The following is a 72,089-nucleotide window of genomic DNA, read 5'->3' as shown; positions in this document are numbered from 1 at the left end:
GGGATTATGACCGGAGGGCCTGAGATTGATTCTGCCAGTGGGTTGGCTAAAGTATGATTTGTGAATATAGATAAATTAATAGTTTATAAATAATTAAAACACCCAAAATCAATTAATTCGGAGTTTATTGTGACACTACATCAGTCAATGCTAAGTCAAGGGTCCAAATGTGAACAAGTAACATTTACTTAATACCCCGCAAGCCGCCGCAAGGGCGCGTGGCGGGGGGTGTTAGGACACCACCCGTAATTTAGAAAGAAAAGAAAAAAACCGCATGCAAGAACCACTAATTCATACATCCACAAAAAAAACATGGCATACATTCATGCAAGAACGCTTACACCCCACTCACATGCAAGCACTCAAACTGCCAACTAACATACACATGCACCTGAAAGTATACCTAACAGCTTTGCAATGTTTAATTTTGTTCCTACTTGTAAATTCAATGTTTTTAATGTTTCAGAAGTGACTTCTGTTTCTTACTATTATGATTTCTGATTGTTTGGGGAAAGAATGAGTATTTGTATCTATCTGTACTGGAATCTATCTCCCTTATTTTATCTTCGTGGTCTGATCTACCTAAGTAGTGTGGGGCCATTATAATTCCTTCAGTGTCATATTTAAACTCGTTTGTTCTGAACCTTTCTAAAAGTCTAAGCCTCACTTGCTCTCTCCGCACTTCAAGTGGTTCCCAGCCTAATTCCCTTAAGAGACCTGTCACACTTGTGTTCTTATCATAACAATTTTTAACGAATCTAGTGCATTTTCTCTGGGCTTTATCTAATTCTTTTTGCCAAATTTTCTCCCAAGGATCCCAAATACTTGCGGCATATTCCAAATGAGGTCTAACTAGAGCAAAATAACACCTCTCTTTAACTTTTTCATTATATTTCCCCACCACCCATTTTATAAAGCCGAGTTTCTTTAAAGCTGATCCGCATACGAGTATTGTCCTTATATGTGCTCCCCATGAAAGCCATGGTGTTAGAACAACCCCCAAATATTTAACTTGATTGACCGTAGTCAGTACTGAACCCTCTGTTTCGTAGTTTACTATATATCCTGTTCGCCGCTTCCTTTGGGTTAAATGGAAGAAGGGACCATTTGGTCTCAATTTCGCCCAAATAAAGACCTCTTTCTATCTATCTATCTATCTTCCTTTGTTCCAATATTTCAAAACTGCGCATTTCTCTATATTAAGTGTTAATCCCCGTAGCGGAAACGTGGTCATTGAAGCAGGAGGATGGACGTAGACTGGAGGCCTTTGAAATGTGGGTGTGGAGAAGAATGGAGAAGGTGAAATGGACAGAGAAGAAAACAAATGAGGAAGTACTTGGTATGGTGGGCGAAGAGAGGGGTTTGTTGGGAGAAATCCTATGAAGGAAGGAAAAGTGGATGAAGGGGGTGTTGACCGGCTGTGGGATGTTGAAGACTGTAATTGAGGGTATGATGTTAGGCAAAAGACGAAAGGGAAGGAACAGGATAGGGATTAGATGGGATGAAGGGAGGAAGAAAGTACTCAGGGATGAAGAGGGACCTGATATAGAGTAGGATGCTGGATTTTGTGTTTTGTTAGGAGTCACAAAATGTTTTATTTAGTAGCTGTGTCCATCCAAAAACCTACCAGAACCGGTAGATTACCTTATAATAATAATAATAATAGAAGTATATATATATATAGATATATATATATATATATATGCATATATATACATACATATATATATGCACTCATTCACATAGAAATTGATATAAGAAAAGGGATAGGGACACACATAAAAGACGAACACAGTAGAGGTGGGGAAGGCGGAATCAGACAAATTGCAAGAGTAAAAGTGGGTAGCTCAAGTGGTAAAGAGCATCCGCCCGTCAAGTGGAAAGACCCGGAGTTCAAGTCCCGGTCTAGGAAATATTCTTACACTTGTAATTTGCCTGATTCCGCCTTCCCCAACTCTACTGTGTTCGTCCTTTATATGTGTTCCTATCCCTTTTCCTTATATCTATTTCTATGTGAATGAGTATTTGTTCGCTGTTTGGCGGGATGTCGTGTTTGAATGTATATATAGGTGTATATATATATACACCTATATATACATTCAAACTATATATATATATATATATATATATATATATATATATATACATATGTATACAAATATATATATATATATATATATATATATATGTATATATATATATATATAGATATATATACACATATACATATATAAGGTCCTAGAATTAGACTGTGACTTACGTTTTTCTTCTTATGCTCTACACTCATTTTAATGGAGCTACCCTGCAGACATTTTACGTAATATTCCAAGAAGGACACATCAATTTGCACTACGAGATTCCTTTAGACATTCGACTTCCCTTCCTGAATTCATTATTGCAGGGTCACCTTATCAAAGTTCCTTGTCCGTACTCATTGAAAGATCACTGCAATGATTATCTTCGGGCGTAGAGCGTCTCAAGGGAGGTCGGAGATTTGGGAAATTAATACATGGCTAGAGGCAAGAGAGCGCCTTGCCTTGGCAGGTTATTAGCATTTACCCCCTCGCTCAAGATGAGTATTTCATCGCGTGGGAGAAGGCAGACTTGGGAAACCTGGGAAATGTATCGACTGGTTAAGACAGTGGACGTAAATTTGGAGAAACTCGGTAACTTTTCAATCAAAACGTGCCAGCTCCTTGGGGGCACGCGTTTTTCTTTGAGTTCCTGAAGTGCAGAATTATGCAATTATAAATTACGTACCGATTTATGCGAAAAGTAGACTTTGCCATGAGTTTCGCAATCGCTATGTGAGCAGAAAGGTCGTGTGTCCCAATTCCCAAGGTTCTGTGTGTGTGTGTGTTACTTCAGAAGCAGCTGTCGCGCTACACTTTTAAAAACCCCATAGGGAGCTTGTTTAATCGAGATCCCATGGAATCTTTAATGTGCGCAAAATGTGTGCGGAAGGAAGAACCTTTGTGAAGAGAAACGTCCTTCATGCTTGGGGATGAATTAAACGAGGTTCATCTTGGGCGTGAACGATATGCGATGCTGAAATTTGCACTGCGGTCTAAACTGAATAACCAATGAGGATCGACACGTCGACGCAACGCGATGGAAACGCCATTTTACGAGCCTCCATCTAATTTTGATATATCATCCAGAATAAATGTCATTTTAAATCAAAATACAGTCGTCCCAAAATTCCTAAATTAGAAAAATGTTTACACGGAGTTATATATTATTGCTTGGTAAAATGGAAGAAGGGACCATTAGATCTCAATTTCGCCCAAATAAAGACCACTATCTACATTGATAGATTAGCGATCCAAATTTTGGCGATTGGCAAACTTCTAAAATCTGCTCTATCGCAACTGTAATTTTTTCTGCAACTTTTTATGTCAAATTTTTGCATACGTTTCTCATAAGCATCTTTCCCAAAGGTTGATTTTTGCTTTGATGATATCGTATGTCTCATGAAACACTTCTCCCAAAACAACTCATTGATTTCTTTAAAGGGTTCCTTTGGAAGTGCAATAAATGTTCGCTGTAACGTGTCTGAGTTAGAAATATATCTTCCGGTAATATTTACAACTTATTTTGCATATATGTTTTTACGTTTCACGATTCGCAGTTATTGTCTAATGTATAATTAGAACCAATTTAGTGGCGTGCTAAATCAAACCTTAAATGCCCTATAAACAGATTTTCGTCACAATTTTTCGCTGAATTAAATTTTTATTTTTCTACAGAATTCTCTGGTTAAGCACCAGTCGTGTTTTCAGCATTACATTCATCCTTGAGGTTTGTTTAACATGCCTCCTTAATAATGAGTTACAGCGTTGTGTCTGTGATTTGTAGATAATAATTACAATATTCTTATAATTGTGCAATACTTTTAATCCCGGGATCAAACTTCCGCAAATTTGGGCCCTAAACTTTTGATTTTTGCAATGATGAACGTCTGATGGTAATGAGATGAAAGCCAACTCTTAAAAAATATGGAAATAACTGCTGGCATGCAATGCTAGTCTTAAAAGTATTACCGCAAATCAGTGCATCAATCTTAGCGATTTGATTCACTTTGCGACATTGCAAAGTAATCGAGCGGCACTCAATTCAATTGACGTTATCTTGGGATGGCTGTGGAAATATACATACCGGTGTCTAGGTTGGTGTATTACAACCCTTCTCTCCACTCATCTATGAATTTTATATCGATATTAAGTACTGGAAATGTAATACCCCTCAGTCTAGATGTTAACGACTTCAACTCCCTAGTCAATATTAAAATAAGTTTGTTTGCCGCAGAGGAAATGATTTACAGAGGTATTCGTAATCCTGAGAATAAAGCAGCCTTTATCAGATAATCTAATGGCAATACAACGCAGGTGCGACACTTTGCAATTATAATTAAACTTAAAAATATGAGTAGTGATGAATATTTGGAATAATAACAATTCCTTACCGAACGCCCACTGCATCAGGAACTGCGAAATAGAAAGCGTAGACTCGATTAAATACTTAGGCGTTACCCTCACTCACGACCTCTTCTGGGTGAAGCATACATGCACGGAGAATATGTGGACAAGCTAATAATATTAAGGATTTATTTGAAGAGTGTTTGGGAGTGTGATGAAAATGTTAAAGAGAAATATTATCTCTTGCATAAATTGGAAGGATGTCTCTTTAGCGACAATGTTGAAAATATGCCATTAGCTCGCGTTACGGCAAAAGAGATCATTTTAATAAATTTCGAGTCACTAAGTGCAAAGTGATTAGATTTAAGATGTAATTTTTCCCACTAACGATTAGGGATCAGTATACAATAACGTTTGTCCGACCGCACTAGGAGGGAAAGGCGCTTTGGGTCAAGGTAGTCAGATGGGTAGTCACCCCCTGCCACAAACCCTGTCGGTGGAATTCAGGGTACTAAAAACCAATACTAAATGCAAAGTCGCGTCTATCCCGCAATGAAACACACGGCATTACTCCTCGGATCACCATCGAAGGACGATATTGTACTTGATTGAGCCACTGCAGTCGGGAAATATTTGTTAAGCCATCAACTTCTCGTTCACTTCTAACGACTGTGGAAGTTTTTATCCATCCTAATTTGTCTCCTTAGAGTCTCCTCCTCATTAGATTAGAGCAGAACCGATTGGTTAACCTAAGCGGTCGGACACATATCAACAAGTTTCATTTAATCACTATTTACATCAAATGCGTCAGGGACAGAAGGGAAAGTGTAATTGAAAGAAGGAGATGCATGAATCGAAAGTAAATACTGTGTGCATCGAGGATAATTCATGCTGCAAGTTTCCACGATACTCCATGCAATGGAGCCTTGTTCTTCCATTCCGAAGAAGATTCTTGAGGTTGCAAATTGGAATAAAAACAATTAGTTTAATTGTGTTCACTTAGTACTGTTTCGAGGGGACCATTTGATTATTTTATCATCTTGGATAATAATTGGTTCCCCCTATGTTTTCAAGAAATCCCCGCAATTTTCATTGTTTATTTTTATTTTGCAATGCACTTGGGTATGACCAGGAACTAATGACGGCGATTCAACTGCTGCCATCCATCGACGAAGCCCTTTACCCGACTAACATGACAGACATGGATTGAATAATAAAATCATTAGCTAATCCTTTTATAAATAATCCTTTTCTGCCACACTACAGGCTTTCCCTCAATGCCACATTCAAGAACACGGAGATGGCGATCCAACGCGCGATGCTTCAATTTAAAAGTAATTTATTACTAGACTACGTCAAGATGGAAGATCTACTTTCTAACATCAGGTAAGCATGACGTTTACTTTAATAATTGTTCGGAGCGTCGATTAAAGAATAGTCTGCACCATAACATAGACTGTCAAGTTTGAGCTTTCCTAAAAGAAAATATTTGACACGATGTTTTTTCCTTCTATTTTTTTTAGTAGATTCAAATCTTATTTTTGACGACTTTATTCGTCTTTTTTTTCTCCTTTCAGTGCCAAGCGAAATGCGATTCTGGAGCCTGCGTAAGTGAATGTGAGCTCACTGTTATTCCTTTATTTTTCAATGATTTTTTTAAATATCCGCATAATATCTTTTCATCACAATTTTTCCGCAGATGTAATTCGTTACGTCGTTGATTTCTTTCTGCTCGGAATGAACGGAAATATTTATCATCCCCTGCTGGCAGCTCTATCGTTAGGAAACCTGAGTTTGAATTGCAAGTTACACTCTGACTGAGCATGAAACACTTATCTTCAACCGTTGTTAATCTTTAATTTACTCCTTACAATGTGCTAGTATCCCTTCAATTATTTATATCAATGCTCTAAATCTTCAAAAATAATTTCTGGTAAAATAATTTCAAGACTGCTTGTCGATATTATTCTTAAGTTTTCCCGAAGTCAAAAACTGAGATTAGTCGATCACAAAGCACGCGCATGATTAAGCCTTGGTAGCTTTGTTTGAGATCTATTTGCTCTCACTATAACTATTGATTGGAAATTGTTTGGCTTTTCAATGCACCAATAACATTTTTGCAATTACAAGCACTGTCCCAAAAATAAGTAGAATAAATCTGGGGAAAAAATGTATTGCAAAGTACAATTTACTAAAATTCTTCATTTAGAGCACCCTTGTATATCGACACACCAATGCCAGTGCCTCCATCAGTTTTGGTATGCTTCCTGTAAGGCATCAACAGGACCCTCGTTCAGGGACCTCGTCACGGCCTCTTTGGCATAATCCAGTGGTCCAAAATGGTACTCAAAGGGATTGACATTGGTCGTGCTCAAATACCTCGTTACCAGTAACCACCTATACTAAAAAGTTCGGGTCATTTTCACCGTGGTCTAAGAGGTCCAAGGTGCGATTGGCACGCAAGTAGTCTTCGGACAGCATCAGCACCTTATCTTGGCACACATTTCTCATGGCTAAATCTTCTGTTAGAATGCAATACACTGTGGTTTTCTAAATAATGCACCCTTCTGCTAACATCCTGACACTTGGAGGTCAATCAGAATTGAGCACGTGTCTCACTTTTTGAACATTTTCATCCCCTGTGCTGTTGATGGATATCCAGGGCATTCCTCATCATCGTCAACCTCCTCTCAACCCTCCCGGGACATCCTTTGTAAGCGGAAAACCATCCACTGGGACATTTCTCCACTTCATAAGCAACCTTAACCATGGTCATGGTCTTCGAGCCAATTTTTCCGAGCTTAATGCAGAATGTTAAAGCATACCATTTCTCCACGGAAAGTGGTATAGTGAATTTGTGACGTGACCGTCGAAAGGTGGTCAAGTCTAGCAGCAATCCACACGCTATAAATGCCCACAGTTAACTAACTTGGATCGCGTTGCTTTCCCAAGATTTCCCATTACCTTTCCCACCTCAAATCACCTCTCTGACTCCAGCCATCTGCATTGGTGGCAAAAAAATAATTCTACTTATTTTTGGGACAGACCCTGTAATCATAAAACGGCCTCAATATAAGTAATTTTAATCCAGACTTGAAACATGCTTCACGAATTGTCAATCTTTCCAGGCTTGTTCAAGTAGAAGCGCCAAATTCATTTTCCAATTTTTTAACTCTTGCTAACTGCCTTTTTAGAAGGAAAATTAAACATGCATTTGTGGAAGGTCATAAAAACATCATGATGCTGTCTGTAGGATGGAAGACTACAGAGGAGCGCCGGACAACGTAGTCTGGGAACTAGAAGATTACGGGGTGATAATCGCCATGATTCTTGACCATCTGGTGGGAAGAATACGTGACATCTCATCCGCCACGAGCACGTGGAAGTAAGTCCACTATTTTTATAAGTCCACTATATTATATTTAAAATAGTTTTTCTATAGCTTCCCTGCAAATTTCATTTTATTTTTAGAAATTGCCGATTTTGCTTCATATATTTGGATACTAATGATAGAGAATGGAACAAAAATGCTGAGCAAGATGGGCTGGGAAAAGGGCGGATAAAGGATAAAATATTTGCAAGAAATAGGGGGAAAGGAGTAAGCTAATGTATTGCAAATTAAAAGAAATTAGAAAAGTGAATTGGCAGAGGCATGAGAAGTAGTGGACGACTGTGTTGGAGTGCAGAATTTTAGATATGAAGAAGATATTATTAGAGAAAACAGGCAAATACATATGATATAATAAAGTCGACTATTAAAACATGAGGAGCCGAAGAAGGCCATAGTGTTGCATAAAAGCCAATTGATGTGAAGTGTTCTAAAGCTATGCGGAACGGTCATATCTTAATATTCTGGAAACGTCCAAAACATATTAATGGTCTTTTACAGATGATAATTTTATCGTACGGTATTATATATATATATATATATATATATATATATATATATATATATATATATATATATATATATATATATATCAACCCGAAGGTCGGTTTGGTAGGTGATGGTAGAGTTCACCCAGCCCGACGGCGTGTGAAATTCACCCATCAGGCCAGTTCCTTTCCCTATGCCGGTTATGGTTTCCCAGGTTGATCTAGTACCCGAACAATCACATTGCTTGGGTGGAGCTGCCGGTGCCGAGAGTGCCTTGCCCGGGAATCGAACCCGGGCCCTCCGGTCAGTAGTCCAACGCTCTACCCCTTGGACTACCGCGAAGGAGAAAGGTGGATGTAGAGCATTCTGGTTGGCATTTGGATGTCCAAGACTGTGATAGAAGAGGAGGACGTTGGTCAAGCGAGGAAGGGGCAGGAATGGAATAGGTATTTTGGACGGAACGAAGGGAGAAATTAAGTATGCGGTGTTAAAGTGGGTTTACGAGGGGGAACCCAAAAGTGACGGGAATTGGGCTGCGGTGGGGATCGAGATTGGGGGAAGACTTTGTTCGGCTGGTCGTACGTCAAGCTCACCCCACCTGCGTCAGTATGCGCAGCGCCGTCGCTGTGACTGGATCGGTCCGTCCATGGGAGCTGTTTCAGTGAAACCACTTTATCCATTTCGGTGAAAAACGTGATGGCGGATTATCAAGAGCAACGAGCTGTGGTGAAATTATGCTTCCTGTTGGGGAAATCGGCCGCGGAAACTACTTTAATACTCAAGACTGCTTATGGGGAAGTTGCCCTAAGAAAAACCAGAGTCTACGAGTGGTTTACACGTTTTAAAAATGGTGATATGTCAATTGAAGACCAACCCCGTTCAGGCCGGCCTTCAACATCAAGAACTGACGAAAACGTCGACAAAATCAATGCCCTCATTCGTGAAGACCGTCGCAGGACCATTGATCAACTCTGTGAGATGTACGGAGCGTCATAGAGTTCAATTCAGAGGATTCTATCTGAAGGTTTGAATATGAAAAGGGTAGCAGCCAAATTTGTCCCTCGCCATCTCACTCGCCGGCTCATACCGCCCTCTCCGTGAAGCAGTTTTTGACAAGAAACGGCATGACTTCGATTTTCCACCCCCTCTACTCACCGAAATTAGCTCCTTGTGACATCATTTTGTTCCCCAGACTCAAAAAGGACATGAAAGGAAAGCGTTTTGACACACTGGAGGAGGTAAAACAAAAATTGCTAGAAGGCCTAAAGGACATCCCGATAAATGAATTTCAGAAATGTTTCGAACAATAGAAGCATCGTGCATTGTGGTCAAAGGGGAATACTTTGAAGGTGAACAAAATTTAATGTAAATATATTCAGAACTAAAGAATCTATGATAACATTCCTGTTATTTTTGGGTTCCCCCTCGTACTATAGTTCCTTGTTTAGTATAGGGTATAGTGTACATGTGTATTATAATTAAACTAAATTTTAAAATACGAATGCTTCAACATAATGTAATTTTATATCAATTCTATTTAATATAGTTCTAATATAATCAATTCTAGTTTTGCTACTGGATTTTTCGCTTGAGATGATCAATTTTGATATTACATGTTCGCCAATGCTCTTTCGCGTTTGATCAATCCTTCTCATGGACATTTGATTCACCCTATTCTTTAAATTAGACTTCTAATCACCTACAAGAACATCCTTCTCTGCGTCGAGAACCTGAGCATCGCCGCCCTCTACGGATTGTATTACTTCGGGAGTGCCGGGCTGCTCACCTCGGCACCCTTTGCGGCGTTCGTGCAGCGCGACTCCCTGGGAGACGAGTATCTCACCTCCGCCACGCACTTCACTCCCCGCCTCGAGCTCGAGCTGCGCCACTTCAAGGCCGCCGCCAACTCCCCCTTCGCCAACATCTCGCTCCGGTAAGGGCTGCGGGGGTGGGTACGACGATCACTCTCTTTCGAGTCCCCTACTTAACCCGGACCGCACTCGCAAAGCCTGCCACGCTGTTGGACAATATTTTTTCTTGGAAACGAAAGATATTTTTGTTCGTTCAACCGTTCATTTATTAATAAAACGAGTAGTCACCGACCTGCTTTATGTAGGATTTGAACGGGCCTTGGCACTAAACACTACTGTACTTCTAAACCCTGAATAAGATTACACAAAATATGCTTAAACCTCATTCTACATATTGAAATGAAATGAAATAATGTACGTTGTAATTCCACGCACTTTATTTTAAAAACACGACCAAGGTTTCGACGTTTAACGTCATCATCAGTACCTGATGGCGATGTTCAACGTCGAAACCTACGTCGTGTTTTTAAATAAAGTGTGTGAAATTGCAAAGTAAATTATTTCAATTTCTCTCTTAATTCTACCCAAACCGCCTATACATTTCCTTCAACTACCTCACTTTCCGAGCATTCTCCCCCCTTTATCACAGTCCTCAGCATCCCATAGCCTCTCAGCAACTCCCGTAGCCACTTGTCCTGCCTTCTTCGAATTTACCTCAACAACCGTCTCACTTCCTCTACCATGCGTAGACTTTGACCGTTGGTTTTCCTTGCAGTCCATTTTATTATCTAAATTCTTTTCCCGAGCCATATCTTAAAGACCTCCAAATCTTTCGTTTTCCTCCTGTCTCAGTGGTCAAGTTTCCGAACCGTACAGGACAAAATTCAGGGTGGGACTATTGTTTAAGCACTGGTTTAATATATTGGAAGGAATAACCTGCTTGATTCAAGTATTCCTCATCCCCGTCTGCCAATTAACTTGATAACAGCAAAAATATTTGGTTCTTTCGCTTTTCGCTAGCATCTTTATCAGAAATAATACATACAAGCATACCGGTATGGTTTCAACCAACAGTTGCAGTAGTTTAATTTCACCATAAGGCCTCGCAGGAAATACCATTTCAAGTGGCATCGTTATTTGAAAATACGATGAAAAATTCATAGAGAGTGAGGAATTAATAATAGGTACTCAGTTTCAAAAATTAGGTTTTAATGAAGTGATAAAAATATCGGGGTGATGATGAAAAAATATTTTAAGAACAGGAAAACTTGATTTTAAAAAAATAGTAAGAGTACTGGCTGCTTTAGGTAGATAAGTTTTGTTTCGATTAATGATTCGATGTGTGTGCCTGCTTGAGTCAAAGAAGTAATATCAGTTGTTAAGTCATTTATCACATTTGGATTGATTCCCGAAAGCTTAGGTAATTGTTTCATTGACGAAAATCAGTACATTCAAAGCACATTTCCCATGATATTTTGTGCAAATATTTCAATTTCATATATTCTTCTTTTTACAGGAGACAGGAAATATATTCCAATAAGCCACGCGTACCAGATGCTGCTCTGGCCGAAAGCTACTTCACGGAAACGGCTGCGTATTTAACGGAAATACTCAGATACCAAGATCTCCTGCGTTACATGATCAGGTGAACACCTTTAGTCCATTCGGAGAATTTTCTGATAGTGTCCGTATTTCAAACATTCAAAGAATGTGTTCTTTGGATTGAGAGCAAAGCATAAAACGAATTTTACTGAATGTTGGATATCTGTACGACCAAGTGAGCAGATGGATATGGACCTGAGGGCAGCCGACCAACAGCAAGCAATTGCAGTCGCCTTGCTCGTCCTCGTTCTAGGGGTCTCGCCCGTCATCATTTTCTTGGTGCGCAACGCCACGCAGACCATTCAGGCAAGTATTTTCAAGATATATCATGTGTTTGGAGGAAAAAAATCCCCCAAAAAATAATCAAACTCTTTAAGTTCTCAAAGTATGGTCAACATGGCGAGCGAAGCCGCAGCGGTTGTAACAAAACTTATTCTTTTTGAGGTCTTAATTCATTTCGCTTTAAATTTTTTTTCAAGATTCTGTTGGGTAAAAAGTGATAGATCGTCCCCTAATAATATTTAAAATCGATATTATTAATGAATTATTTATGTAAAGTCTTTAAGGCTAATATGGTGTCGCTCGCAATGTTGGTCATGACTTGTGATATATAAACGTTGAAAAACTTTGTTCCTTTGTCAGAAACTTCTAGATTCATTTCAACTTCCATTTTTTAAATATTTCAATTTTTAATGCTTCAGAGATGATATAGGTGTACATATAAACAAGATTTATAAAATTTAGAGTAATATCTATTCATAAAATAGCTTTATCCGAAGGGGCATGTGAAAAAAATGCATGACCTTTTATCGAAGAAACAAAAACTTATTCGAGTTAACCATGAGATTAGGAGAAAGATACATGAGTGGAGGAAATGGAAGAATGAAAGTACAGAGTTAGGTAGAAGAAGGAAAGAAAAATTCAGTGATGCACTAATTTAGAAAAAGAAGCGCGGTGGAAGACATACGAGGGTAATCCTAAAAGTGCCCGACCCAACAAAGAAATCACAAAAAATTCGGAAAAAAATGTTCTTATTTTTAACGTAATCTCCTTTCAGCCCTATACATTTTTCCCAGCGATGTTCAATAAGTTCGATGCCTTTTTATAATAAGAAGTGTGTTGCTCCTCAAAATAGCCATTGACTGCCGGCATCACTTCTTCACGGTTGGAAAATCTTTGACCACCGAGCCATTTGTTCAAGTTTGCGAACAGAATATAATCCGGATGTATGTCGCGGATATGGAAAGCCTACAAAGGAAAGTTGAAATGGTCGCACTGCATGAGAAAGTGAAAGCGCTATCAGGAAGAAAGAAGGAAAAATCTGTGCAAACAGTCAAAGAAAAATCAGAAAAAGTATTGATGGAATCACGGAAGGTTCAACAGAGGGGAAATGAATGTACACAGGAAATGCATTGTAAAGGCATCAGATCAGACAAGCTTAGACATAGAAAGAGAGAATGTGACGTAGATAAGGACAGCTTAGATGAGGGTTTCCCTGATGTTGAGAAATAAAGAGCATAAAAATAATTAAAATCAAATAAAGGGTACATAACTTTCCCGCGAAATCCCTTAAGGGTTTCAGAAAACGCGGGAGAAAAGGTTTTTATGGCCTCATATACGAGGGTCATCCGGAAAGTAGTACCCGTTCGTGCCGCATGAAGTGCTGACGACGCGAGTAGCCGCTGGACGAGGTCAGATAGCTTCAGTGGCTTGTCTGCCTTCTCTGAGCCAAGTTGCGTGACGCTAGCATTGCCTGTGTTGTTTCTGTGATTGTTTACAATGTTTAAAAAAATTGAGAACGCCGCCAGTTGTGAAGTGAGGGCAGTGATTAAATTCCTCAATGCAAGAAACGTTCGCCCATGTGATATTCATCGCCAATTAAAGGAGGTGTATGGAGACAATGTAATGGACGAGTCGTCTGTTCGGCGGTGGTGTCGCAACTTCAACATGGGGAGGGGGAACACACACGACGATGAGCGTTCGGGCAGACCGTCTGTCATTACAGACCAACTGGTGAGCTCAGTTGACGAATTCGTGAGGAACGATCGGCGCGTCACAATTGATGACATCTGTGAGCATTTTCCCAATGTTTCTCGAACAATTGTTCATGAAATTGTTAAACACCATCTGCATTATGCAAAAATTTGTGCAAGATGGGTCCCTCGCGTATCTCAATGAGCTGGCGGCGAAGGACTATGCAGCAGGAATACAGAAACTTGTCACACGTTATGACAAATGCCTTAATTTGCTTGGAGATTATGTTGAGAAGTAGTTTAAAGTATCCTCTTTCAAATAAAATTTTTTATGTTTGTTAATATTTACTTTTGTGTCTTTATTTCACGAACGGGTACTACTTTCCGGATGACCCTCGTATAAGAGAAGAATTTGGTTTGGTCAGATCAACATTATGAGGTTCCTATTCCAAAAAAGGAAAGACAGAAGCATTTTAGGACTGAAGAACAATAAGTTCGAATTTGAACGCAGATAAAGTGGTTTTGAAGACCATCAGTTAAAGAATTGAAATCAGGGCAAATGATTACTTAGGGGATGATCAGTTTGGGTTTAGGAAAGGAGGCACCTGCGTTGATAGAGCAGTAATGAGTTCACTAACAGGGAGGAACACAAAATACGATCAGGATGTATTTACCCGTTTCGTAGATTTCAACGAGGCGTTTAATAGAATGAATTTATTGAAATCAATGAATGTATTACAGAAAATAGGAGTAAATTGGAGGGAAAGGAATTCATCTGTAATCTGTACATGTCTCAGACTACTGAGGTTCAAGTGGGAGATGGAAAGTATATGGGCAGTGTGCAAGAAGATGGATGCAGAGTGTTTTGATTCACAATGAGATGTTGAAGACTGTGATAGAAAGGGATAAAATAAGGTGAGGGGGGATGGAATAGGATCATGATAGACATATTGGACGAGATGAAGGTAGGAAGTATGCTGAATTGAAGAGCGTCTCAGTGTAGTCTCGTATACCTGGTGGTGTTCTGTTAGGAGAGACAAAGATGGTATCATTGAACCGTTCCAAAAATACCTAAACCCGTAGATTATCAATAAAAATAATTCAAATTCCTCTAATTATGCAATTCAGGTATATTATTCAATAGAGTACAATGGCATGAGTTTGATTGAAGGTGTTTAGTTTAACTAAGGAAAGTTTAATACGTTTTTCCATTGGAAGTTCCTAACTATGCAAATCATTTCGACGTCATCCTGACATCATTTTTACTCGCGAAACCTAAACCTATGATAGGGCCAGTAGGCTTCCTTAAGTGCCAGAGGTGATTTATATTTGGTTGATATCATTATTTCAGCAGCGCTCCATATTAAATAATGAGCCTCAGAGAAATTTCATCATCCGTACCAACGAATTTTAAAACTTTTAGTGAAAAATCAACTCAGATTAAGCTAATGAATGACGTTTAAAACCAAACTTGTAGCTATTAACTACGCGCGAACTATTTTGCGTTTTTCGATGATATAATTTGTATTTGAAAACAAAATAATATTTTTCTTTCCATTCCACTAATTTAGTAAATTCAAAAGTATTTTTAATTTTGACGCTATGGGAAATAATTCCATGATCACATTCAGTGTGAGTATATATAATTTTGCGTTCATAACATTCCGGGAGCAAACACTAAAGTAAAGAAGAAAGAATAGCATTTCTACTATTTTTAGTTGATCCTGACAACGTTAGCAACCAATCCTTTCAACTTTCCGATTGTTTTAACTGCTGCTATGTTCCATATCTATGTAGTATTTCATCTCCTAAATTCGGGATTCTTTTTCGTACCTCAAGAGATAGCCTTGAACGAGTCCATGTTTTTACATAATAGAGACACAAACATCCACCAATTAATGATATAAATATGTGGGATTTTAGAATATGCGAACAGAATTTGTTATAACTGTTAGTTTAAAAAGTATATCCAAATGATGCTCTTGACTCAGTTTTTTTTTTAATCCCTTAATATACTATTTTGAAATAGAAACATATTTACGATTAGCGTCCCATTTCTCAGATTTTTAGATGAAGTAAGATCCTACCTCGTGCCCAATTGTGTATAAAATTGATGCATTCAAAAGTAGGGGGCTGTTCCTGTGACACCTATGGTTTCCCAGAAAATCCGGATACCCAGAAAATCACTCAGTTGGGCCTGCCTGGCAACTGCGTGAGGCATGAACATGTACGGTCTCTCCACCATTGAGACCTCCAAACCATTTCTTAATAAAATATATTATTAAATCTAAATTTTAAGATCAAGCCACATCATGATATTATCTCCGGTGTTCTCAGATACTGGTGCCTTTGATCTTACATAGATAAAATGTGTCTTTTTTAAGGTAAAAAGCGGTAAAAAAGACACATTTTAATGTATGGTATGCATCGGTACCTTTCGTCCAACCAGGATTACCATGTACCGTGCACGAAACACTGCAAAACTTTTTAATCTACTTTAATCCAAAGCTAATGATTTCAATCCTGAAATGTCTTTTTTTCAAACTACTTAACTCGCCAGTTGCAGATGTTTACAGAGTACTTGTCGCTTCAAACCGGCCGGCAGGAGGGCGCTCATTAAAATATCGGGTGTTACAGAATTGTCGGAGTAATGAGCAAATTTTCTCTTTCAGGGGTAAATTTGGTGTTTCTTGGGCAAAAATTTTCATTTAATAAATTTCACTTCCTACTGAATAGACTACTTAATATTCCCCTCTCGATAGGAAAATTTAACGAGGAATTGATGAAAATCAAATCTATAGCAACTACAAATGGCTACAGTGAAAAAATGGTGGACAAAATGCTCCGCAAGAAACGCTCCATAAGAGCCCAACAGCTACTTTACAATTCAGGGGTAACTATTAAGGAAAAACTTAAGTGGGTAAAATTGCCCTATTATGGTGTCCCGTCCGAAAAAATTAGCAAATTATTCCCGAAAGACAAATTTAGAATTGCTTTCTATAACAAACAAAATCTTAAAATTTTCATAAACAAAACTAAAGATAAAGTTGAGCCACTGGAAAACAGTGGGATATATGAAATGGTTTGCGGGGATTGCAGTGCGAGGTACATCGGGCAGAGTGGTCGAGCGGTGCGGACAAGAGCGGAGGAACACAAGAGGTGCTACAAGAAGTGTAACCTAGCCCAATCCCACTTTGCCAAACACCTGTGGGAGGAAAATCACACCAGCGATTTCATCCCCAAAATACTACATCGGGAAGAAAAAGGGAGGAGGATGGACAAGAAGGAAGAGTTGGAGATCCGGAGAACAATGAAGAAACATCCTTTACTCAATGACATTCTGTTTGAAAACGTATCACCTCTCCTGGAAGCCTCCCTAGCAATAACAGAAAAACAGAACCAATAACCCCTTCCCCCCAACTCCCATTGACTCCTAACCCGTACCTTTATCCCCATTAGCCATTGACTCAAATTATACTGACCAATGAAATCCCTAGCTTACTAATCCCCTCCCCTTTCCCCTAATTTCCCCTTTCTTAACCCACCTTCCAATCCCCCCCACTCACTAACGCTTTTCCTGGTGTTTCCTACCCTCTCCCACATACTTTCGTACCTACCCCCGTACTCCCCTCCCCGCCCCCTCTTCCCACAACTCCCCCACCCTTTCCAGAAGAGAGTATATATACAATGATTGTGACTTTAAACTTTGTACCTGAGGATGACGCCGTAGCGTCGAAACTAGTCGTACCTGTAATAAATTGGTGGATTGGAACAAAGTGTTTCTTTTTCATTTATTATAAATTGGTGGATTGGAACAAAGTGTTTCTTTTTCATTTATTAAAATGAACTTCCACAAAGTTGAGGCTGAAACTATTGAACTAAAAATGCCACTCTTCAGCTACAATTGAAGAGCGTCTTCAACATTAAAACTGCCTTCCACAGAAAAATTCTTAATTAAACTTACCAGATTATTATTAATTATTATTATTATTAGGATAAGCTATAATTAAATACCATTATCTCATAATTTAAGCCTTTACTCTGCAAGCAAAACAATTCTTTTCTCCCGCCATCTTTTCATTTCTGTATTTTAAGTAAACGGTAAATTTGTTAAAAATATTCGGAAAATTGTAAATTTTAAATTTAAAATGATAAATGAAATTTTCTTCATGAAACAAAATTGAATTCATCACTGCCGCATTTTATGTGAATTTGAGATCATAGAATGTCCTTTAATGTTTCACTAATAACTAACGTTATTTTTTTTCATATTGCGGAACGTGGAATACTGATTGTATGCTATACAGGCTTTCGGTGAGACACTGTACAGCCGGACCATTGAGTTGAAAGCAGAAAAACGAAAAAGTGATCGCTTACTTTTTCAAATGTTACCTCCGGCGGTGGTCAAGCAGCTGAAGCAGCAGAGACAGGTGAATATGCCCATTCCTTCTTTTCCTTACTCCATTGTGTCCGCCGACATCCTGGCATTTACTTGAAACCAAAAACATTGAATACTTGCGTTAAATACTTGTCCAATACCATCTAAACGTGGTCAATTGGTATGGTAGATTCTCCGAAGGACACGTCTCAACGTACCTTTGTAATGAGCATGTGCTCATGTGAGATCGTGTGCTGAATTTCAAAAGATTAATTCACCCGGTGATTTTTATGCTATGGGGAATAATTCTTCAAAAAAGTTAAATTTCTTATGCAAAAAATAGCTGATAAATGTCCACAAGTAAATCCCGTTTATTCCTATTTTCCATTATTTGGCATTTAAATTTTCTTCATTTCCTATTTATATAATGGACCTTGAACCACATAAATATTAACCTAATGCCACGTCTTCAATACTTTACCCTTGAAAGTGTAGTCATCGATTTTTTTCTTTAAAGGTTGTCGCCGAAAACTTTGCGAGCGTAACAATTTACTTCAGTGACATCGTTGGATTCACGGAGCTCTCAGCCATAAGTTCTCCAATGGAGGTACTGATGCCATCTACCTTGGATGAAATACAGTAGTAATGATATATTATAATCATTAAAATAATGTTTATGAGGACAGTTATTTTATCAAGTCCATTTTCATTTGTAAATTAAAGATACTTGGTAATTTTCCACAGAACTATATATTTTTGACTGCAGTTTCGTCGCTACCGTTGAAACAGCCGTCGACAGTATTTTATTGTGCGGAGGATTTACCAATCGTATTTTTTATAGCCATGGGATTTTCACTTTGCTAAGCCATATACTTTAGAATACACTCAATTTCCGTAAAAAATCATACTTTTCCACCTCGTTGATCAATTATTTTTCGTCGTCAGGTGGTCAACATGCTAAATGGACTCTACAGGCTGTTTGATGGCAGGATACGGAAGTACGATGTCTACAAAGTGGAAACCATTGGAGATGCCTACATGGTTGTCTCCGGACTTCCTCACCGAAATGGTAAAATTGCCTCTGGCCAAACATCTTGCGTTCCCTTGAAATCAATATGCCAACAAAATGGTGACGAATTATTCCTCTTCGGCTATTTTAAATTTAAGCAAACAAATTTTAATCCCAACTAAGCGACTGTGTTGTTTTATTAAATTTGATTATTAGGGAAGCTGCTTAATGTGTGAGCGTCAAGTTTTTTTGAAATCATCGGAAACTATCGATAAATGGCTTGGCCTTCAAAAATGCTGTTGCCGCTGGATTAGACGCGATTCCTGTGTAACATAGTAAATTACGGAAAAAGATCACATTTTAAACGAAGTAACATTTTTGTTATTAGCCAAACAATTCAGTGAGTTTTTTATAGCCGCAGTTAATTGATGGTTGGTTGTCTTTAATCATTTATTCCACTGTACACGTACTCGTAGTATTAATCTTCCAGCGCTCGCTTGTTTTCAAAATGGCAATTAACCTACATGACTAATGTCCATATGTTCCGATCAATTTCCTTTTATTTTTTAATTGTATAAATACAAAAAAAAGAAATATTAGATAACTAGAACCCTATATTATCCCTTTCTACGTCCGCGTTATCAGGTGGGATAACGCGGACGGGGTGCATGATCCTGCTTTTTATTATTTCTGCATGAGACTTCGAATACTGGTTTTACTTTCGCCTTTTAATTGACCTCCAGTTTATCCTTTTCTATTTTGTTTTCCCCCTTTTCCTTCTATGATAATGGATATCAGTGAAAGTAATTTTTGATCTAAAATAAAAAATATTCTTTGATGAGATCAGAATTTAAAAGTATATTTACTGCTGAATAATAATTTTCATGTAAGCGCTCCACGTTTAATCGCGAGAAAACCTCCGCTTGGCGACTCCACATCTTCGCCTTACTTGATCAAATGCCAGAAAAGCATTACGCATTTTCCAAGGCTGAGATTACGAATTGTACAAGTGAAAAAGTATTCCCTCTGTCGGTTTTCTCAATGTTGCTTCACCTAACAAAATAAGGTGGGAATAGAATTATTCCCTGTGTATAACCATCAAATCCATGCAATTTGCATTTATTCAGTGTATTTTCTCACACATGCACTCTTAAATTATTCACCATTCCAGGCTTTTCAATAATCGCGAGTCGTTACTCGGTCGTAATGTTTTTTAGCGACATTGACACTGTTCTCTGCTTCTTATTTTCAATTCAGAAGTCAGGTCGGAGAATCCAAAATGCTCGATACTAATTCAATGTGAGGTCTAATGACGTGAAACTTGACCTCGTCAATGGTTGATGCGAAGATAATTATGCTATCGCGAACCAATTTTGGCTGCCTGATGATGCCTGCTATTCTCATTGTCAAGGTGACCGTCATGCTGGTGAGATAGCCGACATGTCTCTTGATTTGGTGTCTGGAGTGAGACGATACGTCATCCCACATCGTCCAGAGGAGGTCCTGAGAATAAGAGTGGGGATAAACACTGGTCCATGTGTGGCAGGCGTCGTGGGGTCCACCATGCCACGGTACTGCCTCTTCGGGGACACTATTAACACGGCATCCCGAATGGAGTCTACCGGGCAAGGTAATTTTGATGTCTACCTTAATCAGAATTTTTATCAGAATACATTAAATTTTCAATGCTAAATATTTGCTTTTGCGATCAACATTTAGGCTGGTTTTATCATTTATTTTGATTAAATGAAATAGTTTAACCCATGGTTACGGGCCATAAATTGATTTCATTACGGAATGCTGAGTGTTCCACGATTCCCATTAGATATGAAGCAAACAAATTCGGCACATGATAGTGTCTCCCGCCAAAATTGAAGGGATTTGAACCTAAGCTCACAAAAAGTAATGATTCCACTCATGGAATAAACGCATTATGATGCTTGTCCATTATCTTCTCTACGAGTATAAGTAGCTTAAGGAAAAAAATCTCTTTCGCCCATACTTTTCTTAAATTCCAACCACTCTATGCGTAGGTGTAGAGTACCTTCTCTCTATACAAGGTGTGATCAAAAAAAGACTGGACTGATTTTATTCCGCACAAACCGTTCAACTGATTGAAACGAGACACAGTGCGCCAACTGGCGACACATCTGACGACTAAAACAGAAGGTTTTACGTTTGTTTACGTCGAGTTATTACGCAGCAGCAGCGGTGCATGTCTTAACCTATTCGTCGCCGCGTTCAACGACAGATATTAAGGACCTAGAGGAACAATGTGTGTGTGTGAATTTTTGTTTAAAACTTGGAAAAAGTGCTACGGAGACATTTGGAATGATTCATAAAGCTTTTATTAATGAAGCTGTGAGTCGAATCCAGTGTTTTTTTTAAGTGGCACAGTCGTTTTAAATCGGGCAGAACCTCGACAGATGAAGATTCGCGAACGGGGCGGCCTTCCACTTCGACAGTCCCCAGCCATGTCATTGGTGAACGATTTGGTGCGGGCAAATAGCCGTTTAACTGTTAGGGAGATAGGCGAGGAAGTGAGCATTAGTTTTGGATCCTGTCAGACAATGTTGACAGATATTTTGGGTTTGACGCGCATGGCATCAAAATTCGTCCGGCGGGTGCTGACTGATGAACAGAGACAAAACGTACGGGCAACTGTCAGGAACTCCTGGATCGGGTCAATTCCGATCGAGAGTTTCTTAAAAACCTTCTTTTTGTTTCCAAAGTTAAAATCAACCTTGAAAAGGTGCCGATTGGACACTATTGCGGACATTAAAAATAATTGCACGGCAGACCTGAAGAGGATCCCTAAGGCGGCGTACGAGGCTGGGTTCGAGAGCTGGAAGAAACGTTGGCAAAGGTGTGTCGTCAGCCAAGGCATGTACTTTGAGGGCGAAAAGTTCGATTAAGCTGTATCCGTCGAAATAAACAAGCTATAAAATCAGTTCTTTCTTTTTTTGATCACACCTTGTATTTCTGCAAATGAATCTTACCAAGATCTTCATTGCATGTAATTTGTTTTAAGATGGGGAATTTTTTCTCTGATAAAATGATAGGACTGTGAATCAATTTCTTCGCGGCCATTTATTTCTATTTACGGTGGAACTTCCCTTGGTTACTTTTTGTTGGCGATTGCAGTTTTCAATAAACCGTATTTCTTCTGTAATAATCCACTCTTGCCGTTCTCTTCTACTTCCCCGATATTTATCGCAGCCTTGTATTTTTCGTGTGGACACTTAAGTATCTGTACTAATCTACTCCTGTCATTCGTCCGCATTTTATGGGTTAATATTATATGTTAGTTACTATTCCAAAAAAACAGAAAGGCAGCCATATGCGAGAACTAGAAAACAGTAAGAATGATTTCGCGCGCAGCTAAGTGGTACTCAGGATCATCAATAGGAGGACAAATGATTATTATGTGATCTGTTTGGTTTCTGAAAAAGGAGAGGCAAGCGCGTTGCCAAAGCCGTATTAAGGTCGCTTATAGAGAGGAACATCAGGAGAGGCAATGAGGATATTGTGTTTGTTTGTTTCATAGATTTGAAGAAGGCTAGAGAAAAGGTTTGATAGAGTGAATTTCGTAGATTAAATTAATGTTTTGCAGAAAATTACGAGTAGAATGGATTCATATGCGCCTTAATCAGTAACTTGTTCAGGAATCAGATTGCTTAGGTTAGATTGGCAGATGGAGAGGCTTGGTGGGTAGTGCTAGATGAGGAATAAGACAGGGGTGTCCATTATAACCCATGCTATTCAACGTATGCATGGAGGAAATGTTTAAAGATGTATGAGAAGGACTGGAAATGGGAATGAAACTTGGGAGAAAATCCGTTAGGTTTGCATATAGTATGATCAAGCTTTAGTTATCCAGTCAGCCAAGGGAGTACAATCATTACTGCTGATATTAAAATTTTGTGTTAAAGGTATGGGATGAGAATTTATGTTAACAGTAAAAAAATTTATGATGATTTCGAAAAAGAGAAAGGATGCGTAAAATGTTAAAATAAGAGATCATAAACTAGAGCAGGTGGTGGAACTGTTAACCTATCTTTGAAGTGTTTTAGATCCATATGATTTAAGTAGTAGACGAGAATAAGAATTCATCATAAGAATCACATTGGATGTAGAATTCCTCATAAGGAGTGGGAATTGATGGTTGATACATTAAGTAAAGAGGTTAAGAAAGGCTAGTTTGAACTTAAATAGATCATGGTGTCATTTGGATCTAAACCTTGGTTGTTAAATCAGGATGATAGGTGGGGATGGAAGGATTCGGGATTATAATTGTGGAGATGGATTGAATGAGCCAAATGGATGGAGAGGAGAACAGTGAAGATTTTCATATGCACACTGTAGGATTGGAGAGAAGATTTACAGAGAAATCCAAAGGAGGCAAGGAAATGTTTGCAGAGGATTTTGAGGGCTGATGGAATGCTGGGGAGTGTGAAGAGATGAAAAGAGAGCATTAGGCAAATGATAAAGGGGAAGGATAGGCATGTTGGATGGAAAGAAGGTATTAAGGAAGACTGTGGAATTGGAGAGCATTTTAATGTAGTTTGATATGTCCAGTTGAGTTTCAACTACAATTATTAAATTTATTTAATATAAAGTCAATAAGTTAAAATTTTTAAATATTTTGAAGAATTACAAGATATCTGATTTAATCGGAAATCAGGTAGCTGTGAATTGGAAACCCAAGTCAAATTCCCCTCAATTACTTACTTTTACCAATCTAATGTTTCGATTTTTTTGTAAATATAGTTCCATAATTTACTTCATGTCTGTCTGCCTTATTCCATTTCATCTGTCAAATTAGCTATGCAGATTCATATTACTGAGGAAACTAAGCAATGCCTGGATAAAATTGGAGGATATACAGTTGAAAGAAGAGGAAGCATGGAAGTGAAGGCAAGTAAAATTATTTACATATATTTATTTCAACTACAAGGGTATGGTAGTCCAGTGGGTAGAGTGCTGGACTCCTGACAGAATGGCTTGAGTTTGATTTCTGGGAATACCTATGGGCACTCTCAGCTTCATCCAAACAGTGTGATGACCTTTTGGGTACCTGATCTTCTGATGGAACCACAAATGGCAAATGGAAAGGCACTTACCCCACCCTAATCATGTGTGTGAATTTTGCATGCCATTGGCCTTAGTATTTGGTGAGTTCTACATTCATCCAGCAAACCAACCTTTGTATTGATTACTTGTCCTATTCAAAATTCGTAAGCTCTTTGATTTGTTTGATAAAGGTGAATCACTACTGGCTCAAAGTATAGTAATCAGTTCATGTCAACTACAAAGTTTATTACAGGTTCTTAAATCATAAATTATGTTCATTGATCAAGCAGCATTTTCATTATAGCAAATTAAAATCACAAATTTTCTTTGACTTTTCTTTAAATGACAGTGCACTGCAGGTTATATTAATATTGGGAATAGCACTTTCCCCTCTGGTTGTATTCATGTAGTTTATTCATCCACTTTTCACACGATCCATACCAGGCCCATTTCACAAAATTATTGGGTAGTCACCAAAATCGTGTATTTGAAAAGGTGCCAATGCATCTATAACAATGGCACAGTTCTGTAATACATATGGGTCAAACAGATGATCTTTTAAGTCGATTGATAGTTCTCATTTCTTGTGACTCATGCTTCAAATGACACCATATGCCATCAAAATTCCTCTGAGTGTTTCTCGTATGTGCGGCTACAAATTCTTATTTTGTGATGCATATTATTAGCAATGGATTTTTTACATAAGTTTTGTACTTAATCTTATTCCTCTTGCAGGGAAAAGGAAATATGGAGACATTCTGGCTAATTGGGAAGGAAAATGTTGGAGGCATTACGGAGAATGGAGAAAGGCAGTCTCCAACTGATAACAAACTTGATAATTCAGAAGAGAATATGCCAGAGTTCCTGAAAATAATCACTGAAGGCTCTGTAGACATTGATATAGAATGAATAGTGTAAGTTGTCAAGGGTACAATAGGAAAATTTGCAATTTCTTCAAGTATGTTTAAAGTGGTTGCTGAAGGAGAATTTAGTGTCATATTTTTATGAGCCTACTACAAGACACAAAGTGATTCTAAGGACTGTAAATTTAATTAATCAACATATCCTGGATGGAATAAAATATTTTATAGGCACTAAAACCCTTTTTCAAAAATAATTGAATTAAAGTAAAGACATTTTCAATTAAAAAGTACAAAACAAGGTAATAAAAACATTGTAAAATGAAAAATTAATAGAAAATACTTAGCATGAAATCAACTTATAGATGGATTAGTCAGATATAGACCTACCTACATATGATGGCAATTTTCCTCCACACACTTATTTTTTAAATAATAGGAGTAAAGTATGTCCACTCCCTCAGCAACAACATTAAAAGTTCTCATAATCATAGATGATGGAGAGAAATGAATAAACTATTGCTGTAATATAGTGAATATCTATGATCCCCTTTTGGTTTGCAAACCTGCATGATTTTTTTCATTCTGGGGCTGTCAATATAATCAATACAAATTCAAAACAGGAATGCTAAATTGCACACTTTGTCACAATTATTTTCTGGAGATGGTAACTGCATAATCAGATCCAGAACCTTGTAAGTTTATCTGATGTAGGTAATCGAAAGATTGCAGTATAGCAAATGATATTGTTTTGAATAGAATGGGTATATCTATTAGGAATTAAAGGAACTCAGGATATCAGTTCATTTTATCCTCTACATATAACACTATATTCATTAAAATTCAGAATACCCCTGGCTGAACTACAAGAACCCTAAAGGGCTAGAATTTTGGAATAAAGCAAGAAATATTTTCCTTTTATACAAGTAAGTCTTTGAGTTGAAAACATTTTCTAGTATAGAAATTCAGTAATGTAGAATAGGGATATTTCAATCATATTTAATCATTATTAATTTCATTCTTTCAATTATAAAGTTAAAGAATAATCTTTACCAGAAATCCTTGTAAACTACTTGTGTTATTCTTTATGATAATGTTGTTTTAAAAAATTTCCCCATTGATCAAATTATAAAATTCAGGTGAATTTAAACAATGGCTAAGCTCTTTTCTGATTTGCAAACTTTAATATGGCTTTAAAAAGATTTAATTTGCATTCAATAACCCTCACCTAGTGGACATTGTGAATATTTTGTAAAAATGCTGCTCCACTTGTTCCGCTAGCAGTAGTGGTTTTTCTCAATAGAGCACTGCAATAGGTGAGAGCACTGAGCCTTTTCTACTCTACCTCCAATCACTTTAGTTAGCATTTAACTTTGTAAGAAAAGAGCAGCATTGATCATTTGTATTCACAAGGATGGCCACTTATAGCCACTTTTAATTTAATAATTTATTTCCTCAGCATACTTTAGATGTTCTTGTTTCTATGCATTCTCTAAATCTTCATCTAGTGATTGAACATCCTTGAGAATATCTAAGCATGCTAACATATTGATCATGCCTCAGTAGGACTGTTTCGCCAGTGTCCTACTTCAGACCTCATATTGCCTCTTTCAATGTCAATGTGGTTAGTAAAGTTTCAAATGGTGTTAAGAAAAATATGAAATACATTAAAATGAGTGTTCTCTTCATCTGCAATCCTACAATTAGAGTCCTCTCACTGGACACATGTTTGAAAATTTTCAGAGAAAGTTTTGATCAAAACACGCCTGTCCCTGGATTTTTCAATAAACAAGGGAGAGAGAAAGACTATGCATTATCTTCCAGTTGGAAGTTAAATGAAAGAGTGAAATTTTGGGAATGATCTTGTTTGAGTGGAGAAATTCAGTAATCATGGGAAAATTCTATAAGGTGCTTCAACAGTTGTACATGCTGAAAAAAACAATCACTTTTAAAGTCTCTCTGATTTTATTGATATTTTTGTTAATTTCTCATTCTGTAAGTATAACATCATTGAATTTCAATGGAGAACTTTTAATGTTATGCATTTATAATATATTCACCCCTTGTAGTGCATTTTTACCAAAAAAATGTAAAAATACTCCCACACAACAGTGAATGAAATGTCTTCACACAATTATCTATAGTAAATTCAATATATTATTTTATTTCATCAGAATTAGCCTCTTAGTCCCTTATGTTGCCATTATTAAAATGAAATAATGAGTTGATCATTTTAAAACAGTTTATTAATGGTGAGAATGATTAAACTTTTCGCATGATTTGCACTTTAAATTGCACATAATTGTTGTTTGATCAGTTTATTCTAGTCCAAAGTCTTTATGGTATTCATTTACAATTGTATGATGCAAGATTTGTGAACTGCAGTTAGTCAGATGTGGAGTACTCCTCTATATCTGTTTATTCATTGGTAGAAGTTGACTAATGAAGTGAAGGAATCGAATTTGACGTTGATGTAATGTGTCTCAACACAAAATATAATATTGAGCTTACTTCACTCAGAAAACTTTGTAATTGATGCATAAAATAATATTTTTATACCCAAAATATGCATACTTTTTCAACAAGAAGTTTGTTATTTTGAGTAATGTATTGTTTTTTTTAAATTACCATTTCTCTGCAACATGGTAATTCATTCAGAATTTAAAATTGTGAATGCACACAGGGTCAAAAATTTAGAGAAATGGTAAAATATTTATATAAGCAGTAAACATTTTATAAATGTGATAAAAGGCTGTAGTATTTGCATGAATGGCGTGAAAATGTATTAAAAACAATCCAAATATGTTGTGTGCATGCATGTTTTATTGACTTAGTGGTTGTATTTGTATATGTAAACTGAATCATGTATGTTAATTAATTAAACATGAAACAATGGTGTTGATTACTTAATCTATATGGAGTACTGGTTTGTATGAAAGAAATTTGGAAGTTTGCATACTAATATTAGTTTTCTGGGAAAGTTGTAAAGTTTCATCTGCATGGTATTCCCCCTAAAATGAAAAAACTGGTTTTTAGAGGTTAATTGGTTATTATACTGACAGTATTGGTCAACAAAATTAAGTGTTGATCAAGAATCATAATGATAATAGGTGGGTAAAGTTGAAGCTAGATGTTAGTAAATGTAGCAGTAACTGTATGACTGCCAAAATGAAGTTTTCTCATCTGGTTGGATTAACTTTGATATGAGAAACAGCACACGAAGTTATAATAATTATTATTCTTTACAGCAAAGCTCAATTTGCCAATGTACAAATAAATCATGGTGTAAATGAGTCATAATGGCATTGACTCAGCTGATGATATACACCAGTGCGTACATTTAATAATAGCACTGGCAATGCCCACCATATCAATATCAATTATCACTTCTGTTACTGGATTCTACAATGGAGGCAACATTCGAGTTCATATTCATGCATTACCTAACTCATACATGTAAACTCACAATTAATCTTCTGGAACTGAAATGAATGAAATTTAATCATTCTCTCCTCCCTTGACTAAATTTACTAACAGGCATTGAATCAAATTCAGTGCCTTAATGATATTTTTCCTTATTTTCTATTTTGTTACACTCCTGAAAAGTCGTGACATCTCAAGGTGTACTAAACCCCATCTAGTTTAACCTTGATCAATGGTAGCGTATGTTACCTTCCTCTTCCTCACCTTAAATGCCAACTTGATTCTCATTGAATATAGCATTTTTGGAACATATATGTCATAACCCTATTAAGTATATTTTAATTAAACTTCATTTATTTCCAAATAATTGCCATCAAGCATTAAAACTTGGGGCTAAAGGTTACCATGGGCGACTTTGATTAATAGGCGCAATGAATATACCCTCCATTGCTTAAAAGTTGAAATAATTCTCATAACTTTGAAATTTAAAAGTAAGAATAATGCCCCATAGCTCTTCATTGATCTTGACACCACCTCGACTCAATCTTTAAGTGCTATCAATATCCCAAAAAAATACTTTATCCACATCATTTTTCAATTGCTTTTCACATTGATCTGTCCTTAATGCTTCTATGCAACTTCAACATTTTCTTCCATTATCAATCATGATAATAGAATTGAGTAATAAAGGATTTCTTCCACCCTATAAAATCCCAAAATTTATTGGAGCAACACCATATATTATGAACCAACACTCAGACAGCACTGTTGGAAGTTAAAAGTCTCTGCAAATCATAATTGAATTTATGAATTCTGTAAATGGGTGATGTTTAGAGAATTGTTGAAATAAAAATTACCTTTTGGTGTATTTTAACTCTTAAACTGAGGGGTCTATTTAAGCTGACACACGTCGGTCAGTTTTGAATTTTTTAGGAATAAAACCTAGTTTTTAGTAATTGCATAAAATGTGTGGTATGAATAATTTGGCAGCAATTTTTCTCTTACAAACTATCATTTTCCAAAATAAGGCTAGAAGGCTGAAAAAAAATATATACTACCTTGATCAAAAAGTTCCCGAAATAACCACCGTGTGGCGCTCCCATCGTTCCGATTTGAGTTCTGTTTTTTTTGTTAAATTGGTACATCTGTTGTTGATATTCCCTTTAAATCTTAGTGTCATAACTTGACATTTGCAAAAGTTACGTAGCCAAGAGTACATCTATCTCTGTGTGTGTTGGCGATTTTTTACAATTTCAGAAATGGATTTAAATTTGCAACAACGAACTTGTATTAAATTTTGCGTAAAAAACGGATTTAGTGGCGCACGGACGTTGGAAATGTTGGAAAAGTGTTTCGGCAACGATTCTCTAAAAAAAACGGTCGTTTACCAGTGGCACGAGCGGTTCAGAAGTGGTCGTGAGTCAATCGAAGATGATGAACGCAGTGGCAGACCATCGACATCGAAAGTCGGTGAAAAAATTGATAAAGTAAAAGAAATGTTGGTCAATAACCGCAAATTAACCATCAGAGAAATAGCGGAGGACTTGAACATTGCCTATGGATCCGCCCAAGACATTGTGGTTAATGATTTGGGTTTCCGTCGTGTAGCAGCAAAGTTGGTGCCAAAAGACCTCAATTTCATGCAAAAAAGGGACCGTGTTGACGTCGCAAAAGACATGATTTGCGAGGCTGAATCCGATCCCACATTCATCAAAAGGATCATTACTGGAGACGAGACGTGGGTTTATGAGTACGACACGCAATCCAGACATCAGGCAAGTGAATGGCGTTCACCAAATGAGCCGAGACCAAAAAAACCACGTCGTTTTCAGTCAAAAAAGAAGGCAATGCTGACGGTTTTCATGGATTACAACGGTGTAGTGCATCATGAATTTTTGCCAGAAGGCCAGACAGTAAACGAAGAGTATTATTTGGGCGTTATGAGACGTTTGCGTGAAGCAATTCGCCGAAAGAGACCAGAAATGTGGGCAGAAAACTCGTGGATTTTGCACCATGATCACGCACCGTCGCACAGTGCTATCATTATTCGTAATTTTTTGACGAAAAATGCAACAAATACCATCCAACAGCCACCGAATTCACCTGATTTGGCTCCCTGTGACTTCTTTCTGTTCAATCGAGTTAAAAAACCATTACGGGGAACGCGTTTTAGCAGCCGAGAGGAAGTAATGGAAAAATCGCAGGAAGCACTGATGGACATACCGAAAACCGAATATAAAAAATGTTTCGAGGATTGGATCAAGCGCTGGCATAAGTGTGTTGCAGTCGATGGGGATTACTTTGAAGGGGACAATATAGATTTAGATGAATAAACTTGTATTTTTAATTTTCTGAATAAATTCCGGGAAATTTTTGATCAAGGTAGTATATAAATGTGTGTGTGTATATATATATATATATATATATATATATATATATATTTATTTATTTATTTATTTATCAGTCTGAAGCAAATAATACACCTTTGTGATTACAGTGGATCGTAAAAATGATGAAGTCCTCCAGTAAAAATTAAGAATGGTCAAATATTAGTATAAACAAAATTTCACAGACATACGATTTAGCGGGATACTAACCTCATTCCTACATTTTTGGGTCTGATAAAAATAGAGTAGTTATCCTGCTGCTATCCTTAAAAGTATGTTTAATGTGACATTCAAGCCCATGTTGGCCATTAGACTCCTCTTAAAGAAACTAACTTTATGCATTTACGATGGCATCACTTCTGAACCAAGATATTTCTGCTGGTAGATTCAACACAAAGCACTCCCCTTATCCCCACCTCTGCCCACCAAAAAGAGGTTATATTTGCAAAATGAAGTATTAATCCAATAATACTTGTGTTCAAATAAGTTACTTGACATTTATATTCTGGGTTTAATGTTCTAACATGCTCCAACTATCTTTCAATGGAAATGCTCCCAACTACAATCTATAGAAACCAAGGAAGTAAGTATTGGCACCTTTTGATTTTGCTGACATGCTGGATGATGAAGTTTAGAAAGATAATAAGGTATCCTTACAAAAACAGGCACCAAAAAATCAAAAGAAACACCCACAAGTTGTTATTCTCACTTAGAGGAAGGAGAGGCATACAAGATACAGTGTGACTGGATATTACCACACACACAAACATAGGTAACTTATCTTGAATAAAAGTTCAATCAAGGTGTTGGTGAGCAGTTTTTTTCCAAATCCAAAATATTATTTTAATGTAAGCACTACTAATTAGCAATTAAAGAAGCACTCTTTAGGGTAAACACCTTTACCCTGGTGGGTTAATATCCTGCATACCACAAAACATTATCCTCTCTTCTCCAGAGTTGTTTCCCCATTTATGAATAGGGTCTTCTAAGACCCCATGTCCTTCCTCAGCCATCTAGCCTACAATGCCCAAAACACCTTCTAAGTCCTTGCCACCTTTCTTCCAAGCCTCTCCTTCAAGCCTTCCTCTCTGGGAAACATGGTTTCTTTCCACATCATCATGTCAAGGGGAATGGTGAGAATAATGAAGGCACCACGAGGGGGAGGTCAAGGGGTTGGAATAGGAGAGAAGGTTTGCTGAGTGATTGGAAGATGGCAGTGACTAGAGCCTCATGCTCTGGAGCGTGTATTTATTCTGTTTTGGCCAAGCATCTAAAATTTGATTCCTGCTAATAATTCAGATGTCTCTCAGAATTTTGAGCTATTGAAATATATGAAGACCAAAGTTTGTGTATTATTTTGAAGCAATCACATTTGGCAGCTTGCTCTGTTTAGCATACCAGAGCAAGAAAGATGAGAGACCAAGTGCGTGTAGAGGTCAAAGCAAGGTTCAGGGAGAACAAGAATGCAATATGTATTTGTTCTGCTTTTATAAATGAATAAAAATTAAAATATTTGGCTCTACAATGAATGGTATGAGTACTAATTTCATTTGATAAATGATTTACCGAAGGGATAAGGCTAGAGTGCACCATGATAATGTTGGGCCAGCAAAGACAGTGCTGCAGTATGAGAAGGATTCCACATCTACTTAAATACCTCATAATCCACCTAAAAGGTTTGTGGCAGGGGGTGCAAACTCCAAGTGGGATGGGGGCATATCCATATGCATGCTAGCCGAAAAAACTGTTTCCAAACGTGTGTTAATTTCGCCTACTGCAAAAGTTCTTATGTATGCAAAGAAGGAGGAAATGAACACCATAGACCACCATACCAAGACAGGTCATATAGAACTGGAAAGCACAAAGGGGAAAATCTATTAATCCATGGTGCTGCGACTAATGATTCCCCATCCCCAGCATCCCTGATAGAAAATGTGACCCCTTGCTTTTTGCGGCAGATGGTGTGAGGAATCATCACCATGGAGTGGGATGAGAAATGGAAGGGGAAGAGTCAAAATACAACAAAACAGGGTAAGTGGCATTCTTGTTACCTCCAACCCTAGAATTACTATCCCCGAAGAAGGATTCCTCAAAATAGACACCAGATTCATTGATTCCTAGTTCTGGCATCTATTTCTCAAATTTTATATTGATGATCCAAGCAACCAATGAATGTTGGATTACGAACGGTCGATGAGACCTCAGTGCTGAAATAAGCGGTTCTGAATTTATTTAAAAAGTTCAAACTCAAATGAAATCATCTTTGTTCCAATATCTCCCAACCCTATTCCAGTAGCACTTCTGTGATGCTTTTTATTTTGTCATAGCAGTTTTTTTAACAAAATGGGCTGCCCTGCAACGAACTTTCTCAACTTTCTGAATGAGGCCATTTTCAGTCAGATCCCATACACTAAATGCATATTCTAACTGAAGCTTACAAGAACATGGTAGAAACGTTCCTAGATTTTATATTCACTCTTGCCAGCAGTGAGTCCAATAGACCTCAATTTTTTAACTTGATTTCCCTCAGATTTTACATTTGGGGACTCCATGATAAGTCGTCTGTTATTGTTAAACCTAGGTATTTCACTGTATCAATTACTTCTAGAACAAGTCCAGAAAGTTTTTAAACAAATCTCGTTGATTTTTTAAAATAAATTTACCACTGAACATTTGTTATGGTAAAGTGCCAATCCCCATTTTTTTAACTATTTCAAACTACGATTGAGAACCCTTCCTCTTCCCCAAAAATCTCAAACCTCAAACATCCTAATCTTACTTTCTACTTTGTAGTTCAAATCGTTTACAAAAATTAAGAAGAGCAAGGATCGATTACACTTCCCTGGGGTACACCCAAGGTAACTCATTTGATATCAAAACTAGCTCCGTCAAAAACTATCCTCTGTTCCCATTCTGACAGAAAGTCTTCAGGCCAATTTATTGTGCTCTCATGTATGCCAGGAAGCTTTCATTTATAAATTAGTTTAGGATTATGATTGCTCAGTATTTCTCAGCATGAGAAAAATTAAGAGACATATTGATGGTGAATTAATTGTAATACTCTCAACTACTGTTTTCAATGAAATAAAAAGTTTTGTTCTAGATATCATGTACATACATTGTGTACTTTTGGTTTAAATTAGAACATTTGTTTACACAAGGTCTGATCCAGCAAACTCAGAGAAAAGATGGTACATTAAAAATGAAAATGAAGAAATTGATTTGGTGTTTATTGAATTTCAAGCAACCTTTTGAAATGATAAGACCATCCTGAACTTTGAAAAATAGAAATTTATCAAAATCCTCTGAGTGGTATTCCTACTCCTATTTTGTGTAAATAAGTACTTACCTTTAAGCTGCTTCAATCATTGATTCCTTTTAATGTCTTCCAAACATAATCTTCCTTGGACAAATATTTCTGAAACAAGTTTGGTAAATACCAGGAATTCAATTAAGTGTTTTTTGGTTAATCTTAGTATTGGAAAGGATTCATACCCAATATCCAGCTTCTCTTGCTAATTGCTAAAAATATGATATCTTAAGGAGAGCACTGGTCAGATTTCTCTCACAAGCATTGCAATGGCATTCTTGTAAAACTTTTCAGCGGAGCATGACTCATTCACCAACAGATTTCCAGGATGTATCAGTGGATTTGAAAAATGTAGGGTATGAGTAAAGCAGTTTTTAACCTGACATAACATGTGAGAAAGTATTGGTATGTTTAAAAAGTTAAAGGACAATATTCAGTCAGAACCTATATAGATTTGGGTTATTTGAAATCATTTGGAATAGAGCATTATTGATAAGTATGAACAATGCATTGAAAATGAAATCAAAGAAAGAAGATCGGTTGGAAAACATGAGTCATTTAAGTGCTTTATTCATAATAATACATAGAATCAGATGAAATATTAAAATAAGACTGAATAGTTATACTAATCTGAAATCCGCAGTAATATTGGACATTGTCCTTGTGCTATTGGGTTCTTTGCGAAATTCACCTAATTACAAAAAATGAATCCTCTTCGGCTATCAACTTATTGCTGACGAAGTGTTTTGTGAACATAATGTAGTAAAAAGTTCATCTTAGTTCTCTTCTCCTGTTAGAGGGACTAATCATAATGTTTGCTTCCTGCCAATTGACAAAAAAAAAATGATTAAGAATTATTAGTTAATATAGGGTTTATGTCCTTTATTCTGCCCAATAAATTTGAAAGGTATAAGATACATTGATGTATATTTTCAATGATTCTAAAATAGGTAATCAAATTAAAACTATTTTTTATAAAATAAAGTTATTAAGTGTAATAAGTTCCTTCATCAGAGTAATAATTTGTGTTTATTATTCTGCTATGTAATTTTTAATGTAATAATGCTACTATAAAATGTAGGCATTTACCAATGAAAAATAAATCTCCTTAGTATTAAAAATTGGCAATTTTTGCTTGAATCCTGCATAGGCATATTAGCACAAGGTTTATTCATTCCTGTAGATTCAAAGAGTCAGTTAATATTTTTTGTCAGTTTGCTATTTGAGATACAGCTGGGTTGATATTTACAAAATAAGATAAATTTAATGCCATAACTACTAATGATTGAGTGGTTTTGGACAAATCTTAGCAGTTAACTATTCAAATTTTAATAGTGAACTATCAGAGGACCAGTATGCCATGACTAACTGCATGGAGCTACTGGCTAAGTAGTTTTGGACATATTTGGGTTTACTTTTAAATCAGACAGTCAACCATTAAATACTATTAAATTCTAGTAGAAGCTTTCTCAAGGAGGTGGGAATTGATGACAGGTACATTGAGGGACAAAGTTCATAGAGGCTTGTCAAAACCTTGATATGGAGCATGGTTTTGAACAGAATTGAAACATTGTCTATGAGGCAGGATGATAGGCGTAGACTCGAGTTTTTGAAATGTGAGGGCTTGGAAGGATGGAAAAGATGAGCAGAAATGAAAACAAACGAGTAAGTGCAAAGCATTGAGGGGGGAGGGAGGCGATATTTGGGAAAATGCAAAGGAGGCAGGAAAGATACATGGGTTTGTTTAGCAATGTTGAAGACTGTGATTTAGAGGAGAATGTAAGGCAAGCGAGGAAGGGGCAGGAATATGATAAGAAGTTTTGTCAGAATAGAGTAAGTATACAGAGTTGAAGGGTGCTTACTGTAATTTAGGACGTTGGGGTGTTTTGCCAGGAGAAGCAAGGAAATTTTCGCTGTACCGTTTGGTAGCTTGTGTCACTCCAAAACTTACATATACCCTTAGATCACCGATAATAATAATACAGCACTTTTTATCCTAAGGGATTTCTCGCCTTGGAATGATTTAACTGAGCAGTCATATAAGAACAATTAATGGAATCCCTCAAATATCTCATTTTAATACTTTCGTTAGATCAGAGATCAAACATGCTTAATTCTTTAATTGATATCTATGGGTAAAGCAACAACTTTTTTGTAGTTGTCCAGAGGTGCTGAAATAAAATTCACAGAGCATTGGTTGCAGATTTGCCTCTACGATAACCCCATTAGAAGTTTGCTTTTGTATTATTTTTTCTTAGAAGGCATATAATCAGTTAAATTAAATTTATTCATTGTAAGGATTAGTAGTGCGTTTAACACAGGAGACTACTATCATTGCTATGAACATTTGCAATATCTTGACTGCCAGTATTGATAGTTTAAGCGGCTGCACAATCGACTATCGAAAATCGTCTGCGGTAGTATCGATCGATTATGCCGTCTGTTGTCAGCTCAAAACAGCTGAGGCAAGTACTGCAGATTCAACAAATAATAAGACTTGGAGCTATCATTGGTGTTATTCTGCGCTATAGTCATGTCATCTACTTTTTAAAAGTAAAACCCATACTTATATTTTCTAATGTTTATTTCAGTTTTTCAGCGTGACAAAAGTGAAGTATCATATGCTATGTATATCGTATTTTTGAAAATATTTTATGCATCTAGTAAATCTCTTTCTTTCAGAAAGAGCTTGACCATCTTGATGATTTTTTATTAGTTTGAGCGTTCCGCTGCAAAATGTTCAGAAAAAGGTTATCAAGCTTAACCTTTGCGTCGCCGCTTTGTAAAGGAAAAACGACCAATTTACGGTCAGCACAGACCGTCGGCTACGATGCTTCAAATTCTCAGGAAAAAGAAAGCGCCAACGTATGCCTTCCAAAATCAACAAAGGTAGTAATTTGTGGAGCTGGGGTTCAAGGAGTTGCAGTTGCCTATCATTTAGCAAAAATGGGTTGGGGTAAACAAACTGTTATCTTGGATCAAGGAAAGTAAGTTATTAGACTATTCCTTTTTATTTGTGACTGAAATGTGTAATTATTAATTTCGAACCTATTGGAACCAACGATAATCTAAACGCTCTTATGCTAAGATAATGCATGTCTTCTGATTTCCTCATCTTTTTATACTAGCTTAATGTATGCAACGAATACACACTTTTTAGGCTAGGCAATGTATCAAGTTGGCTGTCGTCGGGGTTAATTGGCATGTTTAAACCCAGTCGTCCCGAAACCAAATTAGCCCAGTACAGCATCAAACTATACAAAGAAATGGAAGCCGCTGGGTTGGAAACTGGATGGAAACAATGTGGCAGCCTTTTGTTAGCTCGAACAAGTGACAGAATGACAGTATTGAAGAGAATGAAAGCTCTCTCCAGGTAATGGCTGAATTTTAGGCGCATATGAAATTTTATTAATGAGATGTGGCACAATGCGCCCTGTATTTTTCATCTTTCTTTGGGATTCAACGAGACCCTGGCTTTTCTGCAATAGTATGTGAAGATCAAATTACCACCGACACGTTGGAATCGTAGAACCTTACCTGTAATGGCCTGCTTTGCGCTTTTTTACTGCCTTGCATCACGAATGATGCCATCAATTTTAATATCTCGAACTTGCTGCTTATTACAATTTTATGCCTACGATAGAAAAAAAGAATGGGTCGCGATAGTCCAGGGGTAGAGCGTTGGAAGGAAGGTCAGGTTCGATTCCCGGGCAAGCCTAAGCCTCTCTGGGCACCATCAGCTGAACCCAAGCTGTGTGATTTTTCGGGCACCAGATCTTACTGGGAGACCATGATGTGTGAATTTCACACACCAACACCTACCAAACCGACCCTCTTTGAGCCATTGATTACTGTGTTTATGGTTTAATAGAAAATGTTTTAAGAGCAGTAAATTGGAAATTTTGATTCTGTGACTTAATTAATACCACAGTTTGGATCAAAAGTTGTTCATGCGACCCTATTATTAGATATATTGTGTGCGACATACTATTTAATAATTCCCACTTAAAAATAACTCCCCCAAATAACTCTATTCAGATCAGCATTAATTATAAAATAATTAGGTGGGGGTACCAGAAATTTTCATGCCATAGCTGCCTGGTGTTTTAAATGAAGATCATTACTTTTTGATTCCACCAGCTGCCTGTGTTATGTCAGGCTCTTCCTAAATGTGAAATGAGCAATAATTTTTAGAAATTTTTTCTGTTTCAGGTCAAGGAATGTTGATTGTGACGTAGTTACGCCTGAGGAAGCCCACAAACTCTGCCCTTTGATATCAGTTGATGACTTGAAGGGTGGGCTCTGGATCCCTGGTGATGGAGTAGGTGACCCTTACAAGCTTTGCCTTTCACTTGCGTCTGCTGTTGAAAAAGAAGGTCAGTCTTATTTCTCTTGCTCATTACCGCACAAATGTGCATCATAATATCTGTCTTAGTACATTTCCACAATATGCGAACTTTATTTGCGTAGCAAAATATAATGCGGTACAAATACTATATGCACATGAGGAAGAGTAGGTGCATTTCATGGGATTCATGGAGTTGTATAATCGAATTGGGATATTCATGGTACTATCTGAATGTTAGTAATCAAAGTTACAATGATTAAAATACCATTATCATATTGGATGATAAAAAAGCCAGTATTGATCAAATTATAATCATTAATGTTTTGAAAATTTTCAATAATTAAGTTAAGACTGTGGTTGCTGATGATTTCCAAACAACTTAATTTGGCGAGACAATTTAGTTTCTCATAGTTATCTTGATTCACAACTTTCTCAGGAAAGTTGATTGTAATAAGTATTTAAGAGCCGTAATGTTTGAATTATCAATTCTCATTGAATTTGTGTTGTGATTATGCACCCGAGCATTGTCACAAGAAATGGGATGAAAGTGATCACTTTCACTATCTTTGAAAGTGAACTTTTTTTGCATTCCTCTGTTAAATATTTCTTGCAGGGGTCACGATAGTTGAAAACTGTGCAGTTCAAAGGGTCATCAATGAGGGTGGAAAAGTAGTTGCTGTGGACACCAGTAAGGGTTTGATTGAATGTGACTACTTTGTTAACTGCGGTGGATTCTGGGCGAGAAAAATTGGACAGATGAGTGAGCCTTTCGTCAAAGTTCCTCTTCATCCATGTGAACATTACTATCTTCACACAAAACCCATCCCTGGATTGGATCCTATGACCCCAGGTACCACTCTCTACCTGCAGTCATCACCGTTGCTCATATCTACTTGTCTCTCCCATTAATGACAAAGTAGATTGCAATCTTTGATTTTCTGTAAACTCTTTTGTTCTCTTCTTAGATTAAAAAGGCTCACTTTGTCACTTCCAGTGGTGAGGGACCAAGATGGACATATATACTTTCGTGAAAATGAGGGAAGACTGATGACTGGTGGTTTTGAACCCGTTGCCAAGCCTGCGTTTGAGGATGGAAATATTCCTGGTAAGATATCATGATTTCTTCTGCATGTTCACTCTGAAAAATAGATCTGCTGTTGGAGTGAACATCGTTGTCTTTGTAAATTTTATTCATTTGTTCTGAATGGCCCTCTTGTAAGGATTGTGGGAAAATATTTACCATCATATTGAAATCATCCATGGTTCCATGGGAAATAGACAACACAAAAAATAACATAAAATTATGAAGCATGCCTGCATTCATGTCGACAAAGGTTATCTTTCAATGCCCAAGTGTTAAGTAAAACTCCACCAAATACGTGTTATTTTCTCCTGTTTTCACCCCTGAATCATCTAGTTCCCTTTTATTGAATACGCAAAACACAGGAATTAAATTATAAATTTAATTTATTTGGTTGTAAAAATCCATAATGGGGGTAGTCTTGGGGGAAGTGTGCTGGGCTATTTACCGGAGGGGCGAGGTTACAAAAAATTCCAGGTGACTAATGGGGACACCGCCAGCTTCACCCAAGCCTTGCAATTTTTTGGTTACTACGTAGATCTACCCAGGAAAAGATAGGCGGCACAGGCAAAGGAACTGACCCCCCCTTATTTACCCCCCCCCCCTGATGTCTGCATTTCACTCGCCACTGGGTGTAGTATTGAGTGAGATCAAACCAACCTTCAGGTTGTTAACTAGTACTACGGTAAACCCATAATGAAATAATGTGAAAAGTATGGGAAAATATAAAATGCATGCATAAAACGTTGTGTCATAATTGTGTAAACCATCTGAAGAAAATAGTTTTTCTCTCAGTTGTGATTTTTGTCAAATAAAAGTTTGTCGTCCGTTCGCTTTTAGGTCACTCTCAAGGCAGTGACTGACAAAATGGTAATAATTGATGATTTTAAAATGATATCCAGTAGTTCAGGCATGGCCGCTTGTGTGTCTTCAATAACAGACTCATTTGAACGAAGAAGGCTTCCTGAAGACTGGGATCACTTTCACATTTTACTGGAAGAGTTGCTGCATCGAGTGCCCAGCTTAAAAGATGCTGTCCTGGAGAAGCTATGCAATGGTCCTGAAGCGTTCTCTCCTGACTGCAAGTGGATTGTAGGAGAAGCACCTGAGGTAAACATTTTATTCTTTCAGTTCAACTCATACTTACTCACGTTAACTCTTTGAGTACCCAAAAGAATACACCTTGCATTTCCACGTATATAATATAATTAGACTGAGGTTTTAACACGTAGTGTCTTCACCTGATGATGATCCTACACATTGAAACCTCCATGTTGTGGTATTGCACAGCTGTGAACAAAACTTTCATGATTTTGGTTAAGATTTATTGTGATTACCGATGAATTTATAATTTTTTTGCCTTTTCTTTCCTTTGCTAAAAGTGTTTCCGAGATATCTACATATGAAGTCATCCATTAAATTAGGACTGATAAACTTAGTTCCTACCTAATGTTAAGGTCATAAAAACTTTGCAGGATTACATATTATATCAAAGATGCGCTTCTTACTAAAGATACTTACTTTACTACTAAAAAAACTACCTTGGATTTTTGATGATCACATCTGTCATGGGGTGTATGATTTTCTGTGGAATCCGACAAGAATGGTTATGATTGCAAAAGTACCTTAGTTGCTGATACACCTAATGTAAATTATTGCTAATTAGAAGAATTATTGTTCACCCTTTTAAATCAGGCAAAGGCTTTAATTATCTTTTCCTTGAAGTTGATAGTTGTCAAATATTTGCCGACAAAAATTATTAATTTGGCCAAAATAACTTTTTGATTTCCCTACAATATGCTAGAAAATTAAATTAAAGTCACACGAAGTTCGTCTATTAAAAATTTGATCAGTCGATTCATAGTGCTTATAGTTTAGATTTTGGACTAGGATGTGGTGGACATGATTTTTTAGCTTGAAAAATGTGGTAGAGACTCCGAATTTTTAAGCTTGAAATAAGTTACTTTCTTTTAAAGCCAACCTATTGCTCATCGCTGAGCTATTGGTTTTTGGAGGACCATTTGATGAAATAGAGAGTGGCAACAAAAAGGAGGGGTAATATGTAGGCACACCAGCTCATGTGCTGACAATGCAACTTTGAAGTTGCTTCATGAAATATATGCTGCTGCGGAGTATGTATGCAGGTCTTGTGAATTGATGATGAACTCAGCAGCAAATTCATCTCAAGTTTCTTTTTACTCTTTATGTACGTGTATTTCACCGAATACTTGAAGGTCATCCAAATTATATTTACTATCTTTATTTATTATATTTTATTTATAGATTATATTTATCTGTATTTATATTTGGGCTCTATGAAATACAGTCCACTGATGGTATATATGCGCAGTGTTTCATATACTTCTGTTTCATTCAGAGCATTTTCATTTCCAAAAGTTCACTATTTGTTGGTATATACTATGATTAACTGCTGGAAGTCCTTTAAGTCCTCCTGTTCTCTACCAAACTCCTCTTTCCTCTATTTATATTCACTTTTTGCCATTAAACCTTCCATTGCCTATCTATGTCCTTAACTCTAACTAAATGGTTTTCTCTTTTTTGTGGTCTGTATAAGGGCAACCTGTATTTGAAGTTGGCTTCACTACCTAATAAAATTTCACAATTGTTGGAGTGTGGCTTTTATTTTGTTATTGTGGAAATTTTTATTTTCTTTGTTATTATTGGCTATGTGGGTCGCGGTAGTCCAGTGGGTAGAGTGTTGGACTGCTGACCGGAGGGTCCCAGGTTCGAGTCCCGGGCAAGGCACTCTGGGCACCTGCAGCTCTACCCAAGCTAAAGTGATTTTTCAGGTACCAGATCTTCCTGGGAAACCATAACTGGCACAGGGAAAGGACCTGGCCCCCCCTACCCTGATGCATGAATTTCACACGCCGTATAGGGCTTAGTACTGGGTGAACTCTACCATCACCTACCAAACCGACCTTCGGGTTGATTACTGTGTTTATGGTTTATATGTGCACTTATGCAACTGCAGTAGGGTAATATTCCATGGCTGGATGAATAATGCCTTGTTTTACCAATTTTACTCAATTCAAGGGAAATGACATGGCCTCTTAAGTCATATATTCTTGGTTCTTAGGGTTGGTACTGGTGACAGTACCACTATATTATTTTGAATGTTTTACAGCTACATTTTCATGCTTCGATAGATACAAAATTACTTCGTGGCTGCAGGGATGAAAACAGTGGGAATAGCCGCTGCTGGAGGAGTTGGAAAAGTCACTGCAGATTGGATTGTAAATGGGTACTCTGAAATTGACATGTATGAGCTGGATATCCGGAGATTCCTAGGCCTTCATAATAATAGGAAATTCCTGCGGGATAGAGTGAGGGAAGTCCCAGGTATGCAAGTAATGTAGGTAAACTAATAGTAACAATAATTATAACCAATGTGTTTTTTGCATTAACATTTTATTGCTCTTGCTTCTCAGATTTCTGAAAATAAGCAATTTATTCTTTTTGGGTAACATTACGTGATTAGCATGCATTTTCAAGCCTACTTAATTAACTAACTTCCTTGAAGAGCTGCTTGAGGAATATGAATGTGACGTTTTTCAAAGTTATGAACTAGTGCTCGACATTTGTTGCTTTTAAGCTTGTTTTCTCCTTCTGGAACATATTTTGATGATTATTATTCCATTTAAAATTTTCATAAAAATCATGATCATTCATAATTCATCATACAAAATTTTCATATTTTCATTTTATTCATTACATTTTTATTTCATTGGTGGGTCCATTAATCTCATTTAGTTTATTGAATTTTACGTTCAATTAACAAAATAGTTACAAAGCAAACCCAATCAAATGTGATTAAAATTTATTACCTGAAATAATAAAAAAGTCTTAAAACATGTTTCTTTTGCAATGTACACAAAAGACTCATTTGTTGAGAGTTAAAGTTTGTCACAATTTGCATTTTCCAGAATTCTATTCCATGGTGGGGTTTTCACAATAATTAGGTTACACATTGTTTCTCAAATCGTTCCTTACCTTGCTCCTTAGGATCTTGCATTAATACTTTATCCTAGAAAATTAATAAAACTGAAATGTTAATGAGTATATTCGCCAATATAAATTACATTATGCAAGTGTAGCAGATTGCTGAAATGTTCTTCTTTATGTAAACTTTGAAAATAATATATTTTTATCAATTTTTCATAATTGAAATAGTTTTCATGTAGTGGAGAAATAGTATTGTGTGTGATATAGATAGCATAAAATCATTTCTGCCCAATTTATAATATTTGAATATATTTCTCAGAATAAGGATCCAATATAGCTTAGGCATAGGTACTACAATTTACATTGCACAAAAGAGTAGTATAAAAATTGTGATTTTTCTGATTTAAAATATCTTGTTTACACAGCACGGCAATCTTTGCATTTTAAAAATTACAGCAAAAATCTGTAAAGCAAAAGGCAATGAAGAAGGATAAGTGGCACCTTTGACTTTGATTGGATGAACTGTATTTTATGGATAATTTTTCCATGCTGGGCTCAAAAGTTAAAATTGCCATTCTTCCTAGAATATACCTACTGTAACTCTTTTCTGCATTATAAGAAAGTTTATGGGGATCGGGATTGGTGTGGTAGCAATCGCACTGGCTTCCCACCCAGATGGCTCGGGTTCAAATCCTGGCGGTGGTGCATATTTTTCGGAGGTATCTCGATCCCTACTTGAGGTGCTTTGTGGAGGGCACTTTGAATGAGTACACCGTCTGTTGGATGGGACATTAAGCTGCGGACCCCTTGGCTCCTTTCGTAAAGAGTAGGCTAATGCCGACGCCTGGTTACTCTCCGCCCTTCATCCTTTCCTTTCCATCCCCTATGGCGCAAATGACCTCAGCAGTCGGTCGCCTCCCCTAAATACTACTACTACTAAGAAAGTTTATTTTCTCTTGACCATTTAACCAGAGATACTTGAACTTGAATTTTAAAAAATAATTTACTCTACTCACTCTTTTAAACACCATAAAATCAACGGCATACATTAAACACTGTGAATGATGTACAAACAAGAGGCAGATTGTTAGCAAAGACTAGGAATAAAAAATTTCATAAGTTGGACCCTGGTGGAACATCTTAACTTATTAACATGTTCTGTGCAAAAAATGTTGCATTTGATCAGAGGATAGCCAATTCAACAAATAACCAGATCTACCAGTGCTGTGGAGTTTCCTAACTAAAATGAAATGATTGACTGTGTTGAAAGCTTTCTTAAAGCCAATGTAGATTACATTAGATGATATTGGGTATGACTGTTCATGTTACTTATGATATGCTCTATGGAATTTACTAAGTTACAAACCATACTTTCTTTTGTCCTGAAAAATGTAGCAAATTCACTCATTTGGGTTTTCGCTTGCAAGTGTAAATGCTTACAAATAATGTACTCAAGTATCTTTAAGAATACTGACAGAATGCTTACAGATTAATAGTGCACTTCCTTTATTTTATCACCACTATTAAAAATGGCCCACATTTTTGCAATTTTCCATTTCATAGGGAACATTGCACTTTTCAAAGATAGATTAAATAATTTACATTGTAGCAAGTACATCGGAGCGTTTCTTTGTAAGGAAAAATTGAAACACTATCATGCCTTGGTACTATTTTTAATCATCTTTTTGGATCTCAGAACTTCATCTGATGTAATCTTTTCCAGTGAGAAGTTGATTAATGAATAATATTTTTGTCCGTAATTATGTTGACTTTAATGTAGTTCAGAAGCATAAACTAAGAAAAAATATTATTGAAATACATTTTCCATTTCAGATAGATTTTACAAATTTATATCAATTATAATTCAAATAACATTCTCAGTATTTTATTGGATCAAGTACTCTTACAAGTTCTCAAAAAGTATTGGCGTTACCTCCTACAAAATTTTGTTTGACACTTCTGTGTAAGAATTAAAAGCATCCTCAGATGTTTTCTCTCGGATTTTAACCATATATACATATAGTGATGATATTTTGACCCTTTTTGTTTTAATTGCTTTCTGTGATGCTTTTTCTCAAATTTAAATGAACTAATGTGGTACCATGACGGGTATTTGTTTTGATGTCTTGCATTTTAGAATAGATTAGTTCATTCCCTGATACAGATAATTATGAAAAATATCCAATCCCAATTTACGAGGGTCATCCGGAAAGTAGTACCCGTTCGTGCCGCATGAAGTGCTGACGACGCGAGTAGCCGCTGGACGAGGTCAGATAGCTTCAGTGGCTTGTCTGCCTTCTCTGAGCCAAGTTGCGTGACGCTAGCATTGCCTGTGTTGTTTCTGTGATTGTTTACAATGTTTAAAAAAATTGAGAACGCCGCCAGTTGTGAAGTGAGGGCAGTGATTAAATTCCTCAATGCAAGAAACGTTCGCCCATGTGACATTCATCGCCAATTAAAGGAGGTGTATGGAGACAATGTAATGGACGAGTCGTCTGTTCGGCGGTGGTGTCGCAACTTCAACATGGGGAGGGGGAACACACACGACGATGAGCGTTCGGGGAGACCGTCTGTCATTACAGACCAACTGGTGAGCTCAGTTGACGAATTCGTGAGGAACGATCGGCGCGTCACAATTGATGACATCTGTGAGCATTTTCCCAATGTTTCTCGAACAATTGTTCATGAAATTGTTAAACACCATCTGCATTATGCAAAAATTTGTGCAAGATGGGTCCCTCGCGTATCTCAATGAGCTGGCGGCGAAGGACTATGCAGCAGGAATACAGAAACTTGTCACACGTTATGACAAATGCCTTAATTTGCTTGGAGATTATGTTGAGAAGTAGTTTAAAGTATCCTCTTTCAAATAAAATTTTTTATGTTTGTTAATATTTACTTTTGTGTCTTTATTTCACGAACGGGTACTACTTTCCGGATGACCCTCGTAGAATTTTAGTGACTGCAGTCCAAATCTCTACTTATTTACTCTTCTAATAATTTTTGATAATCTCTCCTTTAAAAATCACATGAAGTGCTTGACTTCTTGAATTTATTCCTTCATACTGTAGAAGAAAATTTAAATGCCGAGGCCAAGTGATGATTATCCTCTTTTAAAATTAAAGAACTCATTTTCACCCAGTTGATGTTATTGCTATGTTGATTGGTTAATTTCAAGTCCACTGTTTAAGCTCCCTGCATAATTTATTAGTTCTTAATTCATAATATTTTGGAACTGTTTCAATTAAGTAATAACTGTTTCATTTTTCCTGATAGGAGGCACAAAGTTAATTAATCAGTTGAAATCATCTAAAAATATTATGCCATAGGTCATATAATATCACTTAAGTGTATGATTGATAACTTGTTGAAAGATTTTTTTCAGTAAATCAATTTGTGCATCTGATGGAATGTGCATGCCACCAAGATAGTGCAATTTGTTTCTCCTGAGAAAATAACTTAACCCAAATATTTTCAACACTGGTCTTTAGTTCATGTACTACACGAGATTTATATTTGTTGTTTATCATAGCCATTGCATTACTACCTAGTTATTCGTTTTTTGTTGATGAATGTTATATATTTTGCTGTTTGACATGAGTGCTGCATGTCATGAAATCAGCTTCATTGAGCTTTTGGAGATGGTATTAAAATGATATACAGTGGAATGTCATACAATGAGCATTATTGGTGCTAAACACAAACTGCAGAAGCAGGAACACCATGAATCATTCGAGGAATTATCCTCTCTCCTTTATTCGTTATGCGAAAAGTTGCTCAATAAGCAAGTCATTTTCGGGCACAATATTTTGGCTTATTATGCAAATTACTCACTGTGTAAAGTGCTCATTTATTGAGGTTCCACTGTGCACATTTAAAACAATGATGTGTCAGCCTCTTGCCCAACTCTTTATTTTAGGAATCCATTATCAAATTGCATTTCCATTTTGGGAATTTAAAACTGGCAGGAACCTCAGGATGTCTCCAATTTACCCAAACTTGAAGGAAGCGGGTGCTGTGTTTGGCCAAGTCATGGGCTACGAAAGACCGAGTTGGTTTGATCCAAGTGAAGGTAAAGCCATTCTCCATATATTTGTGTGTATTCAAGTTTATAATGAAACTCTTGCCTAAGAAATGCTTATTTCATAAAAAATCTCAATATACGAGTAAAATGTATATTTATATAGTAAAAAAACATGGCACTTGTATTGACTTCATGATCAAAAATGCAACCATGACATTATGATTGAAAATACAAATTGAGCAATTTAGAATTAAGGCAACGAATAAAATTAATCAAATATTTTGCTAGTGCGAGTCTGAGGGAGCTAACCAGGGTTTTTACTTTTGGCACCATGAGCACTTGACCCTAAAAATAATGAAGGGTATACTTTTTGTTGAGGCCACTGATCTAAGGTCAAAATTTTCAATCTTAGCAGCTTGAGATAAAATTTAAGTTCTGAATGTCTATGGGAGTAGAAGAAATTGCTGTTTTCCACAGTTTTATCTGGTGCTCAATGGTACTGTTTATACTAAGAAGTATGTATTGTGGAAAAGATAAGGCAGGGGCGGCGAGTTGGAAAATGGAATGTAGAAGCATTAAAAGGTTTGAAAAGGAAGAAATACAAACAGGCGGTAGAGGAAATCATGGAGGATGGTAAAGAGCTAAGTACTATCGAAGAAAAATGGGAAATGATCAAGAAGGGGTTGTCTAAAGCCGCAAAAGACACTATTGGAACCGTTAACGCTAAAAGGACTAGGAAACCATGGATCACGGATGAGATGATTACAAAGATGGATGAGCGGAGAAAATGGAAGAATATGAATACAGAATTAGGCGAAATGAAGTACAAAGAATTAAACAGAAAATTGAGGCGGGCAACAAATAAAGCAAAAGAAGCATGGTGGAAGACGCAGTGCGAGGATATGGAAAGTCTGCAGAGGAAGGGTGAAATCGGTGCACTGTACAGCAAAGTTAAATCGTTATCGGCAAGTAAGAAAGGAAGAGCTATGCTAACAGTTAGAGATAAGGCGGGTAAGGTAATAGTTGACGCAGGGAAGATCCAAGAGAGATGGAAGGAATATATATAGAAGAACTGTATAGTAAAGAGCTTAGCCCAGCAAAGTTAGACATAGAAAAGGAACATGACATAGAGGATGATAGCTTAGGTCCAGGCATACTAGACAATGAGATAGAAAGGGCATTAAGGGAGATGAAACTAAACAAGGCCGTGGGGGAGGATAACATTCCCGTGGAACTTTTAAAAGGCTTAGGAAAATGTGGGAGGAAGAGGCTATATGGGCTGATCCGTAGTATTTATGAGGAAGGAATCTGGCCGGAAGACTTTGTGAGATCAGTTTTAGTTCCTATTCCAAAAAAAGGTAAAGGCTACGTCTTGTGAGGGCTACAGGACGATAAGTTTGATATCCCACGCAGCTAAAGTTGTTCTCAGGATCATAAACAAAAGGATAGAGAGTAGGGCAAATGATTACTTAAGGGATGATCAGTTTGGGTTTAGGAAGGGGAGAGGTACGTGCCATTGCAGTAATGAGATTATTAACCGAGAGGAAAATAGAACACAATGAGGAGGTATTTGCCTGTTTCGTAGATTTTGAAATGATTACTTAGGGGATGATCAGTTTGGGTTTAGGAAAGGGAGAGGTACGCGTGATGCCATTGCGGTAATGAAATCACTAATCGAGTGGAATATAGAATGCAACCAGGAGGTATTTGCCTGCTTCGTAGATTTCGAAAAAGCGTTTGGTAGAGTGAATTGGGAAAAACTAATGAGTATACTGCAGAAAATAGGAGTAGATTGGATGGAAAGGAGGCTAATCCGCAACCTGTACATGTATCAGACTGCTCAGGTGCGGGTAGGAAATGGGGGGTCCGGATGGGCAGTGTTAGGAAGAGGTGTAAGGCAGGGTTGCCCATTATCACCGTTGCTGTTCAACCTGTATGCAGAGGAAATGATCAAAGAGGCATGGGAAGAACTGGAGGTAGGGATGAAAGTGGGCGGAGAATTCGTAAAATCAGTTAGGTTTGCTAATGACCAAGCTTTAGTGTGTCAGTCAGCCAAGGGGTTGCAAGCATTGCTGAGTGAATTGGAAATTCAGTGCGGCAGGTATGGGATGAAAATCAATATTAATAAAACAAAGGTTATGCGATTTTCTAGAAAGAAAAAGGCTAAGCTGAACATTAAAATAGGAGGGCAAAAACTAAAGCAGGTAGAACATTTTTCGTATCTCGGTAGTGTTTTGGACCAACACGGTAAAAGTAGTAGGGACGTAAGGAGAAGAATTGCACTAGGCAAAGAGGCTTTCACAAGGAGGAGGGAGTTGATGACAGGGACGTTGAGTAAGGATGTTAAGAAAAGACTCGTAAAAACTTTGATGTGGAGCATAGCTATGTACGGTGCGGAAACTTGGTCATTGAAGCAGGAGGATAGACGTAGACTGGAGGCTTTTGAAATATGGGTGTGGAGAAGAATGGAGAAGGTGAAATGGACAGAGAAGAAAACAAATGAGGATGTACTTGGTATGGTGGGCGAAGAGAGGGGTTTGTTGGGAGAAATCCTATGGAGGCAGGAAAAGTGGATGAAGGGGGTATTGACCGGCAGTGGGTTGTTGAAGACTGTGATAGAGGGGAGAATGTTGGACAAACAAGGAAAGGGAAGGAACAGGATAGCGATGTTGGACGGGATGAAGGGAGGAAGAAAGTACTCAGAGATGAAGAGGAACCTGATGTAGAGTGGGATGCTGGATTTTTTGTTTTGTTAGGAGTAATAAAATATTTATTTAGTAGCTGTGTCCATCCAAAAACCTACCTTAACCAGTAGATTACCTAATAATAATAATAATAATGTATTGTGGAAAATTTTTTGTAGCTTGTATTCCAATCTATGAAAGGTGATGCATGGAAGCAATGCAATGCCAGCAACAGGTACATTTTTAGTATGAGGGAATTCAGCGGTAGGGTGTGCAAAGGGAGAGGAAGGCACCAGAGATAAGCAAAGGGTTTTCAGGGGCGTGCATTTTTGGATTGCTATTAGCATAGAGGACAGACCATTCCAGAATAGCAACAAGCAATGGGAAAAAAATGAGAAAAAATATTTTAGTTTATTTAACTCAATCTGATCCGCATAAGAGTGTGCTTCTGCTGTGTTAGCTTCACACACTAAGGCTTTGGTTTGTTTCTGTGCTCATGTGCACTTGACTAATATTTGAATACTGAGTCATAAAATACTCCAGAGCGATCTAATATGGGTACCTTGAGGCTGGATCAGTTTTTGGAGAATACTACTTAAGGGGGAATAATGACAGTAAAATATGTAGGTTGATTAGGTTTTAAGGGGTCTCTGGTCTACGTACATTGGTTTTAGTACCATCAATACTAAAAAAATATGAATGCCATTATTTGGTAAGTAGGTGGTCATATGTATGTGTACAAGAAAGACCCTTGAGAGATGTAAAGGCACCAGCAATAACCTTTGGGTAGTCTTTTGTTGTATAGTAACGAAAATACTTCTTCTGCTAGTAATGGCAATGTAAATATTATCATTTGATAGTTAGTTGATTATAGTATCTATTTGCTGCTATTGTATTTTGAATGTAGTTTAAAAAGTGTGCATTTTGAAATATGCAATATTTTCAGGCTTAACTTTGTGGAAATCCATTATCACTGAGGTAAAATATACCAATGTACCTTTCCACAAAATGTTTTATTTGGTACAACTAGTTTCGATACATTACGCTTCTGAGTATACCACTCTCTAGGGGCAATTACAGCCACGAACTTAATGCCATAAAGTGGATTGTAACAAAAAAATGTATACAACAATACTCAATGTTGGAAAACAAGATAAGGAAAAACACAGTTTCCCTCCTTTGCCATCCCACTGAAGCAAAGGGTGCATCCCAAAAAGAGTGGTGCAAATTACCGTTCTACGGAAACCGACCTTCGGGTTGATTACTGCGTTTATGGGGGTTTATATATATATACATATATATATATATATATATATACATATATATATATATATATATATATATATATATATATATATATATATATATATATATATATATAAACCCCCATAAACGCAGTAATCAACCCGAAGGTCGGTTTGGTAGGTGATGGTAGAGATCACCCAATACTAAGCCCTATACGGGGTGTGAAAATTCACACATCAGGGTAGGGGGGCCAGTTCCTTTCCCTGTGCCGGTTATGGTTTCCCAGGAAGACCTGGTACCCGAAATATTACTTTAAGCTTGGGTGGAGCTACAGGTGCCCAGAGTGCCTTGCCCGGGAATCGAACCCGGGACCCTCTGGTCAGCAGTCCAACGCTCTACCCACTGGACTACCACGACCCACATATATATATATTTTTGTATATGTGTATATATATATATATATATAACAGACCTGTATGTGTAACTCTGTAGCTTAGGATGATGCCAATGCGTCGAAACTAGTTGTGCCGAATAAAATATTTGGTGGAAATATACATTGGTATTTTTTACTTCAGTGTACATTTTGATGTTTATTTTGGTTTTCTGCATTGATTCTATAATTAATCACCGAGAATCCATGGATTTGCAGTGATAAGAAGCATCTAAATAGGAATTGTTTTGAATAAGTTTTAATGAAGCAACAGTACAATCAGGGTGTATGCTAACTTGAAGGACTCAGGAAATCCAATAGTTCTGGAAAAATAACTTTCTGAGAATAATGGGATAATATTCTGCAATTTAGAGCTGCATAATAAGCTCACTAAAATATTTCAATTGGTAGTTCTTTTTAATTTTATATTAGAAATTATATTTTCTTTTTATTAATTTGTAATAAATATACTCTTTTTGGTGGTTCCCATCTTTGTTCCTTTAATTTTTTTCTGTGGTGCCTACTTCCCTTATGTCCATGAAATTTGCAAAAATCTCTGGAAAGCTGAAAAAAATCTCCAGAAAATTGAAATATGGAGCAGTTGTAGATATTCTTATTATACAGCTGTATAGTATTACATCAGCTTAATGTATAACTGACACCCAGAGAGTGCCAATCATAATAATTGCCTATGTGTAACTGTGTAATTCAGTATTCTGTTGTTCAACTCTTAATAACCACTTATCCCAGTAATTAGTTGTAGAGATACTATGAAATAATCAGATTTTCTTGAAATTTCCTCAATGAGGAGGGTAAAGTAAAATATTGTGGGAGAGATTCAATGCATCTAGTGAAAAGAATCATGCTTGGTAGCAAATAAGGATGAATGCACCATAAAATGATTCATAATCATTTTATTACTGTTTAATTCTTAAAAAAATTGTAATTCGTTAAATTTATGTCTTTAGGATTACTGAATTCAATGAAATGTTGGCCAAATTTCACTTTGGTATGAAAAGGATGGGGCGTTCATAAAAATTGTTGCATTGAGTATTTAATTTATGGTATCATCATGTCCCTTAAAAAAAAAAACTTGAATATTTCTTGAAAATTGTGGGTATTCTCTTGTATAAACAATCATTCACAAAATTTGTTTGACTGTAAACAGTGGACCCTGTGGAAATATCTTCAAACTATCCCTTATAAATATGTCAGACTCTGGGTCATTTCTTGGGAAAATATTTTTCTCAGCTCAATATGTGGTTACGTTTGAATTGTATTACACTATTTTTGGTTTTCCTTTGCACCAGAGTATGATGAAGTTGATGGGACCCGCCCATATAGGATAGCATATACAAATACATTTAGTAAGCCTCCCTGGTTTGATATAGTTAAAGAAGAGTATTCTGCTTGTCGTGAGGCAGTTGGACTAAGTGATTTTTCATCATTTACTAAATTTGATCTTTGGGTAAGTAAATTTGTACATAGATATGTGAGGGTATGTGTTATAATAGCAAATAAAAATGCTGTTGCATAATCATTGGATGTCAGTTTACCATAAAATTTCACTGCCTGCTTCCATTAATTTTTTTGTCACTCCTATAGAAGTCCCAAGAGCTTTAAAGGATAACATTCCTCTCATTTTTCTCAGCATACGTGCATGCATGTAAACAGGAAAAAGATTATTATCTTATCTGAGATGTTTCTCAAAATTACTCAGACCAAACCATAGCGTGTGTAAATCATTTGTCTAGACTATGATTTGAACCTGAATCCTAAGATTTCTGGCTGAGTGCTTCAGCTAGTTCAGCTACTGTGGGGTTCTCTTGCTTTGCGTGAATAAGGTCTTTAAAGGAACAAATTGTTTTAATAAATGAGCCCTACAGTGTCATAATAAGGGTTGTAAGATGCTTCATGGCATTCTATGTACTGTAATTCATCTACCAATATTGTTCCTTTAGAACCCTTAGAAATTCACAGCATAACAGGATGCCTTTTGAGCTTACCTGGTGAAGGTATTTGGCCAGAAATCAAAGGGTCATGATTCTAATCCAGTCTGGGTGAATAATTATTCCTCTATGAATATTTTTTTTACATTTCCTGGAGTTAAGTTGAAAATTTTGTATGCATACAGTGTTCAACTATGCTGGAGGATCCAAAACCTCTCGTAGAGCCCATGCTTGCAGTCATTCCATTAGCCTTAATAATTTTCCTTGTGTGTCTTCTTCTACTTTTAAATGAAAATAAAATTAATTTTTATGTAAAAAGTGGAAAAACATTTCTGACTAACCTGTTTTCTTTGTCATTATTAGTCTCGAGGAACTGAAGTTGTGGATAGTTTGCAGTATTTGTGCTCGAATGATGTGGATATTCCCATTGGAGGTATAATTCACACTGGAATGCAGAATAAATTGGGTGGATATGAAAATGATTGCAGTCTAGCTAGGCTTGCTGAAAATCAGTAAGTGAAAGTGCTTCAGAATGTTTTGTGTCAGCCTAAGGATAATTATTTGTAACACTGAAACCTCTTGAACTGTGAATGACCTTTTCAAATAAGTTTTTCTTCATGGAAATCTTTGTTAATGAACAACCATAGTTGATGAGACATGCAGTAGATGGTTTACTGAGACTTGAATGACTTTTGTCTCTAATATATATCTCATGACAAATACAGGGTTCGTCCGGAAAATAAGTGTACTGAGCTCAGGAAAAAAAATGTATTACACTTTTACATATCTTAAGCTAATATTCCTCAAAATAGGACCCTTGTGAGTCGATACACTTGTTCCAGCGGCGTTCCCATTCCTGGAACGCTCCCGCGAAGGAATCATCGGGAACCTCTCGAAGACACGTCGTCACGGCCTCTTTGACGGCGTCCAAAGTCCCGTATCGCGTTCCTTTCAAACTCCTCTTTATCTTCGGGAACAGAAAGAAGTCCGGTGGTGCCAAGTCCGGGCTGTAGGGTGGGTGCGGCAGCGTTGCCACGCCGTGCTTGGCCAAGAAGTCCGACACGACAAGCGCGGTGTGAGACGGCGCATTGTCGTGATGCAGCCGCCAGATGTTTTTGATCGCTGGCCGGACGCGGGCGACTCGTTTTCGAAGATTACACTGCTCTGCTATCATCCGAACACTAAGACGACGATCAGAGTTCAGTACATCGCGAACTTTTCGCACATTTTCGTCAGTGAGTGTCGTTGATGGGCGTCCAGGCCTTGGTTCGTCGTCGACCTCTTCTCTGCCCTCCACGAACATCTTGTGCCACCAAAAGATCATATTTCTGGGCATGGCTGACTCCCCGTAAGCCTGGTTAATCATACCGACAGTTTTGGTAGACGATTTCCCAAGCTTTACCGCATATTTGATGGAATAACGCTGCTCCAAAAACTTCGGCATCGCGTTCCGTGACGTGGGTCGAGCGTGGAGGTTTGCATTAACAGAGCTCCTCACTACACCACAGCTCAGAGCCGACTGCCTTTTTCAGCGTCGCTTGCCAACATATCCCCCTCCAATCGCAGCCCGTCACAGCGGTGCTGGGCGCGCCTGGAGCGGCGGGAAAAAATCAGTACACTTATTTTCCGGACGAACCCTGTATGACTCCATATCAGCAATCCTTTGTCTATATTTGTCTTCCAGTCATTTTTTCCTGGCTCTGTGATTGGTTTAGCTTTCTGAGAAAAATACGCTCTGAAATTCACTTTTTGATAGTTCTGTATTCTTGTAAATCTATAATTCAACCCTTGTAAACATGCCTGAAAAACAGGAAAAAAATGTACTTTCAATTGCTAAAAACCTCTAATTAATAGCACGGCATGGTAAAGGAGAGTTTCTGTATACAGGTATATCCATTTATATCACCACCATATTTTCTACTTATTTTGGTTGTCCATATTTGTCAATAATCCATGCTTCATCATGCATCCATGAGCATGTATAATCAAGAGTGTACTGTTGGTACTATTGTTACTTGCTGGCTGCTTTTGTTAGTTGAAATTGTCTAATGTGTTTGCTTTGTAAGTTTATTTTCTCACAGTTCCTTCAATATGTAAACAAAACATGCAATATTACAATTTATTTCATCTCAGTTACATGCTGATAGCTCCAACAATCCAGCAAACAAGGTGTAAAGTGTGGATCCAGAGGCACTTGCCCTCAGATGGCTCCGTGGTACTCTCCGACGTTACCTCCATGTACACGGCCATTTGCATCATGGGGCCTTTAACTCGTGCCCTTCTCTCTGAACTTGCTGATGTGGATCTCAGCCCAAAATATTTTCCATTCTTCACCTTTAAGGTATGTTGTAATATTAAAAATGTCGAGGATAGAATCTCAATGTAGCAATGCTTTTTCAGTATTTTCACTGGTAGAAGTATTTTTTGTGACCAATACAAATTTCCCTCACTGCATACTATCTCACTTATTGTTAGTACATGTCACAGTTCAGGAAGAGTGAAGAGGGCTGTTAAGTTGAAAAATATGTAACATACACTCAGGTAATTTCTGAAATTTAAAACCTTCTGAAGCAATGTGAATATTGGGTAGTATTAATTGCTGGTATTGAGTTAGTAATATCTTATCCCATGGGTTTCACCATGCTAATAATTAAATGTTTATGGTTGTGAAGCAAAATTAATATCCTGTTACCCATAAATAAAAAAGTTCAAAAAATCTTAGATCATAAAAATATGGCAGATGCTCTGGCATAAAATTAGATCAAAATTGACTTACCTGTTGGCCTGGTACTCCTTGACATTTTCTAAGGGATCCTCTCTTATGATATTATGTTCATGGATGTACCTGACTACATGTTATTTTGCTAATAGTTTATTTTTGTGTTTTCAGAAGCTGGATGTGGGTCTAGCCAGTGGGATAAGGGTTATGAACCTTACTCATACTGGTGAACTTGGATATGTTCTGTACATCCCTAATGAGGTGAAGTATCTCAAAATACTTTATTACTTACCTGACACTATTGTTTTTGCAAAATGAATCAAGGGTTAATGTATTAAGAGAGCAATGTAGTTCAGTTTATGGATGTAATACCTTTTATTTTATATATATATATATACATATATATATATATATATATATATATATATATATATATATATATATATATATATATATATATATATATATATACACATACATTCAAACACGAAATCCCGCCAAACGGCGAATAAATACTCATATAACCTACAAATCAGTGTAACAGTGGCAAATATCCCCTTATTTCCAACTCTTGTAACTCGCTATTCTTATATCCCTGTTCGGAACATGAATTAACTAAGGCAATGTCCAAAATTAGTAATAAATACTCTGCAGGTCTTGATGGAATACCAGCCACTATTTTTAAGAAATCTTACGAGGCAATTAAGCATCCATTATTATTTTTAATTAACAAATCTCTAAAGGTAGGGAAATTCCCTGCCACCTTGAAAGTAGCGAAAGTCTTGCCCCTCTACAAGGGCAAAGGACCTAAAGACGATATGAATTCTTATCGGCCCATTTCATTGCTCAACCAATTCGGTAAAATATTTGAATTAATTTTTTACAATCGCTTAATATTATTTCTGGAATCCCATAACTTACTTTCTCCCAACCAACATGGTTTCAGGAAACTCAGGTCTACATCCACAGCTATATATCAAGCAGTTAACAAAATAACTTCTGATCTTGACAATAGATCTGAATCTCTTGCCTTATTTTTCGATTTTTCAAAGGCGTTTGATGCTGTCAATCACAACCTCTTACTTCGAAAAATTGAATGCCTGGGAATAAGAGGGACTTCCCTAGACTGGGTTAGATCCTATCTCCTGGACAGAAAACAATGTGTAGCCTTAAGTAAACAAGGAAGAGAGTTCCTTTCTCCAGTAAAAAGTGTTCTATGTGGTGTACCCCAGGGATCTGTCCTGGGCCCAATCTTGTTCCTTATGTACGTAAATGATCTACCAACATTACTGAACTCTGTACCAGGCGTGCTGCCTGTCGTCTATGCTGATGACACAAATGTCCTCGTGTCTGCCTCCTCTGTAGACACACTAATATTAACCTCTGTTTCCGTTACCCAGCTGTTACATGAGTGGTGTCTCCTCAATTCCCTCCTCCTCAATGTTAGTAAATCTTCTTTAATTTACTTTGCTAATAAGAATAAATCAGCTGCTTGCATAACTGTAAATATTGATAACGAACTTATTGTACAAAAAAGTAAATCATGTTTTCTAGGCATCTCTATTGACAGTCGTCTGTCTTGGGATGACCATATTCTCAAACTTCGTAATAAGTTGAGTTCACTCTGTCATCTTATCAGATTCATTAGGCATACCGTCAATACTGAGGTCTTATTGTCTCTTTATTATAGTGAATTTTACTCTCATGTTGTTTATAGTATTCTTTTATGGGGCCCTACACCTAATGCAAATATTATATTTAAAATTCAAAAACGGATCATCCGACTTATTTGCTTTGCTACTCATGCAGCATCCTGTCGTCCCCTCTTTAAAAAATTGAAAATTTTACCCATTCCCTGCGTGTATATGTATTGCGCATCTTTGTACGTCAAAAGCAACTTCTCTAGTTATCTTTCCAATGCCAACGTTCACAATTATAACACAAGGCATTCTGCTGACCTCCACCAAAACTTTGTCAGAACCTGTACCACCGCCCATGGACCTAAACATATGGGCCTCAGGATTTTTAATAAACTTCCTAAAGAACTGAAAGCACAACATAAGCTGCCTATATTTAAGCTCAACCTTCAGAAATATTTACTCTGTAAAATGTTTTATTCTATTAATGAACTTCTTGTCCCATGAGTTTCTTTGTATTTAAACATGTACTTAGTATTTATCATTTCTTTATATAACATTGACGTGTCCTATATCTGTGCTTGTTTTTTACAATTGTACAAATCTGCTGGGCAAATAAAATTACTTACTTACTTACTTACTTATATACAGAAACAGATATAAGGAAAAGGGATAGGAACACATATAAAGGACGAACACAATAGAGGTGGGGAAGGCGGAATCGAACGGATCACAAGAGTAAAAATATTTCCTCAACCGGGACTCGAACACCGGATCTTTCCACTTGCCGGGCGGATGCTCTTAACCACTTGAGCTATCAAGGATAGTCAATTTACCCTGAGATCCGTGGGTCTAATATGTCGCCAAGCGCCCCGATTCTTTCAGCCAAGAGATGGCGTCAGGGAGCTGTTTCACCCACCAAAGGAGAAATAGACAATACACAAGGAAAGGAAAGGACAGTGGGTTAGAATTCATACAACATCATACGGGAAAGGAACAGTGCGTTTCGTGGCACGCATAGCCAGAAGAAAGAGATGAGCACATTGGCCAAATACACATTCAAACACGAAATCCCGCCAAACGGCGAATAAATACTCATATATACAGAAACAGATATAAGGAAAAGGGATAGGAACACATATAAAGGACGAACACAATAGAGGTGGGGAAGGCGGAATCGAACGGATCACAAGAGTAAAAATATTTCCTCAACCGGGACTCGAACACCGGATCTTTCCACTTGCCGGGCGGATGCTCTTAACCACTTGAGCTATCGAGGATAGTCAATTTACCCTGAGATCCGTGGGTCTAATATGTCGCCAAGCGTCCCGATTCTTTCAGCCAAGAGATGGCATCAGGGGGCTGTTTCACCCACCAAAGGAGAAATAGACAATACACAAGGAAAGGAAAGGACAGTGGGTTAGAATTCATACAACATCATACAGGAAAGGAACAGTGCGTTTCGTGGCACGCATGTGATGCTCTTGTGATCCGTTCGATTCCGCCTTCCCCACCTCTATTGTGTTCGTCCTTTATATGTGTTCCTATCCCTTTTCCTTATATCTGTTTCTGTATATATGAGTATATATATATATATATATATATATATATATACATACATATATATATATACATACATATATATATATATATATATATATATATATATATATATATATATATATACATATATATATACATATATATATATATATATATATATATATATATATATATATATATATATATATATATATATATATACATATATATATACATATATATATATATATATATATATATATATATATATATATATATATATATATATATATATGTATATATATATGTATATATATATATATATATATATATATATATATATATATATATATATACATACATATATATAAAACACACAGTAACACACAATATAGAAACACAAAAAAAGAAGAACACTCACACGTATTTCTTGATATTTCGACGGAAACAATCCATCTTCATCTGAAGATATAGAAGTAATGAATGAGCAGAATGAAACATACCTTTTGGATGTTTCATTCTGCATTTTGGAGTTGGATAAACTCATTCAGTTATCTACGGTCTGACTCCCAAAGGGCTGGAGGGTGTATAGGGAGAGAAAAAGAAGGCCAAGGTAGTGATTGGCATGTGGAGGACTTATCTTACTTCTTATGGCACAACCTTTGATTTGAATATAGTGACTGTTGGTGAATTGTCCACTCTCTTTTTGAGTGAAAGGATTTGCATACTAGTTTCTGTACAAGCCCCTTGACTTTATTATGAAATTACTGTGAATTTCATCTGAATCTTTAATACTTGCCTCCCCAAAGGGTTCTAATAATTGATTGGCTTATGAATTGATGAGTATGTACTTATTGGATGTAGAATACAGATATTTTTAAGCATCTTTATCAATGCATGCTAAATGGTAATTTGATGATTGTTTCATTTTTATTTTTTAGTATGCTCTACACGTATATGCCGGTTTAATTGATGTAGGTAAAAAATATGGCCTACGGCATGCAGGTTATTACGCCATGAGAGCACTGCGCATAGAGAAGTTTTATGCCTTCTGGGGACAGGATATAGACTCTTCCACTACTCCACTTGAATGTGGCAGAGCCTTTCGTGTTAAATTCAACGTAAGTATAGGAAAGGTGAATTATAGTATATGTAGCCGGGGCCAATCGTCAGAGCCTTTAGACCAGATGAGGATTTTGGATGCTTGATTAAATAATTAAATCATAGTGTACATGCTTAATAGATTAAAAAATTATGGAAACTGAATTAATTGAGCTTAAGTAAATTTTTGATAGTGGAGAAATCATGGACAAAACCTTTTGTTCCTCTTGTTATATTTAAATATCTAAGTTGTATTACCCCCACGTAACATCAACTAACATTTCTTATTTTTTCCATCAGCAAATTTTGTATCAAACTTGCATTCTCTCTTTATACTCATTTACAGGGTTCATTTGAATTTCTGCATTTAGTGCATACATTCATGTCCTTTTTACTTTCAAGTGATAGATTTTGATGAACTATCTATCAGGTTCTTATCTCTAGCTCTTATCCATTTTTTTTACAATCTCTGCTTGTACTTTTAAAACTTAGAATGTTGATCCAGTAAAATTTTTGCAAAAATATACTTTTCTCTGCATCAATGACATATAATGTGTGAGTTAAACCTTAATTCATGGAAAACCTTAATCATCCAGGAAATGGATATTTTAGAAATTACTTTCCCCTCACTAATGGAACATTTTAGACAGCTTATTATAACATCAGGCATGCCATTAGCACAAAATCTGTGTAAGTAAAATTCTTATTCATATCATGTGAAATCAAATGCGTTTAGAAATGTAATTATTCCTGTATATCTTACGTGCATCATGTTTGGGCAATGCCGGGAATAAGAGCCTACTTTTGCCAATTTCAGGCTCAGAAAGTCCCTACCCTATTGACACAATGTAGGCATAAACATTTTTAACATGCTACTTCCTCTGGTCAGTCTCTATAGAAAGATTCAGTCAAGTTTTACACTCATGACTTACCGTTGAAATCCTATGTTCCATCGCAGAATTTTGTAAGATCAGTAAGTAAAATAAAATGTTAATATTATTAAGGTTCCTGCTCTGCACAAAATGCATATTGTCTTATAAACATTTTTTTCGCCTTCTTATTATTGGGATGTTTTCTTTGCCTTATTTACTTAAAAGTACATTTCAAGCTCGACATTAATTTTATGTTACTTCAGATAGTTTTTTTATTCACTATTCTATTTTACTAATTCTATGCCAATTATTTGTGAAAGTTTTTTTATGCTTCAACTTTGCAGAAGGATATTGATTTCATTGGCAAGGAAGCTCTTTTGCAACAAAGGAAGGAGGGTGTTAAGCGAATGTATATTCAACTCATCCTGCAAGATGATTATGATCATGAGGTTGACATATGGCCGTCAGGGTGGGAGACTATCTACCGCAATGGGAAGCATGTAGGTGTTACAACTACCACAGGATATGGTTTTACTCTTGGTCGGCAGGTAAGCAAGTGTGTGGTAATAGAATTTATTGTCATTATATGGTAGTCTACTGTTTAAGGTAGGTTTTGGATGGAAACGAACTTAATACCCCTCCATTTATTAGCCTTTGCTGCTAAGATGTCAACTGACAGCCAACACTACAGTAAACCTTTCTTTGATTTTGCCTCCCATAATTCCACCCAACATACCTAATCTTATTCCTTCCCCTTCCTTGTTTGCCTAATGTTCTCCAATCTATCACAGTCTTCAACATGCTATCATCAATCATTATGTTCTGCATACATGTTTCCTCCCTCCTTCTACCCTTTCTAGTATTTCATTTGATTCCATCTAATCTACAAGTATTTGACCTTTTTCAGCCTTCTATGCCATTATGCACACTTGATGAGGTTCCACTGCAATTGAGTAGCTTCAGGCATGTTGTGGTGGAAGTCAAACATAATGAATAACTGTTCATTAGCACTTTTCCACGTGATAAAATTTTTATTTTACGATGGGTTTTTTATTTATTTACATGTAATACATCGAAACCAGGTCGTAAAATAAAAATTTTATCTAGTGGAAAAGTGCTATGATCAATTATTCATTCCACTGTAATGTATTTTTTTTTAGGAGTTATAAATATTGTCACTTTTGTGTGAATTATTAAATGTGCTTATAACTGCACTCAGTTGGAATAATTGAAAATTGAATGATATACCTATCATGTTAAACATTAAAGCTACCCTAGGCATTCTTACAGGTTCTGTTTTGGGACCAGTTATTTTTCCATTGTGAATTAATGATCTGCTGGAAAGAATTGAATCCATTCATGATTACACTCTTACTTTATTTACTGGTGACAGAAATGTAATTACCTCATCCATGTCGGTAGCATGTATAATGACATGCAGCAGTGGTGTAGCGTAGCTATTACTTACTTTGGGTCAAGACTCCTTAAATCTCAGGGCTGAAAAGTTACCAGCCTTGTTACTTTGCTAAATAAAATTAAAGGTATGCTTACTTTTATGTTGATCTTGGAGGGAAGTTGAATCTGTATTTGTGACCTTCTAAGGACCATTGGTTTCTGTGAATATGTTGCTTGCACATTGTTTTGGAGAATTTTACTCTCAAATTATGTATATTATTCTGTTGTAGGGTATATCTCCCCAGTCAGACACTATTTTTACACTTTGATATTTCTGCATTTTCATGCATATTTGCGGATGGCTCCATTAAAAGTTACGGTTGTTACATATCCCACAGTTCTTTGAATTTGACTATTTTTAAAACTCAGAAAAGAGCCATAGGACAAATTTAAAATGAGTGCATATTTCAAATACGTGCATTGTTACCTTCTGTGTCTTGTGTTATTATCCATTATATGTATGTTTACTTCATCTTAAAAACAATTTGTCATCATCCAATGTAAACAAATCATTTGTGTGTTTGTGGGTCGCGGTAGTCCAGGGGGTAGAGCGTTGGACTACTGACCAAAGGGTCCCGGGTTCAATTCCCGGGCAAGCCTCTCTGGGCACCTGCAATTCCACCCAAGCTATGTGATTTTTTCGGGTACCAGATCTTCCTGGGAAACCATAGGCACAGTGAAAGGAACTGGCCCCCCTACCCTGATGTGTGAATTTCACACGCCGTATAGGGCTTAGTACTGGGTGATCTCTACCATCACCTACCAAACCGACCTTCAGGTTGATTACTGTGTTTATGGTTTATATGCGCACCTATGCAACTGCAGTAGGGTAATGTTCCATGGCATGAGTGCCCCTTAGTGAATTGAGTGATGAACTCAAAACAAGATGTTCCTTTTCAAAAGTAAACCCTGGGATTATCGTTGGTCTTCCTTTTCTATTCCATCCAGGTTGTTTCAGAGAGTGATAATTTCTAATATTTTTATATTGCGTATCTGTTTATTGCTCTCTTTGAAATTACTTATTTTGACATGTCCTATGTGTTTTATGTATCGCATGCTTTGATCTCAGGACAGAGGAACAATTATCTTTATGCTCAGTTGAAAATTGACCTGTTTTATCTTACAGATTTGCTTGGGCTTTATCCAGAACTTTGATAAAAATGGAAAACCACAGGAGGTTACAAATGAATATGTTATGTCGGGTGATTATGAAGTTGACATAGCTGGTATACGGTACTCTGCCAAAGTGAATCTCCACTCCCCTAACCTTCCTACTAAGTATCCTGAATTAGAAAAAGGGAGATACATGGCCACAAGAGAGGTTGCGCAGAGGCAAGCGCACTCTAATGTCAGATAATACTGAGGCAGCTAGGTATTTTGTGTCAATATGTATTGCGGTGCAGTTCTTAAGTTATTGATTACTATCATTGACACAATGGTCCATTTTAATGTACATAAGTAGTTGGTTAGATTGAATTATTTATACTTATTGGTAGTACTTGTACAGGAAGTCATTTTTTTATGAGGATGAATTATTTACATGCGTTTATTGTAAATACTTTTTTAAATAACATTTACCAATTTATAAGGTGCTATATTGGTGAAGTATGAAGTTCACTGGGGAATCTCATGCCTATCTTAAATTTTATTCAATGGCATCTACAAACATATTGCCAAAGTTATTGTTTTTAAAGTTACAGTGTACATGATTGAAATTACATCTCGTACTCATAAAATTTTGTTTTGATTCTGCGTACCAGTGTTAAATTTCCTTGAACTGTCTTCTTGCTTTCCCATGAATTTTCTTCAGATTCCAAGGACTGTAAGAAATGATTGAAGAGATGATCTGAATGAAGAGTGGAAATAAGCTATGTTTAAAGAAAATATCTGAAGTTCACATTAAATTCAGCAGAATACCAGGAACCATAACGCAAATGGAAATCCAGGAAAAGGATTTCCAAAATTACTATTGACTTAAAATTTCTGACAGGAAAAGTTTTCAAGCACTCTTGCTATTATATTTCGCGGCTGTGCTGTTCACAGAATGACTTTTTTATTTGAATAAGTAGTACTTATTAATCTTAAGGCTTCCGCGACGTCTATTTGATGAATTCTTCTTTCAGGAATTTCCATCGCATGGTTGAGTTGATGGACAACTGTTTCGACCTGAAGACGCCTCCAGGACTGGGGGTGAAGCAGTTGTCCATCAACTCACCTACGCGGTGGAAATTTCTGAAAGAAGAATGAATTCATCAAGTAGCACTTGTGTCAAAGATTTGGAATGAAATGCAGGCATATAAATAACTAATTGTAAGGGATAAGATTACTTTATTTAAAGATTATTTATAAACATGTCTGATTTTTCTTGGTCATAACATGTTTTTCACAGTTAAGTAATTTTAAATTCTAGTACACCAAAAGAAACTGGGCCGCCTGCCCCGAGGAATGAATCGTACATGCCCTTGGGCTTAGTACGAGGAGGGCTCAGCTATCAAACCAACCTTCGAGTCAATTACTACAATTCAAAATTTTTTAGAGGGAATCGGGTGTTCAGTAAATAAATTTAAAAAGAATTATCTTCCTTTGAAGAAATAGCATTTATTCAATGAAGGGGCATTACAGCAATATAGAAAATTTTCTCTTTGAGAAAAAATAGTGAACGATTCTGTTGCAATATATTTGCAATGAAACAAAAATGGGAAAAATTAAATACCTAGCATATTTGATGTTATAAAATGGAGGTACATTTTATTGGTATGTTTTGTTTGATAGATTTTTTTTGCTCTTCAATACTACTTTTAAATTGAAAACTTTTGATCGATAGAGAGCGAAATAGAAAGAATGGAAATGTCACTACTAAAGAGTTTCAACAAATATCCATATCAGAGAAAAGCAAGATAGGAGAGCCTTAGAAATATGGTGTAGGTGTGGGCTCATCCCCAACCTTCCTGAAATGGTTGACCACCTTTAAAAAACGAAATAGCTAGTGATGAAATTTCATTAAAAGAGATTTACTATGGGTCTACAGTAATTTGTGACCGCTTTGGTGACATGTGGAATGATATTATACCTTATTTAGTCAGATTTATGGCTTGAAAAATTAAGAACAGAAATTGCCAAAACCCAGTATGTGGTGATAATAATTGATGTCCCCTGGCATCATGCTCTGTTCGTACACTTGTGAATAAAACCTAGTTTATTTAAATCACCTTGGATTATTAAATCAGTCAGTTCTTTTTATTTCACTTGGTAATTCCAGTGTCTTCATGGTAAATCAGCAATAATAAAATTTTTAATCCCCAAGGATTGGCGTACTGCACAGAACAGCAAATAGGGCATGTCATTAAAAAATATGAATTCTGAAGGAATTTAGGGAAGCATTCATATCCAGATTTTGTATTATATACATCGGTCTTCTATATAGGTTATATTGTGCACATACAAGCCATATTTTATCAGTAATACATTCAGACACACTTCAATAATTTTTCTCTGTTAGGAAGATCTTTGTCTTTTAAACTGAGTTATGTCTGTTATTTCTTTGTATTTCTGTGGTGATTTATCACATAGGTTTATTCCCATTGACTTTGGCTCTAGGCTTGCAGGTTTGGTTTGATTGTATGTGATATGCATCTTGGACAGGGTTCTGGTATGGTGACTGTGGTAGTGAGAATTTGCTGGCAAATATTGTTTCAGAAATGTTATAATGAATAGAATGCATGTGGATGGAAATGATAAGATCCCTTAAGAGTATTGCTTGGGATTTTCCTTTGTTCAGTTTCAGACATATTTTTTTTGCACCAGTGAATTGCCCGATGCAATCCTGATGTACTCTTTGAAGTTAATTCATTGATGGAGGGTGCAGAAACTGATATATTGGCATTTTCAGCATATAGATTGCTTTAATCCAATTTATTTTCATTAAAACTGGTGGCAGGTCATCAATATAATTTTTTTCAATGGAGCCCAGAGGCACTCCTCTGGATTTACCTTTGGTAATGTATTCAAAACTCTCAGGTCCACAGTAGTTTCCATCATTGCAGGAGGAGGAAGATTTTGGGGTGGTGGTATCGAAGCAAAAGCTTCAGAATGGGAGTTTGACTGATTTTTTGGAGTAGTACTTTTAGGGTAATCCATTCTCACCATTTCAGAGTAAGACTATTTTTGGATCTTGGAATTTTTCACAGCTCTCATATCAGTAAAATGCACTGGTTTTGGGATCTTCTGCAGGGCCATGGTTGCGCTACATTTTGGAAAATGCACTTTTTCTGTGAGTTTTAAGCTAAAAGGATCGAGGCTTAAGACATGTAAATGAAAAAGAGGTTTCTATCGGTTACTCGAGCTTGATGGAATTATAAAAGGTAGGCATTGGAGGACATGAGCGAGAACAAAATTTTCCAAATGTTTTCCAGGAAAATTTCATTTTGGATTGTGGCATACTAGGGTTTAAAAGGACTTCAATATTATTTTTTTCCCTTGATATTCTTTGTAATTTCCTCATTCTGGTATTTCACTTTTCAAATAATACTACAAAATGACAGACATTACATCCTACTATATGAAAAATAATGACTTCATTCTGCATAATTAGAAGTTGAGAGAATTTCATAAGTTTTCAAAACATGCGAAAGCTCTTTTCTCAGAAACAAGCTCCAGAAATAAGAATTGTAGTTGCATTCTTAGGGAGGGGGGGGTAATAGTAAAACATCCTAATCAACTTAATAAAATTATGGTTGTTACAATTCAATCTCTTTAAATGATACAGTGGCATTATCATATAATTTCATGCAAACAGATTCTACAATCTGAATTATCTTCTTCAGTTTTAGTTGATTAATCATTTGGACTAACCAGCTTTGAAGCACCTAATACAGTACCTGTACAACATAATGCCCAGCAATGTTCTTCTATGAGACAGGCATGAGAGCAGATGCCACGCCATTCTCAAACGTGTTTGAGAATAGTGGAAATAAGCACCCACTTGTGCTTTCAATTATTGCCTGCAAGATATTCTATTGAATCTCCATCAATAGGTTAATTTCCACTGGATGCATTTGCTGAAATGCCATTCAAAATTAAAATTCCTTGGTTGATTACGTAAATACAACCGGATTAACAAGGATATATTTAGGCCATTTGGCCATGGGATTACAGTTAAGAGGAATACATATGTGGGCATACTTATAAAATGGCATGCTTTTAAGAAAAAATTCAACATGCTTACTGGAGACTTTTCATAGTGTATTTGTAGGTTCATCTGCTGATGCCAGTTAGCCAAATTTCCAAAGACATAATTATTTTCATAGGGATTTTGTATAAATTTGTGCATAAATGCCAACATTTCCTATTCAAAGACAAAAAAAATAAAACTTTTTTCATCAATACAGTATCATTTATTTTTCAATGTGAAACATTAGTGTTTCTGAACATATTCAACCAAATGAAATACACATATTTACACAGTTTCCAACTTATTTTCTTGCTGCACTGCCTCGGTCATCCTTTTCAATCCTCCTTTCATGATCCTCTAGGTATAGGGACCTAAATAGTCTCATTCTCACTCTATCACTTCTTCTCCTTCAGTGATTTCCTTGAGATTAATTAATTCAAGGACTGCAGATGCCCCTTTGGACCCAGCAGAGCTTTGAACCAGTTCATCTACACCCCTATACTGGCCAGGATCGATTAGACAGACCTGAAGCAAAAGAAAACATGATTTAGAACTTCAATAACCTTAATATCCACAGAGCTTTAACAAAGGCATTTGGTCATCTGTTGATGCGACATATTTCATTGAAAAGGGGTCCTATTTCACTTGTTACCATTCTTCTTTTATTTGTCGGTTTTCTTGTTAGGTAAGATCCCATTTTTATTTCCCCTGGATTGGTGGTTTCATTTCCACAAAATTGAAGTAACTAATCAGCAGTGAAAGACTATATCATTCTCCAACAATACGTATTTTAAACAACCTTTCACATCTACACAGGTCATGAATTATTCTAATCAGATCTATTTACTTACATCATCACTTAGAACAATGAATTTTCACCTTTTACGTTGAACAAACTAGTTCCTTAACTTCAATTACTCTCCGTTACGCCATTGCCAGAGGTTGACAAAAGAGTAATCTTTCTATCCTTCGCTAATAACTATATATTTAGCTATTCACTTTATTTTATTTGCTAATATTTTTTCTAACTTAGCTAATAACTTTCACTGTATAGGCTGACGCAAAAACACAGCAAAATTTTAATACACTTCATCAAGCTAATTTAAGTGGAACAGTAAAAAAATACTATTAATTTGATTATTTGCATAATTGCTAGGGGTGTATTGCTAGACTGTTTTCCCTTCAATATGAATTTAATATAATCATGAATAGTGGTGTTTTTAAAATCATAACCAAGAAACTGTGTAACTAAGTTCTAGGTTCATACCTTCTTAGTTTACATCAATGCTCTGGTTAAAAATATAATTGGCATATCCTAGCTAAGAATAAAACAATATTTCACTATTTTATGCAAATACACGTACCACCCCTATTCACGTCAGTTGCTGTGTTCGCCACATTTTTATTCCTAATATTTCTTCTAACTAAATTTTAACTGTAATCATTATTGCAAACAACTTCCTCACAGCCAGTTTTATCATTGAAATTAGTTCCGTCATCATGAAAATAAATTCAGTTTCAGAAGCATCCTTATGAATACACTGTCAATGCACTTCACTCAGTAACTTATTAACATAATGGCGTCTGGTGCAACAGTTTCTACAATTCACCCAAAGAATTTATCAATTGAGCATCCTGGTAGTTGCTGAAGCAACAATCCATCATTCCATTTGATTGAAACATTCTCTGATATGGCACTTGTCTTTTCATCCATTCCTCGGCTAATTTTATTCATATTATGTATAAAATTAGTGCATATTATAAAAATTGAGGGGGGTTCCTAGCATCTATGCAAATTAACTCACCAAGTTTACACTTGCTCCACACCATTCCTCACTTTCAACACTAGATGCTAACTTGCTAACCCTTTCCACTAGTCGCTTGGCCTCCTTACCAGTCGCTGTCACTCTCAATCGCATTCTTGCTCTTTCCAAAGGGAGTGAGGCTTTCAATTGAGGGATGACTTCTAAAGCCTAAAATATATTAATACACAAATGTTTAAAAGTAACATGATTCGGCGAAGATAATTTCCGACGAGGGCGATTCAATTATTAAAGTTTTAAAATTTCAACAATATCCTCAACATATAAAAATTTGTGTTAGCATGCTTTACCTGCTGCTTGGCATTCCTATTAAGTTTAACAGAAAAATGAACATCTTTCATTGCCTTTTCGATTATAGAAACTGGGTACGGCCTTTTTGTTTCGGGGTTTATGCATTTATCTGTAATAGAGGTACACCAATGAGATAAATATAAAACCTTTCATTACATAAAATCTAGACACTCTGAACGTCAAGAGTTGCTATCCTACCTGCAACTGTGGTGGCAATATCCTTAAAGATGGTTTCCAGGTGGGCATTCCTCTCTTTATCAGAAACTTGTAGCTCCCCTTTAGCCAATATCTCCTTACATATTTCGGTTTCATCATCTTTATTAAATGCTTTAATTAAATCTTCTTTCTTGGCAACTTGACCTTTAGAGACATTTAAAAATATAGTGTGAGTTTGAAGAACTTCATCTATATCGTTTTCACTGCGGGATGAAAAGAGAGTTGTAGAAATTTCATTAACAACTGAAAATATGAATGAATTGAAAACTCATCAGATAAAATACTAGAAAAAACTGACATTTTATCTCGCCATGAGACGACTTTGTTCTTGTAGCATGCTATCTCAAAACGTTTGCCACCTTTTTTTATTCTCACCACCGCAACATTTGTGAGCCTTATTTGATTTGTTGGAGTAAATATTTTCGACATTTTAGCCTTGTGGTATGGTGTGAATAATAAACACTTCAATACAACCAATTCTTAATGTTTGAAGTCACTGTGGTCGCACAATTTTCACATTAAAAACACGTCCAATGAATATTCATTTCACTAAAAGAAATATTTCAATAGTACACAAACTGTCAACACGGGAAAATGGTCGTTGATCAAAAACTAATTCCCAAGATATCGTTTCTAACTAAAACCATTGAGTTAACTGAAATGGCCCACGAAGAGCTAGCCAATGACTAATTTTCAACACGGAACACTGGTTCATCAGTAATGCCAACAAACAAATAATAAGGTCTGTGTCAGGGGGTCCCCCTTTTTTTCTTATTTTGTGCCATCTGTGAGAGAATTTCTCAACTATGAGAGCCGACAGATTCCCCCCCCCTTCTGGGATGAGAAGGGGGGGGGGGGGGGGGGAACGCCATCCCGGGAAAGGATACAATTTCACTTCAAAGTGAGCATCTTGAGCTTTGGAAGAAGTTCAGTTTTCTGTAATATTTTCCTGGTTGATATTCCATAAATCAGCTATGGCACCTAGATGATATTGCGTGTTCGGCTGTGACTCATGATGAGGAAAACATTTCTACTTTCCTCGGGTAAATGAGAGGTAAGTAAATTCCGTAATAAAATTCACGCCTAAAGAACTCGCGCGCACATGTTGCCAGTCATTATGGAATAACTTTAAGTTTTAATAATCATCAAAAGTTATTTCATGTGTAGAAAAACTATATTATAACCATTCTGAAGTAGATTAATGAAGAATTGGTCCTACTAGCCTCGGTTAGTGAAATACTGGTTCTACCTGCAATATATTCCGGAATTGTTAGAATACCAATACAATTGCACTGTATAACCTTCCTCAATAACTTGCATATATGAGCCGTTTATTTTGAAAGCGACCAAACTCCATTTTTCAATTTTTTGCCGGTTACCATGGTTAAATGTACAGCTTCATGTTATATATCAGT

At 36.6% G+C, this 72,089-nt stretch overlaps 2 protein-coding genes across 2 annotated transcripts; one reads left to right on the top strand and one right to left on the bottom strand.

Moving 5' to 3' along the window:
• Window positions 1–36,576: 36,576 nt before the first annotated feature.
• Window positions 36,577–66,345, top strand: LOC139692268 (pyruvate dehydrogenase phosphatase regulatory subunit, mitochondrial). Its single transcript, XM_071590347.1, has 16 exons — window positions 36,577–36,674; window positions 36,804–37,108; window positions 37,282–37,494; window positions 38,334–38,497; window positions 39,083–39,319; window positions 39,464–39,574; window positions 40,491–40,660; window positions 42,721–42,913; window positions 47,436–47,588; window positions 53,210–53,367; window positions 54,212–54,360; window positions 55,982–56,189; window positions 56,739–56,828; window positions 60,688–60,867; window positions 62,064–62,267; window positions 64,301–66,345. Exons 2-16 carry the CDS (start codon window positions 36,858–36,860, stop codon window positions 64,529–64,531), a joined length of 2,712 nt encoding a protein of 903 aa, XP_071446448.1. The 5' UTR covers window positions 36,577–36,674; window positions 36,804–36,857; the 3' UTR covers window positions 64,532–66,345.
• Window positions 66,346–68,549: 2,204 nt separating this feature from the next.
• Window positions 68,550–71,370, bottom strand: Sbds (SBDS ribosome maturation factor). The gene is made up of 5 exons (XM_071589858.1): window positions 70,973–71,370; window positions 70,657–70,877; window positions 70,458–70,567; window positions 70,150–70,317; window positions 68,550–68,869 (listed from the first exon to the last, which is right to left on the bottom strand). The coding sequence occupies exons 1-5, from the start codon at window positions 71,101–71,103 to the stop codon at window positions 68,732–68,734; spliced, it is 768 nt and encodes a 255-aa protein (XP_071445959.1). The 5' UTR covers window positions 71,104–71,370; the 3' UTR covers window positions 68,550–68,731.
• Between the last annotated feature and the right edge of the window lie 719 nt (window positions 71,371–72,089).

Source organism: Hetaerina americana, unplaced genomic scaffold (assembly GCF_022747635.1).
Source record: "Hetaerina americana unplaced genomic scaffold, ioHetAmer1.1.p SCAF_4, whole genome shotgun sequence".
In the NCBI taxonomy this organism is placed as follows: Eukaryota; Metazoa; Arthropoda; class Insecta; order Odonata; family Calopterygidae; genus Hetaerina; species Hetaerina americana.
The sequence above is the reverse complement of the archived record's forward strand: the minus strand, read 5'-3'. Positions and strand labels throughout refer to the sequence as shown.

What these genes read in the sequence shown, in the direction of transcription:
- Sbds (XM_071589858.1), bottom strand. Translation starts at nt 71,103, where the DNA reads ATGTCGAAAATATTTACTCCAACAAATCAAATAAGGCTCACAAATGTT. An exon ending in GTCTCATGGCGAGATAAAAT is followed by an intron (nt 70,878 to 70,972) that starts GTCAGTTTTTTC and finishes TTCATCCCGCAG; the next exon opens with TGAAAACGATATAGATGAAG. An exon ending in ATAGGAATGCCAAGCAGCAG is followed by an intron (nt 70,318 to 70,457) that starts GTAAAGCATGCT and finishes AATATATTTTAG; the next exon opens with GCTTTAGAAGTCATCCCTCA.
- LOC139692268 (XM_071590347.1), top strand. Translation starts at nt 36,858, where the DNA reads ATGTTCAGAAAAAGGTTATCAAGCTTAACCTTTGCGTCGCCGCTTTGT. An exon ending in TTGTAGGAGAAGCACCTGAG is followed by an intron (nt 40,661 to 42,720) that starts GTAAACATTTTA and finishes ATGCTTCGATAG; the next exon opens with ATACAAAATTACTTCGTGGC. An exon ending in GTTTTACTCTTGGTCGGCAG is followed by an intron (nt 62,268 to 64,300) that starts GTAAGCAAGTGT and finishes TTTATCTTACAG; the next exon opens with ATTTGCTTGGGCTTTATCCA.